The 72,089-nt window shown below is 38.5% G+C and overlaps 2 protein-coding genes and 1 long non-coding RNA gene across 3 annotated transcripts; 2 read left to right on the forward strand and 1 right to left on the reverse strand.

Moving 5' to 3' along the window:
- Nucleotides 1–27,842: 27,842 nt before the first annotated feature.
- LOC145571020 (uncharacterized) lies at nucleotides 27,843–29,234 on the forward strand. Its single transcript, XM_081630123.1, has 2 exons — nucleotides 27,843–27,958; nucleotides 28,121–29,234. Exons 1-2 carry the CDS (start codon nucleotides 27,843–27,845, stop codon nucleotides 29,232–29,234), a joined length of 1,230 nt encoding a protein of 409 aa, XP_081486249.1.
- A 621-nt stretch (nucleotides 29,235–29,855) lies between these two features.
- Nucleotides 29,856–32,537, forward strand: LOC145571021 (uncharacterized). The gene is made up of 2 exons (XM_081630125.1): nucleotides 29,856–31,888; nucleotides 32,090–32,537. Exons 1-2 carry the CDS (start codon nucleotides 29,856–29,858, stop codon nucleotides 32,535–32,537), a joined length of 2,481 nt encoding a protein of 826 aa, XP_081486251.1.
- A 23,604-nt stretch (nucleotides 32,538–56,141) lies between these two features.
- LOC145572182 (uncharacterized) lies at nucleotides 56,142–57,225 on the reverse strand. Its single transcript, XR_014096709.1, has 2 exons — nucleotides 57,090–57,225; nucleotides 56,142–56,584 (listed from the first exon to the last, which is right to left on the reverse strand). It is a non-coding gene; the product is annotated as an uncharacterized LOC145572182 (long non-coding RNA).
- Nucleotides 57,226–72,089: the final 14,864 nt, after the last annotated feature.

The following is a 72,089-nucleotide window of genomic DNA, read 5'->3' on the forward strand; positions in this document are numbered from 1 at the left end:
CTCTTCGTGATTTAGAGTCATATTCAAAGGATAGCAAAAAAAAAAGTCAAATAAAAAAAAACGATGACAAAAAAAAAAGCTCGAATCCTACGAGCAGGTGGCGCGCGCAACTCAGTGATTTGCGCGACTACCCCCCAGTGCAAGAGATTCCGTTGCGCGCGACAGCCGCGTGCAACTGAGTCACTTGCGCGCGCCCACTGAACGAGTCTACTTTGATTTCTCAAAAAACAAATTGACTCGTCCGAACAATATCTTCATTGAAGAATTGTTAAGGGTGATGTTATCTGTTTGAATATATTTTGTGTCTTTTTTTTTCTCCCTTTTTAAACAAGCGTATCGATTTACTTATTCTTTCGTACTCCTTTAGGGTCGGTTTCCAAGCTTGGGAAATAGGACTCCCGGGCCAAACTAGCATTCTACGTTTACCACCCAAAGATCAACCCCTTTCAAACCACTTTTCTTCGACAACTAATCCTAGTCCAACAACAATGCCAACCATCAAAGAACTTCAACAAGAGATTCTTCGTTTGAGAGAGGAAAAGGCTCAAGAGGCCGAGGAGAGAAGAATTAAGAAAATGGAAAAGGCTGAAAAGAAAAATGCTGAAACCTTAGCCTTGCAAGAAAAGATGGAACAATTGTCCATCAAATAAAAGTCGTTGGAGAAGCTAGTTCTTCGTTCTACAATGGGGAACAAGTACTTTAACGCAGAAAAGTTTGCTCCTCCCCCAGGACTTGCTTTACCGGAAAAGTTCGTAGCTACGGACTTGCCAATATTTAAGGTGACCAATAATCCACAAAATCATTTAATGTGTTTTATTGGCATTATGGCATTAAAGGGAGTTGATCCTAAGCTTTATGCTTTGACTTTCCTTTTATCCCTAGACCCAACAGCGAGAGAGTGGTACTATGGGCTAGATCCAAAATTCAAGGCAACATGGGAAGATGTAGTTTCGGCTTTCATTACCCAATATGAGAGTAACGTAGAGTTTAAGTCAACTTTACGTGAACTCGAGATGCTTAAGTAAGGCAACGGTGAAGGTTTCCTTGCTTTCTATGGTAGATGGCGAGAAAAGGCGGCCCACCTTGCCCAAAGGCCGCCTGAACTCGAGTTAGCACAAAAATTCATTGACAACTGTCATGAAAAGTACAACAAACATCATACGTTACCTTGGTTTAGACACTTTTCAAAAGGTCTATTCTGTGGCTACTGGGATTGAAGATAATCTTGCTAAAGAAAAAGCAAACAAACCTCATCATCATCATCAACCTAAGAATAACTACAATAAGGGGAATGATAATGCATCATCCTTTATTGACGTATTTGCGACTTCCACGCAATACAATAACACAAATCGATACAATGATCCTAGAAAAAGATGGACAAAAGAAAGAAAATTTACTCCATTTCCTGTAAGCTATAAAGAATTATTAGAAAAATTAAATGAAAAAGGCTTACTTGCGCCAACAGGGCCAACACCACCCACTCCACCAGAAAGAAGATTTCCTCAATGGGATGGTAATGCTTATTGTGCTTATCATAGAGGCGTTGGACATGATACTGAACGTTGCTATGTCTTAAAGCAAAAAAATACAAGATTTAGTAGAAGATGGGAGAATTCCCACGCCTAAACCTAACAATAATGCATCCCTCTTAGGGGTGTTTCACATCAATAAGGATCATATGGGAAGTGATATGTTTAATCCTTTGGACTATATCACACCTATAGGAGAACCTCTGTCCACAATACTCATAGGGGCAACTAATGAAGTATATGGACTATGGGACGACGACTTTCAAGACTTATATGTCTCTAAGTATGCCGCTGTCCCATCTCCATCTTGTTTACAAAATGAAACAAATGGAGAGCTTGATTGGGATCATTTCTTGGGGAAGTCGCAAGATTTATCGAATCTCTCCTTGGATGAACAATGGCATCAAGCACAACTCATGGAACATCTTGAAATGGAGGCACATCCAAAGCCTCTAGAAGAAAGTTGGTTTGTGAGTCCTACAACTAACCCAAATGAAATAGATCATTTAACTCGTTCTGGGCGAGTCTACCAAGCACCACCACCAAATGGATCTTCGACCACACAAAATCAAACTCACGATCAAGTACAAAATCCAATACCACCTCCACTTCAGGTGGAAGATCCATTGGTCAAACAACTTCGCCAATCCAAGGCGAATGTTAGCATTTGGGAACTCCTAAGTTCTTCTAAAAAACATAGGAATTCTCTCATGAACGCTCTAACGACGTTGTCTGTAAGCACAGACACAACCCCTTAGGATCTCGTTAGCTTTCTTACTAGCGAGAAATCCGACAAATCAATCATTTTCACTAATGATGATTTGCCTTCAAAAGACACTATCCACAACAATGCATTACACTTAACTGTAGGATGAAAGGGATACAATATCCCTCTAACTTTGGCAGACAATGGGTCAGCTGTAAACGTATGCCCATTACAAACGGCAAAATACTTAGGCCTAAATCCAGAAAAAGATTTTCAATCAACAACACAAAGCATTAGGGCTTATGACAATTCGAGAAGGTCGGTGTGTGGAACTGTTAAGCTACCAATTACCACAGGCCCAATTCAAAAGATGGTTGAATTCCATGTTATGGACATAAAACCTACATTCAACCTTTTACTTGGACATCCTTGGATACATGAGCTTGGTGCAATACCATCCTCACTACATCAAATGATTAGGTTGAACTATCAAGGGCTTCCTATGACTATACATGCTTCTCCACTCAAAATAGCAATAAATGATCAATCACTCTTAGAAATAAACCATGATAATGATGAAGAGGACATGTGGGGATTCGCCGCGGAGCCAATCTACACAATTGAAATGGAAGAAGACTTTGAAGAACCATTCAAGCTTGATCCATATTCCACTCGGATAGTAAACAAAATCTTACTCAAGAGTAGTTACTTTCCTGGGATGCCTTTAGGAATAGGAACGAAGAAATCCCTCTTACGTCCTATCCCAAAGAAAAGCTTCTCCCTTGGATTGGGATATAAACCAACCAAAGAAGAATTAGAGTCTCACGATGCAAAAAACAAAGCACGTAGAGATAATAATAAGAAAGGGATAATCACTTTACTCCCATCCTATCAACAAACCCTTAATGGAAAATTCATTAGGGAGGGAGAAGATTACCCATGCTACGACTTTCTAGAACCCTTAGTTCTGGATGGAATCAAGAAGCCTGGATTTGAAATATTTCATGATTGCTACTTCTTGGATGACGATCTTAGTATCGTTAAATCAAAACACCCAACTCCAGGGTGCTATGATGGGCAAGCATTTGACTTTCTATTTGGACTAGAGCAAAATCATGTCCCTACAATGACCAATCAAAACGCCATTCAAGATGAAGCTTTTGACCCAACCTCGTTGATCACCCTTTCAAATGAAACTTTTGAGCATGGATGGAGGAAATCTTTCAAATGGACCAATCACAAAGGCGATAAGCTGAAAATCGTCACAGGCGAAGGGAAGATTTTTGAAGAATCGGACGATGAATCTATTATAGACTCTAGGGAAGTTGAAAATCTAGGCCTTGTGGCCATTACTGAGTCTTTATTTTCTAGTTCTAAGGACAAAGATCCCAAAAAGGATTCTTTTCTTGATGTACTCTCTTTTGATTTTAATAATATGAGCTCTATTTCCGAGTATATTCCTTCTCTTGAATCTTTCGAATGCTATAACAATCAATCTAATGAAGATGATAACATTAATAAATTGGTTGAACTAATGAATGAACGAGAACAAAAGAACCCTATCGCTGAAGAAACTAAAATAGTTAATATAGGAACTAACGAAAATAAAAGAGAAGTCAAAATTGGCTTAACTTTAAGTCCGAAAGAGCGATCAACCCTCATATCGACGCTCAAAGAATTCGAAGACGTGTTTGCTTGGTCATACAAGGACATGCCTGGAATAGATAGGGAAATTGCGGAACATACCATTCCCTTGAACCCTACCTCTAAACCAGTAAAACAAAAACTTCGACGAATGAAACCTGATGTCGCATTAAAAATAAAGGAAGAAGTACAAAAACAGTTGGACGCAGGTTTTATTCGCGTATGTAATTACCCAGAATGGGTAGCGAACATTGTCCCAGTCCCTAAAAAGGATGGACGAGTTCGCATGTGTGTCGACTTTAGGGACCTTAATAAAGCTAGCCCTAAAGACAATTTTCCTCTACCACATATTGATATATTGGTAGATAACACGGCTGAACATGCGATGTTATCCTTTATGGATGGATACGCAGGTTACAACCAAATTTTAATGGCAAAAGAAGACGAAGAAAAGACATGCTTTATTACCCCTTGGGGTACGTATTGCTACACAGTCATGCCATTTGGTTTAAAAAATGCAGGAGCTACGTACCAAAGAACGGCTATGACTCTCTTGCATGATATGATGCACAATCAAATTTTTCACTCGCATAAAAGAATACAAAATGCGATTGAATCCACAAAAATGCGCCTTCGGAGTAACTTCTGGCAACTTACTCGGATACGTAGTAAGCACAGGTGGCATCGAGATCGATCCAACTAAAATAAAGGCAATTGTTGACATGCCTCCCCCTCAAACAGAAAAAGAAATCAGGGGATTCCTTGGCAAACTACAATACATTAGTCGATTTATCAACAAATTGACTATGACTTGTGAGCCAATATTTAAAAAATTGAAAAAAGAGGAGAAACATGAATGGGACGATCAATGCCAAAAGGCCTTTGAGAAAATCAAAGATTATCTCAAAAGTCCACCAATTTTAGCACCACCAGTACCCAAACTACTTCTTAGGCTATATATTAAAGTTATAGACACAGCCACAGGCGCCATGTTAGCACAAGAGGTAGAAACAGTCGAGCGTGCAATATATTACATAAGTAAAAAATTCATCCAATATGAAGCAAAATATAGCACCTTGGAAAAGACAAGCCTGGCATTAGTGTGGGCAACTAAAAAATTATGACATTATATGCTACCACACACTACTCATGTGATTTCTCAACAAAACCCGATAAAGTATTTGTTTGAACAACCACCTATACAAGGAAGGATATCTAAGTGGTTGGTGATGTTGGCCGAATTCGAGTTAAAATATATTCCTGAAAAATCAATGAAAGGAAAAGTAATTTCCGACTTTCTGGCACAACATCCAATTCAAACAAGTCGTGCAGAAACTATTCATCTTCCGGATGAAGAGATTCTCATGACACAAGATGATAAATGGGTAATGTACTTCGACGGTGCGTCCAATAAAAAAGGATGTGGTGTAGGAGTGTTACTCATAAGTCCAGAGGAGCACATACTCCAATCTCTGTTAAACTAGACTTTGAGGTTACCAATAATGCCGCAGAATGTGAAGTGTGCATTATTGGATTAGAAGCAGTAGCTAGAATAGGTGTGCAAAAATTAGAGGCATATGGAGATTCTAGTTTGATTATAAATCATATACTAAAAAAATGGAAAATAAAGAACTCTACAATGATATTATACCAAGCACACCTAGAGCAACTCATCGAGCATTTTGAACATATTGATTTTAAATATCTCCCAGGGGATGACAATCAATTTGCCGATGCGCTAGCAAAATTAGCCTCAATGATCAACATTCCAGATCACTTAAATATGATGCCATTATGCGTTGATAGAAGAGAAGAACCAGCGTACTGCAACGCAATAGAGGAAATAAATGACATCGAAGGAGATAGTCCCTGGTATGATCATATCCTCCAATATATTACCCATGACACATATCCCGAAAATACTTCATCGAAAGACCAACGGGCCTTACGAACACTTGCGGCCCAATATGGTCTATTAAATGGTCAATTATGCAAAAAACGACCTAATGGTCAAAGTTTATTATGTATAGACCAACCGGAAGCCACACGCCTTATGGAAAATACTCACAAAGGTGTTTGTGGACCTCACATGAATGGTAAAATGCTTTCAATAATAATTTCACGACAAGGGTACTATTGGTCCACTATGGAACATGATTGCATACAATATGTTAAAAAAATGTCCAGAGTGCTAGATGTTCGCTAATTTACAACACCTTCCACCATCCGAACTATACAATCTCACTTCCCCTTGGCCTTTTTCAACTTGGGGAATTGACATAATTGGAAAAATTTCTCCAACAAGAGCGGGAGGGCACGAGTACGTATTAGTAGCCATCGATTACTTCACTACGTGGATTGAGGCTGCTTCTTACGTGAATATCACTTCTAAACATGTCGCAAAGTTTCTCGAACGAAACATATTTTGTAGATATGGAGTTCCACATGAACTAATTAGTGATCAGGGATCTCAATTTAAAGCTGAAGTCAAGACCCTCTTAACTCGTTATAAAGTAAAACATCATCACTCATCCCCATACAACCCTCAAATGAATGGAGCTGTAGAGTCGGCAAATAAAAATATAACAGTCATCATTAAGAAAATGGCAGAAAATTATAAAGACTGGCCGAATAAACTACACTTCGCATTATGGGGTTATAGAACGTCTGTACGAACATCAATAGGAGTAACTCTATACTCCTTAGTTTTTAGAATGGACGCAATTCAACCAGTCGAACTCGAAATACCGTCCCTACGCATCGTACTAGAAAGTAAGCTACCGAAAGCTTATTGGGTAAGAGCGAGGAATGAAGAGCTTTTATTCCTCGATGAACGACGATTAAGAGCTTCTCATCATGTACAAGTCTACCAAAGGTGCATTGCGCGTCATTTCAATAAAAGAGTCAAACCCAGAAATATAAAAGAAGGTGACTTTGTACTAAAGGAGGTTAGGGGTCCACCAACCGATCCAAGAGGAAAATTCAAACCCAATTGGATAGGTCCCTACCGCATAATTGAAATCCTATCAGGAGGAGCCGTCAGATTAATGGATATCGGAGGAGATGAAAGTCGCCAATTAATAAACATTGATCGACTTAAGAAATATTACATATGAAATCCAGATAAACTCGTTCACTCATACAACCAATTTTAATTAGCATTCGATGGAAAGATTCTAAGTGTTATGCATTTTACCAAATGACACGGTAAAATAAATAACACTTGGGGGGTAATTTAGAAATAATAAACCATTCTAAGTGTTCAAATTTTTTTTTCGAACATCACGAAAAAATCTTCACACTTGGGGGGGTAATAATACAGAATTTTTCGAGACATTCGTAGCACAGGTGTCGCGCGCAACTGAATTAGTTGCGTGCGGATGTCACGCGCAACAGATTTCGTTGCGCGCGGCAGACTCGCGTAACTACAGATGTTGCGCACGCCACCTGATGACGAACTGCGAACCTGATTTTTTTTACGTTTGAATGAAGTTGCGACTTCTACTTGCGTCAAAAAGAGGGTGTTTCTTAAATATAACATATACTCGGAAAATAAAATTAAACTTTGATTTAATTCTTTTTAAACAAGGTTTGATCAATTTTTCATTTAATTTCTACCTAAGAGATTAAAGAAAAATAAAAAAATACATAATAATAAAAAAAAATTAGAACTACGCAAAGACCTGATTTCGTAATGCAAATACGTAGGCAATCTTTATGATTCGGTCATATCAAAATATAAAAATATAAAGCTCATTTTATTAAAATTTCAAAGAAAAGAGAGACATTGTTGAACTAGATTGTAAACGAAAAAAAAAACATAGTAGTGATTACACGTTATTCAATTTAATACTAATGGCGAAATTTGTAACACTCTAAGGTTTTACTATGTCCTCAATTGTCATGGACGATGGAGGAGTAGTTTCCATCGCAGTAATTTCAGAAACTTTAGAGCTTTCTCCTACTCTCTTCTTCTTGACCCATACATTGTTCTTCAATTTGGGAATTGGGGTCTTTTCAACCTTCTTCCCCTTTTCCGAAGATTTCGTTAGAGTCCTTTATCGAGTTTGTTGCGAAGGTTCCTTGATTATCACACCTCGTTGTGCAGGTTTGGAGGGAGCTTTCCTTTTTGTTTCCTTCAAAGGCGCCTTAGGAGATGAGAAGTCTAATTTTCTTCTCACCCCTTTGTTTTGGCCACTAGGAGGAGTAGTGGTGGCCGAATGCATCAAGGGCTTAGGTTGATTGCGAGTCGTGATGGCTTGATATTGAGATCGAGCCTTGTTTAATTCGCCCTTATCCGCCGCATTCATCCAAGCTTTGTAAAAGGAAGATAATGCAATACTCGCAGTAGGATTTTGTACTACCCATCTAGGAAGACTTGACCAATACTCCATCCAACGAAAAATTCGCTCTGGTCTAAAAATCACATCTTTAGGGGCATCACAATCTTGCGGGGGAATAATTTATTTCATCCCGTATTGTCTCATTACCCTGCAAGGAAAAATATAAGTAGTACTAGATAGGCCTAAAAGCCTAATGTAAGGGCAATTGAGACTATTCCCAACCATACTATTTATGTTCCACTAAGGAATCACAAAACGTATGTTAGGAACCCCATGATAGAAAAACGACGTCCATTCCTCTTCGTTCTTATGCTTATAAAGGATTCGACGTCTAGGGAATGTCCTTACTCCATTAGCCTCAAGGTTTTGTGGCTGATCAACAATTCGCAAACGCTCCATGAGCCAAATCTACAAAAAAAAAATAAAAATAAATAAAAATAAAAATCAGTTTGCGATTTTTACACAAGCAGGTGGCACGCGCATCAAAACCAGTGTGCGCACCATCCACGCGCAGCACAGAAGATTGCGCTGGTCATGCCAGCGCAACTTTGTAACTTGCGCTGATAAACGACGAAAAAAAACGTACGTGTAATAGGAGTGGACTTCCCATGAAACCGTTTTCGTTAGGGTATCCTCTAAGGCGATTCAAACATAGAACGGTTTCCGCCAAAACCAAAGGAGCGGGTGAATGACATCCCTCTATTTGCTCTACTATGGACACCATGGAATAATCTCCGTATTATTTGCCTGTCCTAAGTAAACAATTAACACCAAAACAATAACATAAAGCACGAATTTTAAAGCGTTGTTTAGTCATGTTGTCACGGGGGGCGACAAAATGTTCAATAAATTGAATCAAGTTCACGCCTTCTTCAGTTCTAATATTGGTCATATCATTGTCGGACAAGCCAAAAAATCTTTGGAATATAGGTTTGGGATCCGACAAGGTAGGCGAATAAGTCACAGGGAGAGTATTTATAGGGAAACCTAGCAAGGCCTCAAACTCACCGGGTAGAGGGACAATTTCGTCCCCTTTAAACAAGAAAAGATGGTGGTTAGAGTCCCAATGGTTGACTGCGTCAAGAAGAAAATCAAAGTTAACCACTAGTTGCATATAATTCAATAGAGGGTCTAGGTGGTAAATTTTGAAAGCTAATTTGTCCTCGGTTGAAAGGGAAGTGACCCATTGCTTCAAACGTTGTTCAAAGGTCTTCACCATTGTTCAAAAAAAAAAGAGAGAATGAGAATTTAGAGAGATTAATTCTTTTGAGTTTCTTATATTACTAAGCGAATGAATGCGAGATGATCAAAAGCCTACACAACACCACGTTTAAATAGACCCAAGAGGGGCAAATTTTTGGCAAATTCGGCTTAAAGGAAAGTTCACTAACAGGTGGCGTGCGCAACTCATGAGTTGCGCGTGACATCCGCGCGCAACTAATTCACATGCGCGCGACAGCCGCGCGCAACTCACGCAGTTGCGCGCGTCTCCCCTGTCACATCATATGAGTTGGGTTTATTTCCGTATTTTGGCTCACATAATGACGGAATCTTCACGAAATCTTAAGACGAATCATATGCTTGCCTTTTAACCCTTTGTATCCCTTTTCTTGCCTACTTTCTTATTTTCTTTTTATTTTCTGTTTTTTATTATTTTCATACTTTCTTATTTTCTTTTTATTTTATTATTTTCCTACTTTCTTATTTTCATTTTATTTTCTTTTTTTTTATTATTATTTTCCTACTTTCTTATTTTCTTTTTTATTATTTTCCTACTTCCTTATTTTCTTTTTTATTATTTTCTTATTTTCTTTTTTCTCTTTTTTCTTCTTTTTTGTTTTCTTTTCGCCTTCCTTTTTTCAAGTTTTGGTTATTTTTTTCGATGGGGGTAAGTCGGGAACCGTTTCCCTCCCTCGAAATTTTTTTTCTTTTAATAACAAAAATAATAATAATGTACACATGGAAACAAAAAATATAATAATGATGACATATATACAAATGTGTCATATGTAAAACAATGAAAAAATATATATATACATCTGTTTCCTAAATTAAATAACAAATATGTGTACAAAAGGAATCAGGGTGCTCGGCGACTACTAGACGGTTGCTGCACATCCTGCAAAAATCCAAAACGAAGATTAATACATGAAATGTAATAACTTCGTTGAAAAGAAAAGCAATAAAACTTACTGCAATCATCCGGTGATCACGGCATGATAAAGTCACGAGGGCTCTTCGATAAGCAGCTCGGAAAGCACGTAAAGTCCTCACCATGCCGTTCACGGTTTCCCGCGGAACCTGTTCCAAGAATACAAGGACAGTTAGTAAACAAATGTATATGAAACAAAAAATAAATAGAAAATGTTTAAGTACATATACACAAAAGACATACCGACTCAACCGTCTCAGGTATAAACGGTATCCCCTCATCATCCTCCGCTGCTGGAAGGGTCTCACGAATTACCGATCCGACAACATCGGTATACGTGATCTCCGCTGTAGGAGGCACCCAACCACCTAGCTCGAACCTCCTCTCGAGGACGGGTCGCCCTCTACCGAGGGCAAACCGCCTCGTCCGGACCACCTAGGATCTCCTCAGCATCGACAAATAGAGGCGAGTCCATGCTTTAATGGATAAAGTTTTTTTAATTAGTTTACTTTATTTCCTAAACTAAACTAATATACGTATTCTAGACCCATTTTGGTGACATAACGGCTGCCGATAGGGCAAAACACGAAAATCGAATGCCACCCATACTTGGGGGCTACGATACCTGCAGTTAAACTCAGTAAATGGGGGCTTCTAACACCCACAAAGGCCATCCTATACCAGTTTCAACTAAGTATTCAAGGGATTGTATTCCAAAATCTTAAAGAATCAACTATTTCTAGACGAATAACAGTAATATAAACATAATTATCGTCTACCAAACAATCTTGAAGTTCGAATATGGCAAAAATAGGCTAAGTATACACTTCGCGCCAATTTTTCGGATTCAAAATTTTCAAAATATTAATTATGGAAGCAAAACTAGTTCCAATACTACAATTTCTGCATAATTGACAAGTATAACCAAAATGAGCAAACAAAATAACAGAAAATCAAACCAAATTCGAGTAGAATTGCAAAAAACGCACTCACACGAAGAAATGCTCATACAAGGTTCAATACTTAACCATTTTTCATGAAATTTGTTGCAAAACACTCCTCAAACATAGTTTAACAACATGGAACAAACAATTTCAAGAATAATGAATCGAATCGAAAACCCCCAAATTCGAAATTTAGGGTTCAACGGTTCGAAAATCTTCCCAATTAAGCCTAAATCAAACGAAAAATAACAGAAACCTTACATTGGATTCTGGAAAATATGAATTAAGGACGAAATTTTCTTCCTTTAGCTTCGAAATTCGCAAGAAACCGAGCTCTTTAGAGAGAGAAAGAGGCGAAATGAAAAATTGCGTTTTGCGATTATCTTTTTGCTGAACTGTGTCGTGCGCAACCGAATCAGTTGCGCGTGACAGACCAACACAACTAAGAAAGATGCGCGCACCTGGCCAGCGCGACCCACTGAGTTGCGCGCGGATAGTGGTCACTAAAATGACCGGAATCTTGAATTTGATCCGTTTGATCAATTTTTAACAGTTTTTGCTCGTTATTAGACGTAATGGCGCACAAATTATGAAAATCTTTTTAAATTTCTTTGTATATTGTAGTTTGTTTTCTTCTTTGTTAGTTTTTTTGCATCATTCTTGCATGCACACCGTGCTTTGTGCCTTCCCCAAGTATACGTTTTGAACGTTTTTCATAAGAGTGCCTTAAGACATTCCGTGGTGGTGCTTTACGTAAAAGCACCTATAGACAGGTTTGTCATTTTACTGTACTGACGTTACAAATGTCCGGGTTTTCTTCTTTTTTCACGTCCGAAGCAAAAAGGAAGGCATTTTCATGCAGCGTAAAAATGTAAATGGCGTATCGTACGGCGTAGGTGTTGCGTAAAATTTCACTTCAGCCCAAGCTTTGCAAGATCTACCTCTCGGAACTAAAAGGTAGAGAATTACTGTAGGCGTTAGCTCATGAGTCGACAGGCGCGCCGAACCATCAGGAATAGGCACTTCTTGAATGGGAGCAAATACGGTAGTTAGTGTGCTTACTAACTTACCGGACAGTTAGGGTGTCGAATCACCCCCTGTATAAAGAAGCGACGAGACAATGTCGCGCCTATGTAGTCACGTGCCCCCAGTCATGAGACACGTGTACTTATCTTGTGGACAAAACTACTGAGAGAGTTGCTGACTTTCTTCCCTCTCACTGGATTTGGATATATGCCTCCAGTCCTGAGACATGTATTTCTATCTTATGGACATCCGGATCGAATACCGAAAACCCCTTTTCATCTTTTTTACTTTGTTAAAGTCGGGCTAAAGTTTCAATGACATATCGAGGGACTTTAGACCAACGATGACACGATTGAGAGGAAATCTTCCCCTTTTATCCTTTTAAAACCGATCTCTTTTCATGACTTGACATCACCCAGAAGACCTTTACTTGTAAAAGCGTTCTACAATTGCAAAGGATGAATCTAAATTCTTTAGCGCATTAAGACTAGGGAAAACCTTTTTCTAGCCTTAATAGCTACTTGTTTCAACATCCTTAAACATTACTGAAAGATTTTCTATCCTTAGAGAACTTCGCAGAATGAGTCTCGGATTTATTTCCTTGACTACTTTGATCATCGTCTATTCTAGACTCGATCAAAGTGGGGGCTAACTGTAGACATCTACTTTTGGCCTCCTGTCCCGACAGAAAGTGCAATGACAATAAATAAAACCATCTTCGTGTTGGATCAAAGTGAAGAATACTTATGGAGAACTGGTTAAGCCACAAAACACAAAAGACTAGCCCAAATTAAGGTTAAAAGCCAAAACAAAGGTCCAATTAACTAAACCCGATCATAATTAGGCTTAAGCCCGTTCTTAAAACCCAATAATGACGGATTTAGGAGCGCCTAGGTTAAATTTTAGCCGCGCGCATCTCAAACAGTCACGCTGGGCTGCCGCGCGCAGCTAAATCAGTTGCGCGTGACACCCAGCGTAACCTCTAGAGTTGCGCTGCGGAAGATTCAGAATTATACGGAAAATATAAAATTGAATCTTACCATAAGCCGCGTGCAAGACAATTAGTTGCGTTGCCCATAGCAGCACAACCTAATCACTTGCGTTGGGATGTCGCGCGCAAATCATCCTGTTGCGCGCGACACTTGCTACGGCAGAATACTCGTAACCCTAAACCTAATCATTCCCTATAAATAAGAGCTTAAACCGAGGCTTAAAGAGACATAAAATAACCTAAAAAAATTCTGGCGAAATACTTGTGAACTTGTGCAACCTAGCCCCTCTTGTCCTAAACAGTCACCCCTTTTGATATTTTGTTACTACGGTGGAGGTTCCCCAACAAGAAGGAGTCCATAAGTATTATAAACGGAGATTTAGAAAAGAGAAGTGGTAAATTCCCGAGCACTTAGTTAAATCACATTTATTTTCTTATTTAAAAGAACCTTAATTAATTAATTAGTGTTGTTTGATCACCTTTAAAATAATTAATTAATCAATTCCACAGAGTATCTTGCGTTAAATAAAGATTAGAATTGAATTAAATAATTGTTGGTTGATCACTTAAGCCAAGGCAAATATTGTTTATTTTCTTGTCCTTTTCACGAATTTGATTAAATTAAGAATAACGACATTACGATGTAATTCCTACGTGAATTGGTACGTGTAAATAAAATCAACTAACATAGTTTTAGGTATCACGTTGCATATATTGTTTGGTGATGAAATTGTAAAAAAGGAAGAGCTATTAGAGGCCGCACTAGGGCTAGGATAACAATTCCCCTCTAAAGGGAACATTATTTTAGTACCCTCGCTCTCGAACTCATTTCTGGTTTATAGACCAATTTGGGCATGGGTAAACTTATGATTCGTGCTAATTATTCCATGAACTCCACATGGAAGAAAGGCATGAACGAGGTTTATTAGTTTTTCCTAAAACTCATTGGCGACTCCCTACTTGGTTCTTACAAAAAAGCATAATGATGGAATTAATTCTAATTCAAGGTCCCCCAAACAATCAGGAATTCAAATCCTACTACACCCTAACAAGTGTAAAGTCCTAGGCTTTTAAAGGGCCATGAGCATTTAAGGAGAGGACCCCTTACGATGGGAACCCCCTCCTTGCAGATTCATGCCCCAAAAGGCTATTAAAGGGTCCGTGGTTTCAGATTTCTTGGCAGATTTTCCAATAGAAGATTCCACGCCTATACATGAGAATGACTTTCCAGACAAAGACTTGGTGGTCACAGAAGATGATACTTGGACTCTCTACTTCGATGGAGCCTCAAACCAAAAGGGGTGTGGTGTAGGAGTACTATTGGTATCACCTAAAGAAGAACATGTTCCAATCTCCATAAAGCTAGATTTCGATGTTACCAACAACGCTGCAGAATACGAAGCATGCGTGGTAGGCCTCGAAACGGCATTGGCATTGGGAGTAAAGAAACTTCGAATTTTCGGGGACTCTTCGTTGATCATCAATCAAATTTCCAAGAGATGGAAAGTAAGGAGTGAAAGCTTGGCCCCTTACCAAACCTACCTGGAAAGTCTCACAAACCAATTGGAATTGGTAGAATGCACACATCTACCTAGAGAGGAAAACCAATTTGCTGATGCCTTGGCAAGACTAACCTCAATGGTTAGAATTCCAACGGAAATCGAGCAAATGCCCTTAACAATAGAAAAAAGGCATAAACCGACTTATATCCAAGCAATAGAGGATGACGAAGTAACCCAAGAAGAAGAAGAAGAGGAAGAACCTTGGTATATAGACATCCTCAATTACGTCACAAAAGGAGAATATCCACTCCATGCTGACAAAAGAGCAAAACGAGCCTTAAGACTTTTGGCTTCCCAATATGTGCTCATTAACGACGAGTTACACAAAAGGGTACCTAAAGGTCAAGCTCTTCTATGTGTAGGCAAAAAGGAAGCCCAAAGGGCTATAAGGATAGTCCACGAAGGGGTATGTGGAACACACGTAAATGGCAAAATGCTAGTCCAAAAGATAATGCGCGAAGGGTATTATTGGACTACCATGAATAGGGACTGTCATCAATATGTCAAAAGATGCCCCAAATGCCAAATATATGCTAACTTGCAACATGTTCCTCCGTCTCTCCTCTACACCTATACATCACCAAAGCCATTCTCAACATGGGGAATAGATATTATTGGAAGAATTACTCCTCCAAGAACAGGAGGTCATGAATACATACTAGTAGCAATTGATTACTTCCCTAAATGGGTTGAAGCAAAATCATATGCTAAACTTACTACAAAACTTGTAGCACTCTTTATCGAAAGAAACATTATTTGTCGATATGGAGTCCCACATGAAATGATAAGTGACAATGGAACTCACTTTCAAGCAGAATGTGAAGAATTTTTACAAAAGTATGGCATTAAACATCATCATTCTTCTCCAGACAGACCTCAGGCAAATGGTGCAGTTGAGGAAGCTAATAAAAATTTAAAGACGATCATCGAGAAGATGATAGAAAAATTACAAAGATTGGCCTGACAAACTCCACTTTGCTCTGTGGGGTTATCGCACGTCAATTCGGTCATCAACAGGGAATACGCCATTTTCCTTAGTCTATGGAATGGATGCCGTACAACCTGTAGAGCTAGAAATACCTTCTCTACGCATCGCGTTAGAAAGTAAAATCGGTGAAGTAGAATGGACTAGAGCAAGATATGAGGAGCTAATTCTACTCGATGAAAAACGAATAAAAGCTCTACATCATACGCAATGCTATCAAACTCGTATGGCTAGACACTTCAACAAGAAAGTCAAGACAATAAATATTAAAGTAGGAAACTTGGTGTTAAAAGCATTAAGGAAAAATGTTTTAGACCCAAGAGGCAAGTTTAGACCCAGGTCTGGGCCACATATTTTCAAAACTATCCTATCAGGAGGAGCTACAAAACTGACTGATATGGACGGCAATGAGTTCTCAAACATGACAAATCTTGACCAACTTAAGAAGTAATACCCATAATTACTTGAGTAGGACACTCAGGAGAGCTACGTTTGGCCTGATTCCTTAGGAAAGGATACGTAGGAAACCCTTATAGGGTGCGGCCACTTTATTTTTTACAAACCTCACATTCCAGCGAATCAACTCAGAGCAATTAGCACGAAAATTTGCAAACGCATCCCAGAAAAGTTGTCGCCTGACGACAGATGTCAGCGTCGGTCGACAGCAGCAGCGTCTGGCAATGAGGACAACGCCAAGCAACGAACACCAGCGTCTAGCGACAGACCTAAATTGCGACGCCAATTTTTCTGCATTAAACTTGGCGAATTTCGGTGTATTTCGAAAATGTTCGACTTCCGTACTCGAATATTTTCAGAAAATATAATTAAGTGTTTTCATTGCTTTAATGGAGATTATAATGTAAATGTTGATTTAATTTAAAAAGCTAAAAATTGCATTAATAAAATAAAGTAAATTACATTATTGATGGAATTTAAATGAAAGCTTAAAAAATAAATTAACTTAAAAATTAAATTTGTCTAATAAGTTGAAAGTAAAGCAATGCTCTAATATTTCTTCTCTTTCTTTGCTCTCTTCCAATTCTTGTCAGCTTCTTCTTCCTCATCCATTACTTTTGCTAGCAAGCATCCTTTAGAGGATCTGCATTCAATTTTGGTGTTAATAGTTTCTCCCTTAGCCATTACACCATGTTTCTTCTCTACCCACATCTTCATTTCTATAGAGTCAGCCTTCCTTTTCTCTTTGCCTTTAGTAGTGTCTTTCTTTTTAGGCATCATAGGAGTTTTAAATTCAACTTTTTCGCCTAAGCGTTCCTTAACAGGAGCTATCTTGTCTCCCAGAAGATTCTTCACATTGGTTTTATTTTGATCTTTCTTTTTGGCCTTTTTAGGCCTATCAAGTAGCCAAAGCTTCACATCCTTGGACAAAGAAGGAGGAACCTTTTGGGTGATAACTTCCCATAAAGGCCTAGCACTCTAATAAGCATCAAACCTCTCTACTTCTTGTGACACAGGAAATTCATAAGGACGATGAAGATCTCCAAAAGGAATAGTTTGAGCAAGGCCATACTGCCTTTTTACCCTGCAGGGGTAATAAAAATTAAAGTCAACTTGGATAAGCTTGGAAGACGACAGAAGGGTTGCTTGTTGACACCAACCATCTTCTTAATTCTCCACCAAGGGATGATCCATTTGATAGCAAAATCACAAGAAGCGAATATTTTACTCCACTCTCGGCGACCCATATTTATGGAAAAGCGTTTCTTTCGCCTAATAAAGCAATTTGGTGTATATTTTTCAATATTGTTAGGAGGAGTAATTAATTCTAGCCTCTCCATTAGCCACATCTGCAAAAATTCAATGCAAATAATTAGTATTACTATACAAAATATATATTTTTGATTTCCATAATTAAGAATATTATTTTTCTACCTGTAATAAAATTGGAGAGCCTCGAAAAGGTGCTGTTGGATTTTTCTTTAATTCATTGAAACTAAGCATAGTCTCTCCAACAATTAATGGCATTGGATTCCTCCCTAATTCAATTTGTTCCATGATAGACACTAAAATTGCTTGACCTTCACGATTATTTCCACTAGTGAGGAGATATTGGCTAAACATGCAAAAGAGAAAAGCTCTCCTCCTATAAACATGAAAAGACTCAGAATATGGTCTATCAAAGTAGTGGCATGCAAATTCTTTCAGATCTACTACAGTTCCATCTACAATATTTGTTAGATCCCTGTCTTTAAGATTAAAGAAACGCTCAAAATCTTTATAATAATATTCACTCATATTAGGAATTACCGCAAGATCCATGGAAGGAAAGCCTAGAATAGCACCAAAATCTTCCGGTAAAGGACTAATTTCATCATAGCCTAATTTAAAGCAATGAGTGTCTGGATTCCTATATTCTAAGGCGATATGAATAAAGTCTATATCCATGTCTACCCCCTCAATACCATAAATACCTCCCAGATGAAAGAAATCAAGCTCTTTTCTCTCCCTAGCAGTCAAAGATCGGCGCCACTCGCGAATAAAATCACTAAAACTTTTAGACATGATTGCTTAAAGAGAATTAAAGCTATAACTATTATTTTAATCTGTTCGAAATATACAAAATTCGGCATATTTGGGGGCTATTTATGCACAAAACTGGTCCAGTTTGTTTTCTGAAAGGATTCGAAGAAAAAGTGTGTCGTCTGACGACAAGGACAGCGTCTGGCGACGACGCTTGTGGCCTGGCGACAAGATCAGCGTTTGGAGACAGAGAGTCGGTTAGACGATAGCTTTCTCGCGTTATGCAAATCATATGTTTGTTGTTTTTTTTATTACGACTCGATTTTGTGCATTGACTTTACGCTTTTATCCCTTTCAAACACTTTTCGACTAATTTAAGCTTAATTAATTTTAGGCTTATGGTAGTCAAAATTTTATTTTTTCATTTTTCTTTTTGGGGCAGAAAGTCGGATACCCTCCATTAATAATGAAAATGACGGAAATTTTTTAGGCAAAAATTAGTCACCGTTTTTTCAAACACTCACATGCACATAAAATAAAAAATAAAATATAAAATAAAAAAAATAAATTTGTATATACAATATGTCTAATATAGAAGTCATATAATACAAATTGGCAAAGTCCTACAAGTCAAATAAAATAAACACAGGTACAGTCACGGTGCCGGAGGACGCAAATGGGGAGGAATTCCCAAAGTATCAAAAAACAATGTAGAACGTGGGGTGTGCTCCTCACTAGCTCCAGGTTCACCCTGACGTTGAATCGCTAATGGTTGAGGCTGCTGCGACGACGAGCCAACCTCGCACGTCCCACCACCCCCTATAGGAGCCGATGTCATGCCTCCTCTGCCTGTCGGCCTAATAGGTGCATCCTCAAACGAAGAGCTTGAACCCTCCGATCTCTCGGTGGGAGCCGTCTCCGACCGGCCACCCTCGCCCCTAGAAGAGGTACGACGACGTCTCGAGCCAGACCCAGATCTCTCTTTACTAGCCTCGGGTCTCGTCCGAGTATGTGGCGGAGGAATAGGTTGCCCCTGCAAGAATAAATCAAGTCAGATGCAAAAATAAATAAATAAAACATGTGAAAAGGATAAGAGAAAAACCTCTGTAGAAGTGTCGTCATGACGACAGGAGGCTCGATCCCGCAATCTCACCAGCTGGTATCAATAGGCGTCCATACCCCTCGCCATTCTCGTTACCACCTCGCGAGTAAACTATCAAGAGAGAAAGTCAGTAACAGTCAAAGATATATAAGTAAACAATGAACAAATGACTCACCCAAGTCTGATGCTGGGGAATAGACTGCTCTATGAAACGATATTCCGGAGGAGCCACTAGAATCATCTCCTCGACCAGGCCATACATCCCCTGATAAGTGATGGATACCAGTGGAGGAACAAACTCTGCACGAGTCTCCTGGCAAAACAACTTCAAATTGTTAGTATCTACTTGGGGGCTATACAAGGGACAAATGCACAAGATAAAGAATACCTCCTCTGCTCCCTCTAGCAAAGCAGGTCGTGGAGCCAAGAGCGGCAGCAGTGCCTCTGTGTAGCATAGCTCTAGACGAGCGTGAGTCCGCCAAGGTGTGCCCTCTGGCTCCCTACTCGCCAAGGTCCTCAACCTCACCTTATCGAATATATGCTGAAGAGGGCGAGCAAGAACAACAAAAGCCTCCGAGGAGTGCTGAATAGCCACTCTCTCGCCTAGATACACCGTAGCATCATACGTCCCCTAGAAGTACCGACGTTGAGCGGTGTATTGCACATAAAGCGCAAGAAGGTCAAAATCGGCCCACGGCCGAAACACTACGGCCAGCTCCTACAAAATGCATGCTCATAAGATAAAATCCTACTAAAGGTATAAGAAGACAATTATTTAAGGAACATACCGAGAGGATCAACTCTCGAACGCGCCTAATAGTAGCCTGGTCATTGAGACGGCCTCCCTAATAGGCAGCAACGGGAAGCTCACGAGGTGAAGGTCTCGCCGACGCGAGAGACGGAAAGTGTCAATAAATGCTAATGTAGAACTAGAGCTAACTTTAGTAAGGGAAATAAAGTATACCTCTACGAGTCTCCAAAAGCTGGAAAGCGCGATATCTCCCTAGAAGGAACTGTGACGACTGGAAAGTCGCAGTCCGACTAGGAAGTCCGCGTAGGCCAGGCTGACCTAATCATACGACCCGACCGTAGGAAGGTCTGAAGAGCATGTAGATAGTAGAGTAGCACTCGACTACCTCTGTCAGGTGAAAAGGTCCCCGATAACAGGATGATTGCAAAGATGCGCACCCACTGCTCTGGGTGGTCGCATTGTCCTGAAAGGCCGCCGCAAGCGTGGTCCGGCGAATGCATCTAGTGCTAAGCTGCATCGGATCAGCCTCAACACGAGCCCGAATGGTGATAGGGCCCAACAGCTCCAGTACCTCTGGAGAAAAGATAGAGATCTCGCTATCAAAAGGAAGCGGGACCGAAGTGAACTCTAATCCCGTGATAAGACTGAAGTCAGTATGGGTAATAGTCATCTCACCCCAAGGAAAATGGAAGGTGTTGGTGGTGTCCCAAAAGAACTCCACCAAAGCTCGGACTACATAGTGGCTTTGTTCGAAAGAGTACATAGCCTGAGTGGCTCGAAACAGAGGTGTCAAGCAACATGACTCCCACAAAAGGCGCATACCATCATGGTCGCGGAAGTATGTATCGTATAAAGAGCCGATGGTCGTGTTGCCAGAACCATGGCTGCGGACTCGCCCGCTGTGAATCCCTTGACGAACGCGCTCTGAAATGTGAAACTCAGGTGCAAAATATAGAGTGCGCTCGTCCCACTCTAGAAACCTCCCTAGAGAAGAAGAGGTCCCTACGCCGGCGTCAACGGGATCGTCCTCCCGATAAGCCTCCCTAGAACGAGAATTTGAACCTCGTCATCTAGCCATGCTATGTTATGCAAAATAATAGAAAATTAAGGTTCTATAGTATCTAAGGTTCGACTAGCCGCATGATACTATGTTCGCGAAAAAAAACAAAGAGTACGTAGTAATAAAGCAGAGCATGATTTCAATTCGAGCATAAATGGCAATTTTCAACAATCAAACAATTTCTCGCAATATTATGATAAATATTGTGAAAAATTTGACAAGAATGGCTATTAGAAATGAGTCACATTGTTTGGAAAGTCGCAACGATAAGTCACATTGTTCTCACAAACTCAAGGGGTTCAACAATGGCAATTTGCTTATTTCTTCACCAAATTGAGTAAAACAAGTCTCAAAATGCTCTAAACATGATATATAAACATAATCAAGCAATTTCAAGGCATGAAATTCAATGAACGAAGCGAGTTAAGAATAATTGGGTTCGATTTTTTCGAATACCCGCACATAAACATCTCCGAAATCAGCAAAAATCGAGATAAGTTTGAGAAAAACTTACATGGATCGGGAAAATAAATGAGATAAGCTTTGCTTTGTAACAAGTTTGAGCGAATTTGGTGGACAAACGAGCAAGCACGCCCAATTTGAAGTCTCGAACGGAAATGAACAATAGCAGCAGCAGTCACAGCAAATGAAGAAGAAAGGGGTTTTACTTCGAAAACCCGATATCAGCGTCAGACGACGAGTTTGTCTCCAGGCGCTGACCTTTGTCGCCTGGCGACAGAGCTAAATCCTAGCGACAGTGTGTTCCAGTGTGCGCTGGTGCGGCGACGGGATATGAGGCCCTCATAAATGAATATGTGGACCTTATGTAGAAATTTCGGGTTCCTTGGTATGCCAGTTAGCCCCTACAAGCAACCTGACATGATTAAGTAATTGGCTCGATTACAATCACAGTAGGTGATCGACCTGATAAAAGATCGACTCACTTAGCTTAAAGCGCTTAAACATTGGCTCATCGCAAGCACCGACGTAATGGTTCACAAGCAGAAAAATGCGCTGACGTACTGGCACCGTGGTAATTTCAGCAAATATTACAGCAGCAAAGTTCAAGCGAGCTTTGAGGATCGACAAGCGTTGGTCTTCGGTAATTTTCTTCGAAATATTATCACAATAATTAAGGATGACTTCAAGAGAAGTTATCTTCGACGGCGTTCCCTAGGATGTGGAAGGTTATCAGAAAATTGAGGATGGCTTCAAGCGAAGTTATCTTCGACGGCGTTCCCTAGGATGTGGAAGGTTGTCAGAAAATTGAGGATGGCTTCAAGCGAAAATAACATCTTCGACGGCGTTCCCTAGGATGTGGAAGGTTGTCAGAAATAGGAGGTGATTTCAAGAGAAGTTATCTTCGATCATATTCCCTAGGATGTGGAAGATGGTCATAAAAAAGCGGAAATTGAAGGCAGCTGCAAGCGTAGCAGTCTTCAGGCGATATCCCCTAGCTTGAGGAAGATCGTCAAACAAAATTGGTTACTCCAAAGACGTGTGCTCGACGGTGCAAGATACGTGTTTCTTAACTCTTTTATCTGTTTTAACTAACGCTAGTTTGCAGGTACCGGCGTTACAAGAATGATTTAGGATCGCAGAACGTTCTGAATCATTCTCCGTCCCTATCGCTACTTTGACTTTTGTTTTCGAAATTTGCGTTTCTCCAAACTCAGTCAAAGTGGGGGCTTCTGTAGACACCCAAATGTGTCTCCCCAAAACCAAACCCAGTGATGAATATCTTTCACGTCATTTGATTATCAAACAAGGTGAAAGTGTGGAAAGTCTAGTGATGAGGATGTTTTTATTAAAATATTTCTCTTTCTTTTTTCAAAAATATTTCTTTTCTTACTCCATTTATATAAAAATAGCCAATCCAATTTGGTTTGGTCCATGATAAGGGTCCAATAATAGTGTAGTTGGATTGGGCTTGAAAAGAACTTTCCAATGATATATTATAAGCCCAATTCCGATGAATTATGAGGAAGTTATGGATTAAATTAAATTACGCCCAAAGATCTAGAGGATGGCCTATTAATTATTATTCCTAAATTAATTAGGATTGATTTTGATCTTCTAGGAATATCTAGAAGGTTCTCTTTAATTCTAATAAGATTAGGATTGATAATTATATTTTTTTAAAAAAAGATGTTTTATTTTGAATAAAATATATTAAATCTGATTTTAAAATCTGCTTGAACGCAGAATTACCTGTAACCGGTTTAAAAGGTGATTCCACGTGTAAAAGCGTGTTGTACTTTTGAACTAGCACGAGACGACAGAGTCGTCGCGCTGACTTTTGTCGCTTGGCGCTGACCTTCGTCGCCTGGCGACGAGCTTGGCGTCTGGCGCTGGCTTCTGTCGTTGGCTACAGGAGGTATTTTATTTCGAATATGATTTTCTTTGATCCCGTGCTATTTTTCCTATAAATAGGGGTCGAATTTCCCTGTTTTTATTCACCAACAATCATCTACAATTCACAATCATCTATTCTCTCTCTCTAAAAGCTAGAAGCTTTCCTTCTTGCTTAATTCTTTTTCTAAACCTTCCCTCTCTCAAAATTCCTCATTCACAAGTTCTAGACACGCCTAGCCAAGTTTGAAGTTGCCTTCGCCCTAGACGTGAAAGGTTAAATATTTCTTAGGGTTTGGTCCTAAATCTCTATTTCAATTATTTAATTTAATTTTTTTGATTTATTATTTTCCTTGAAATTACTAACGTGTGTATTTTGTTATTAGAAAGAGATACGAGGCATCGAAGTAAGTACTTTAGTTGTTTTATTGATCTTTTGATATAGAAATCATGCTTAGATTATTATGTTGATTCCTAGTATCATGTTATGATGTTTTATTGCTTCCTAGTATCATGTTAGGATGTTTTAATGCTTCTTAGTATCATGTTTAGGATGATAACTAAAATTTCTAATATCATGTATATTTTATCATGATGCTTCCTATTTCTTTCCTAATAGCATGTTAGTGTCATGTTAAAGCTTTGATCTTTAATGTTTAGTAACATGCTAGGATTTATTATTAATCTTGTTAGTATCATGCGTAGGATCTTGCTATTATTATTATGCTTTATTGAGATTAATATGATGATGATGATTGTTGTCAATTTATTATTGTTGCTTGATATTGTTATTGTTATTACTTGATCACGCGTTTTATGCATGATTAAAGGGAATTTGTACTTGTAATCACGCTTAATAAGATAATTAATAATCTTGTTTAGGCTAATATGATTATAATTCAAGTGATCGCCAATAATAGTTTTGTTTGTGCATTAATATTCAACCAGCATAGATAAACAGGTTTAAGGTTAATTTATTGATTGTATGTTAGTCAGAAAACGCACATGAATACGAGAAGAATGAAGTAGAGGCATATTATTAGGGCAAGTTCAATCTCTTTTATTGGATTTGTACTTTCATCCCCGAACTTCCAGTCATGGTTCCAGACCTATTGGAGTTAACGATCTCCTGGATTGTTAAGGGGTGTAACCTTCACCCTGTGAACGGTTTACAAGTTCCTAAAACTTGTTAACGACTCTTTTTACTCTAGCTTCCTTCCCTTTGGACGCCACCATGCTTAAATGTATGATCACAGTGGGGCTCAAGTGTGGGATGCTTGAAATATTCCCTACAATACGACTGTATCATGTCAAAATTTGGCGTTGTTGCCGGGGAAACGGTTTATTTTTATTTTTTATTATTTTTGTAGTCTAAATTATTTTCTCTTGTCTCATAGAACGTAAGTTCTTTGAGACAACTTTCTCATATTTGTTTGTTTAGTTCTGTGTTTATGCCCAGGAGTTCTAGATCAGTCTACATTCCATTCAATCTTGAAATCGAACGACCTTTTCATAGACAGAAGAATTTTTACAGGCAGATAGGAGACACTTCTAGAGGTAATCCACCTTCGGAACCCCCATCTGATTCTAGTGATTATTCGCAAGCTCACCACCACCTCCTCCACCTCGTAAGCTTAGCGATTATTCGCAGCCGTCACTGACAGATTTTCCACACCTTACTCATACTCCGGCCCTTTATGGAGTGAAATTTGAGATCAAACCCTAATTTATCACGATGATAAAGAGGAAGCAATTCAGTGGAGCTAAGGGTGAAGATCCTAATCTTCACATTGCAGATTTCTGCCAATATTGCAATACCATTAGGCAAGCTGGGGTCATGCAGGACCAAATCAAGGAGATTCTTTTTCCCTTTTCTTTATGTGGAAAATCTAAATTATGGTTTAATGGTTTGAATAGAACTGCACTTGGTATTACTAACTGGGAAAATCTTGCTTTGAATTTTTATAACAAATATTACCCTGTAGAGAGAACAACTTTACTAAGGAGTGCTATTCAGAACTTCGCCCAAGAGCCAGATGAAACTCTATATGAGGATTGGGAAAGGTTTAAGGATCTATAGAGAGAATGCCCCCACCATAATCTGGCACAATGGCAGTTGATCCAAGCCTTTTACAATGGACTTGGAAACTCATCAATTCTAGATTATGCAGCTAGTGGGAGATTCATGAATCTTAATGTTGAAAATGTAGGTCAGGTTATTAAAGACATGGCAATTCACAATTCCAAATATGGGAATTCAAGAGGGTTTGCTAACAAAGGAAAACATAATGTCAATTATGTATCCTTTTTGCAGGCTCAGTTAACATCTATTTGTCAAAAACTAGATAATCTTACTGTTGTTCCTACTCTGTAGCTAATGTTTCTGCTGTTGCTAACAATGAAGCTTTTTGTGAAAATTGTGGAATTGTAGGACATTGGGAGCAAGATTATAGGAGTTCCATAGAGCAAGTTAATGCCTTCCAATCCTATAGGCAAAATAACCCATACTCCAACTCTTATAATCTTGGCCTCCGAAACAACCCATATCTTTCCTACCTGAGTACCAATGTACAAAACCCTCCACCTCCACAACAAACACAACAACAACCACCACCACAGCAAAAATATTACCATCCTAATTCTGGCCAAAAAAAACCAGTCGCAACCCTCCTCATCTTCTGACCCTGCTATGTCAGAAATTAGAGCAATGCCTTCAAGCATGCAAAAGCACATAGAGAGTAGGGATGCACAAATTGATTCGATTATAGCTCACAATAAAATCATGGACAATCAAATTGCGTAGATTTCATCTACCCTACAAACCCGTCAGCAGGGAGCTCTACCACTACGACCAATCTGTTAGGCCCGTATTATAATACGACCCATTACATTTAGGGCGTCAATCCAAGATCAATAATCCAGCAAATATAAGCAAACGGCTTGATTGGAGCAAACAAGGAAAGCATCATCAAGGATATCAATCAAGGAGATACTTGCCAAAGATACACCTACAGAACAGGGAAGAAGATAAATCAAGAGGATCTTCCTCATTTTAAATATATTCCGAATATATTTGCAAACCCTAGAGATCCCTAGGTATAAATAAGTGTAATTAGACATTTTGAACATTCATGTACGCACATATACTCTAAATACAATAAAATTACTCTGCATTTACCGACGGAGCTCCATCCCTACTGAAGAAGGAGGCTTGTCCTTATTCAGTATTGTATCTCTAAACTTATTCTCTTTTCACAATAGAGTTCATTCTGTTTGTTTATTGTTTGTTCATTGCCTATCAATTGCTTTATTATTGCTTTATTGCTAATTTATATGCTTTTGGTAGTATGATTGTTATTACCCCTCAAACCTAGCAGATTCTCATATGTCCTTGTTGAGATTTGCCTAAACAATTTGGCGCCCACCGTGGAGCTGATAATCAATTAACCTACCAATTCGCCAAAAAAACCAATACAAACACCATGTCTGGGCACCAAGTACCCTTTACCATGGCCGAAATCAATGAGGGAATGAACGCATTCCGTCAAACCTTAGACCAACAAAAAAGCCAGATTGAAACACTGTTGGCCAAAAAGGTTCAAACCGAAGCCAAGCTTACCAGTCTCACCAAACAAAATGAAGCCCTCCGTAGCCAAATACAATCAGTCGCTTCTAAAACCATTAATACTAGAAAGAACACTGAAAGTATAGCCATGCAGCTTGATATGTCAGGTACTTTTCATACCCCTAATGGGGAAAAAGGATCTAACACTAGGGAAACAGCCCTAGATCTAGACTCTTTGAATGCAGGAACCCCTAACCAGAGTAGCCAAGAAGGATCTGAGGAGGGAAAGATAGAGAAGGTAGTCAAAGAGTACCTCAAAGCAATCGAAGCCAAGATCGCCAAGATCCTTGGAATGCCAAAACCCATGGATGAAGAGGCGTCAGATGGCTATATAGAGTCTCCTTTCTTAGAAGAGATCGCTATGGTAGAAGTGCCAAAGAGGTTCAGCACACCCAACATGGCCATGTATGATGGAACAGCAGACCCTGATGAGCACGTGTCCCTCTACAAGCAGAAGATGATGACCAGCTTATTCCCTAGAGACATCAGAGAGGCCATCATGTGCAAAGGCTTTGGAGCCACATTATAAGGTCCAGCTTTAACTTGGTTCAATAATTTAGATAATGGGACAATTCGATCTTTTGCAGGAATGGTAAACCTATTCAAGGTCCAGTTCGCCAGCAGCAGGAAAATAGAGAAGCAGTCATCGGATTTATACCGTGTTGTGCAAAGACATGGTGAATCCTCGAGGGATTATCTTAACAGGTTCAACAGGGAAAAGATTGGAATACACAAGTGCGATGCTCCTACAACCATTGAAGCGTTCAGAAGAAGATTGCTAGATCACAGTGAGCTCTACAAGGAATTAACCAAATATCCATGCACAACCTTTGAAGATGTACAAGCTAAAGCAATGGCCTAAGTCAGATTCGAGGAAGATGCATATGCAAGAAAGACTCTAGAGCTCAAAAAGGATGAAGATCGTCCGTCAAGAAGGTACAACAACTTCCCCAGGAGAGATCATCGATTCAAGCCGTATCAGCGTTCCCGCTTTGATGAAGGATCAGTCAATGCTGTCGAAGGAGAGTTTTCTGATTGGAGGGAAGATCCTGAGCTCCCACCCAAGTTGCATGAGTATTGCTTCAATGTCAACCCTGCAGGAGTAATAAGGACCTTAAACAAGATGGGAGATACCGTTCAATGGCCCAGAAGGAGTGATAGGCCTGGGGAGAAGAAGGATCCATCCAGATGGTGTGATTTCCATTCAGATATCGGTCACACTACGGACGAATGTGTCGCGCTCAGAAAGGAAGTTGCATACTTGCTGAAGAAGGGTTACCTCAAAGAACTCCTGTCAGATAGATCTAAAGCTTCAGGGAAGGATAGAGAGTCCAAGCAAGGAGGTCCTCCACCCCCACCTCCAATTGTCAAAACCATCTGCTTCATATCTGGAGGGTCAGAAGTATGCGGTTTAACATATTCAGCAGCGAAGCGACATGCAAAAGAAAGCAACAAAGAGCAGCTAGATAAAAGGGAAAAATCCAAGATAGACATCCCTATCATGTTTGAAGAGAGCGATGCAGTTGAAGGTAATCATGATGGTCTACTGATCTCACTCCCGGTTGGAAATTGCATGATCAAGCGAATCCTAGTTGACAATGGAAGCTCTGCAAATATTATCATGCTAGACACCCTGAAGCATATGAACATAGATGAGAAAAATATCGTCAACAAATCAACCATGCTAGTAGGATTCAGCGGGGAAACCAAAAAGACAAGTGGAGAAATTACATTGGCAACATACGCAAAAGGGATCAACCTACAAGTCAAGTTCCTAGTAATTGACACTTTGTCTTCATACAACATGATTTTGGGAAGACCCTGGATACATGAGATGAAAGCCATCCCCTCTACGTACCATCAAGTCATTAAGTTTCCTACTAGGTGGGGAATTCAAGAAATCAGAGGAGATCCTAAGGAAGCCAAAGAATGTTACAAGATAGCATTGAAGGCAATATCTGCAGAGAAAAGTTCAGCATAGCAACCAGAGGGTCAGCTGGGCCAAGAGAAATTAAGCATATCAGAGGAGCAAGAAGCTACAGAAGTCCAGCTGAACCCCATACATCCAGATCAAAAAGTTAGAATAGGATCAGAGCTGAAAGCGGAACTCAGACAACAAATTTACAATTTCCTAGAAGAAGAGAAAGATGTGTTTGCTTGGACCCATGAAGACATGAAAGGCATTTCCCCAGAGGTTATCACCCACAAGTTAAACGTAGATCCAATGCATACACCAGTGAAGCAAAAAAGAAGGAAATTCGCGCCAGAAAGGAACAAGATCATCAACGAAGAAATTCAAAACCTATTGAAAACGGGGAAGATCAGAGAGGTAAAGTACCCAGAATGGCTTCCCAACGTGGTGGTAGTAAGGAAGAAGAATGGGAAATGGCGAATCTACATAGACTTTACAGACATCAACAAAGCTTGCCCAAAAGACCCATTCCCTTTACCGCATATCGATGCCATGGTAGATGCCACAGCAGGACACGAGTTGCTATCCTTTATGGATGCCTACAGTGGTTACAACCAGATCCTCATGCACAAGGATGATCAAGAGAAGACAGCCTTCATTACCAGTTAAGGAATATACTGCTACAAGGTGATGCCTTTTGGATTGAAGAATGCAGGAGCAACGTACCAAAGGTTGGTAAACAAGATGTTTGAAGAACAAATTGGAAACACAATGGAAGTTTACATAGACGATATGGTAGTTAAATCCAAGAAAGCAGAAGATCACGTCAGAGACCTTAGAGAAGCATTCGCCATCCTGAAACAATACGGTATGAAGCTAAATCCCACAAAATGCACATTTGGAGTACAATCAGGAAAGTTCTTGGGAAACATGGTTACACAAAGGGGAATAGAAGCCAGTCCGGAACAAGTCAAAGCCATCCTAGATCTGGAGCGACCAAAATCCAAGAAGGATGTACAGAGCTTAACAGGAAAAATCGCAGCACTGAACAGGTTCATCTCAAAGTCTTCAGAAAAGAACAGAGCTTTCTACGAGGTACTGAAAAAGAACAAGGAGTTCAAGTGGGAACAGGAACACGATGAAGCATTCCAGAAGCTGAAAGAATACCTAGCCAACCCGTTGATTCTCTCCAAGCCCAAAGAAGGAGAACCACTCCAGCTATACCTTGCAGTATCTGAAGGGACGGTCAGTGCAGTTCTCACAAGAGAGGAAGAAAAGGAAGAATTTCCAATCTACTACGTAAGCAAGACCCTGCTCAGTGCGGAAACAAGGTATGCATCACTAGAAAAAATCATTTTAGCCTTGTTCACTGCTTCAGTAAAGTTACGTCCATACTTCGAGAGCCATTCCATACAAGTACGAACCAACTATCCCATCAGAGTTATCATGAGAAAGCCAGAAATGTCAGGAAGGATGGAGAAATGGGCCCTACATCTGAGCAGGTACGACATACAGTACGAACCCAGGACGGTGGTCAAATCTCAAGCCTTGGCAGACTTCGTAGCAGACTTCAGCCCTACCCTTGAAGCAGAAGCACAGAAAGAAGTATTGGCACTACAGGAACCAAAAGCTGCGCAGAAATGGACACTCCATACAGATGGTGCAGCAAACATACGCGGAGTAAGCTTAGGAGTGGTACTGACATCACCCCAAGGAGACAAGATAGCACAGGCAATAAGGTGTAACTTCAAGGCTACCAACAATGAAGCTGAATATGAAGCACTAATCACAGGGCTAACCGTTGCAAAGGACATGAAGATACAACACCTGGAAGTAATTTCTGATTCTTTACTCATGGTAAACCAAGTCAACGGGCAGTATGCAGCAAAAGAAACTAGAATGATTGCCTACCTAGAAGTCAAAAAGAAGCTCATCAAAGAGTTCAAGGAGTTCAAGATAGAACAAGTACCCCGAAACCTGAACACCGAAGCAGACGCACTGGCAAATTTGGGGTCAAACATCAATCCAGAAGAATTTGGAGCAATCCCACTAGTACACGTACTCTCACCAGCCATAGAGAAAGAGTCAACCATGAGTGTCTACGAAATTCAAGCAAGCCCTACAGAAGAAGAAGACAACAGTTGGACAACGCCTCTGAAAGAATACCTCTTGGGCAACACGAAACCAACAGGGAAAGTAGCAGCTCAAGCATTCGCTCAGAAAGCCTCCAAGTACTGCCTGATCAGCAACGTACTCTTCAAGTCTACAACAGGACCTTTCTTAAGATGCCTGGAAGGAAAAGAAGCCCAGCAAGTCTTACAATCCCTGCACAGTGGAGAATGCGGAAATCACTCCGGAGGAAGGAATCTAGCCAACAGAGCACTTAGAATGGGATACTACTGGCCCAGCATGAGGAAGGACGCAGCAGAGTTCGCCAAGAAATGCCTAGCATGCCAAAAACATGCGCCCTTGACACACAAGCCATCAGAAGAATTACACCCAACGTTGACACCTTGGTCATTCATGAAGTGGGGAATGGATATACTAAAGCTACCCCCGTCATCAGGACAGAGAGTGTACTTCTTAGCAATGACAGACTACTTCTCCAAGTGGATTGAAGCAGAAGCAAACAAGGAAATCAAGGATAAGCACGTCATCGCATTCATAAAGAGGAACATTTTAAGCATGTTCGGAGTACCAGCAGAGATCATTACAGACAATGGGTCCCAATTCATCAGCAACAAAACCACCAAGTTCTGTAAAGAATGGAACATCTCCCTTATCACATCTACACCAAGGTACCCACAGGCAAACGGACAGGCAGAATCAAGCAACAAAGTTCTTACAGGAAACATGAAGAAAAGGCTGGAAGGAGCCAAATGAAAATGGGCAGATGAGCTACCCAACATATTGTGGGCAGACAGAACAACTCCTAAAGGCGCTACTGGTCATACCCCTTTCTCACTGGTGTACGGATGTGAAGCAGTAATCCCAACAGAGGTAGAAGTACCTACAGCAAGGTACGGGCTAATGACAGAAGAAAGAAACCAAGCAGAACTAATTCACAACTTAGACACAGTGGAGGAACTCAGGGAAGACGCACAAATGAGAATGGCAGCATATCAGCAGGAAGTGGCAAGATCCTTCAACAAGAATGTCAGAATCAGAGTCTTCAAGCTAGGAGATTGGGTTCTCAAGAAGGTATACGAAAATACCAGAGAAGTCAATGCAGGAAAGCTAGCACCCAACTGGGAAGGACCCTATGAAATCACTAAGGTAGTAGGTAATGGAGCATACAGACTCAGGAATGCAGAAGGAAAAGACATGCAGCGAAGCTGGAACGCAGCACATTTAAAACTATATCATTTCTGAAGAAAAGTACGTAGTTATTATTTCAATTTTGTCTTTTAATTTAAAAAAAGAAAAACAAAAAAAAAAAAAAGAAGAAGAAAACAGAAAAACACAAAAATCTCCAACAGCCAAAATCAGCACGAAAGGTACTCATCTCTCCCTATTCTTTGTCAATTTGATTTATGATCATTACGAGTACTGACTTTGGCATCGGAGGGCCGTTGGGGAAACCCACGGCCACCCCTCACCTTCTTCTGTTTTGCAAGGAGCACGACTGACATTACTGAGCAAGAATGAAACAAGTCCCTTCACCACAGAACGATGACCAGTCATTCTGAACAGGACAAACCTGCTATCCTTACAAGGCATACAAACACATGTAAGTAGCATCACAACTGTAATACAACTGTAATACAATCGTGATACAACTGTAATACAATCGTGATACAACTACAATACAATCACAACACACTATACAGAAACATAATCCACACAGCAAGAAGGACAGAAATACTTAGTTGCATTGCAACAAAATTAAACAAGTCATCCAGCTACAGAAGCGTAGCACAAAAAACAAATTATCCAAACTGCACTAAGGTAGTAAATAGAAACATCATTCAAAAGTTTTACATTTTTTAAGGTAACGCAGCACCAGCCAAACTAATTCTCCCCCATGTTGTCAGCAGGGGCCACTTCTTCAGCAACAGGCTTCATCACTTCCGGAGCATCCTTGACTTCTTCATTGTAAGGAGAGTTCACTTCCTCATCAGCAAAGCTTAGCAGCAGTGAGCCAGGAGCAGCAGTCCCATCAGGAAACGCCTTCTCGAAAGAAGCCTTGTCACCATCATAGTCCCAAGCCTCATGCTTCCCTTGCTGAAACTCCTCCATCATCTCAAGACGTGCCTTCCTATAGTAGTACGTAGCAGCATCAACGGCCTCGTTAGCAGCTTCCTTCAAGGTACCCTTCAGCCCATCCCGCTCAGAAATGCAGTCCCGATGCTTAGTCCGTTCAGCCTTCAGAGCCTCAGTAGCAGCCTTGTACTTGTCAGACAGAGCATCACGCTCCTTCTTCATAGCCTCATACACCCGAGTAAACTCTGACACCTTTCCTAAGACACCAAGGAAAGATTGAAGGCTCTGCAAAGCAAAGATGAAGTGTAAGAAGCATAGTTCAATAATGTTGATTTTACTAAAAAAATTTCGGAGTATACTATACCTGGAAAGACTGTACGGCCGCCTCTTGTGAAAGGTCAGCAAAAGTCATCGAGGATTGGCGATCCTTGAAAGAAGGAAACAATAGGGTATCTACATGCGGAGCCAGAGAGTCAAAAGAAAACTCAGCAGCGTCAACATCAATAGGCATCTCCAACTTCCTCTTGAGACTAGCACAAGGCGGAGGTGGAGGAGGGACACCCTTGGGAGCAACCATCTTGATGGGAACAGCTTCAGGCTGTGTCAACTTGATGAAAGATCTCTCGTCTGCACTCAACTCATACAACTTGTCTATCAAGGATGGAGACTGAGAGCGCTGCTTCAGTTTACTCACTACAACCAACAAGCAAATAAGCCCAAATCAACAAAGAAGGAGAGAAGAACATAAAAGAATAAGAAAACAAAATACCTTCAGCCTCAACAGTGTCAATCAAAAAATCACAATCATCACCCAACGAGTCAATCCTCACAAAGAAGAACTTGTGATACCACTTCTTGTCAAACGCCTTCTCCAAGTCAGTCACCAAAGGACCAACACCATCCTTCAGGCGAAGACCAACTCGACCCTTACCACTGGTCCTGATAGTATAAGGGTAACACAAATCCCTCACATCAAGATCTATACCCAATTTTGCACTCAGTAAATCCAGAATTCTCAACACCCTCCAAGTTTGGGGCAGTAATTGACAAGGTGAAACCCTAACTCTAGAAAGAAATTGACGAACAAGAGCAGAAAAAGGAAAAGTATGCCCAATTACAAAGGGATACTCAAAGAAACACACCCAACCAGGGGCAGTCCAGTCAGCCCTCTCCCTAGAAGATGGAATTTTCACCACAACCCCATCAGGAAACCGCGCAATTGCAGCGATGTTCTGAACCTCCTCCTTCGTAATGGTGGAAGGATAGACATCTTTGGCAGGAAAGATGTTCTGCGCCACCAAGTTTGGCCTTTTCACACCCTCATCCACCCCAGCAAACATCACTCTCACATGATCATCCATCGCAAAAACAAGAAAAAAAATAATAAAATAATACAAAGTAAAAAACAGAGCAAATAGAGAAGAGAGAGAAAGTACCTGATGAAATTGAAATTGGGGCAAAACAATTGAAGTGATTAGACAAGAGCCCGCACACCCAATAAATACCAAAGACGGAAATAAACCGCCCTTCACAGTTATCAAGGAAGTTGTCGTAAAACCGCCACCACTTTCTATTTTGCTAACCGTTGGAATAATTTCTGAAATTCAAAATATTTTCTAAAGCTTTTCTTTAGGTAATTTTCACTTCCAATACTTGGAAATAAAAATTAGGGGCAATTTTTGGGCCCGTATTATAATACGACCCATTACATTTAGGGCGTCAATCCAAGATCAATAATCCAGCAAAAATAAGCAAACGGCTTGATTGGAGCAAACAAGGAAAGCAGCATCAAGGATATCAATCAAGGAGATACATGCCAAAGATACACCTACAGAACAGGGAAGAAGATAAATCAAGAGGATCTTCCTCATTTTAAATATATTCCGAATATATTTGTAAACCCTAGAGATCCCTAGGTATAAATAAGTGTAATTAGACATTTTGAACATTCATGTACGCACATATACTCTAAATACAATAAAATTACTCTGCATTTACCTACGGAGCTCCATCCCTACTGAAGAAGGAGGCTTGTCCTTATTCAGTATTGTATCTCTAAACTTATTCTCTTTTCACAATAGAGTTCATTCTGTTTGTTTATTGTTTGTTCATTGCCTATCAATTGCTTTATTATTGCTTTATTGCTAATTTATATGCTTTTGGTAGTATGATTGTTATTAACCCTCAAACCTAGCAGATTCTCATATGTCCTTGTTGAGATTTGCCTAAACACAATCCATCCTACAGATCATGCTAATGCAACCACTCTAAGGAGTGGTTCACACTATGATAGGCCTCCTATGCCCAAGGATGATGGACCTGTTGCTAATCAAGATTCCCTTGTACCAAATGCTAATCATACTAACCTTGCAGGGCTACAAAAGGAAACTAACCCTTCTAATGTTTCTTTGCAGGGTAAATCTCAAGACAAGGGTGGAGACGTGCAGAGCCTAGTTATCAAGCTTCCATTCCCCAATAGACATTTGAAGAGTAAGTTTGATAAGCAATTCGGTAAGTTTATGGAGGTTGTGAAAAATTTGCAGGTAACAGTTCCTTTCACTTATTTAATCACTCAGGTTCCTGCATATGCTAAATTTATGAAAGATAAAAGAGCCTTTAATGAGGTAGAAACTGTATCTTTTACAGAGGAATGTAGTGCTTTATTGCAAAATAAATCCCCTCCTAAATTAAAGGATTCTGGTAGTTTTTCTATCCCTTGTAATATTGGTAATGTTTTCAAGATAAAGCATTATGTGATTTGGGTGCTAGTATCAGTGTTATGCCATCGTCTGTGTGTGCTAAGCTTAATATGGGTGATTTGAAAGTTACTAACATTACTTTACAGATGGCAGATCGTCCTGCTAAATACCCCTTAGGTATTTTAGAGGATGTTCCTGTTAGAGATGGTAAATTTTTTATCCCTGTTGATTTTGTTGTGTTAGACATGGCTGAGGATACACAAATTCCCATTATATTAGGTAGGCCTTTTCTCTATACAGCAGGAGCCATTATTGATGTTAAAATGGAAAATTAACCCTTTTCTATAGGAGATGATAATATCACTTTTAATTTAGATAAGGTTTTAAAAGGACCTACGCTAGAAGAAAATTGTTCTTTAGTTGATGTGATTGATATAATGGATGATATTTGTGAAAAAAGCTTACCATAGGTTCTTGCAAGGGATCCCTTGGAGGAAGTTCTTTGTGGAGATTTATCTGCAAGTGATGCAAGCATTTGGAGTACTGAGGTGGATGCTATTGAAAAAGCTCTTTCAGTAGAAGAGCTTAATCCTAAAGAGACCATGAAGGTAGTGAAATTAGTTCAGGAATCAAAACTTGCAGAGGTTAAGAAACCTGAACTAAAACCTCTCCCCTCTCATTTGAAATATGTTTTTCTTGATGAGCAGGAACTATACCCTGTGATCACTAGTACTACACTTGATGACCTACAAACTTCCCAACTTCTAGAGGTTCTTCGAACACACAAAAGGGCAATTGGGTACAGTATTGAAGATCTCAAGGGTATTAGCCCTGATTTTTGTATGCACAGGACAACTACAAGCCATGTATTCAACCCCAGAGGAGGTTAAATCCTAATATGAAAGAAGTAGTCAAGAAAGAGGTGATGAAATTACTTGATGTAGTTATTATCTATCCTATTTCTGACTCAAAGTGGGTAATTCCTGTTCAGGTGGTTCCTAAAAAGGGTAGGATGACTGTGATTAGAAATGATAAAAATGAATTGATTCCCACTAGAACTGTTACAGGGTGGCGTATGTGCATTGATTATCGAAGATCAAATATCGCCACTAAAAAGGACCACTTCCCTCTCCCTTTTATTGATCAAATGCTTGAGGGGTTGGCTAATCATAAGTTCTTTTGTTATTTGGATGGGTATTCGGGATTTTTCCAAATTCCAATTCACCCTGAAGATCAAGAAAAGACTACATTTACACGTCCTTATGGTACTTTTGCTTATCGTAGAATGCCCTTTGGTTTATGTAATGCCCCTGCTACCTTTCAACGTTGCATGATGAATATGTTTTCTGATTTCATAGAGTCTATCATGGAAGTATTTATAGATGATTTTAGTGTGTATAGGTATTCATTTGATGCATGCCTTGTAAATCTCGCTAAAATATTGAAAAGATGTGAAGAATGCAACTTAGTACTAAATTGGGAAAAGTGTCACTTTATGGTGACAGAGGGAGTAGTCCTTGGTCATATTGTATCTGATAAGGGTATACAGGTAGATAAGGCTAAGATTTCTGTGATTAAGCAATTGCCTTCTCCAGTCAATGTTAAGGGGGTTATAAGTTTCTTAGGTCATGCGGGGTTTTATCGTCGCTTTATCAAAGATTTTTCTAAAATTTCTAAACCCCTAACTCAGCTTTTACTCAAGGATGCCCCATTTGATTTTACTGACGAGTGTCTTGAGGCTTTTCACAAGTTAAAGCAGGCATTGATATCGGCGCCCATCATATGTTTGGACTCTTCCTTTCGAGATCATGTGTGATGCAAGTGATTTTGCATTAGGTGCCGTGCTAGGACAGAGAAACAACAAAGTTTTACATGCTATTTATTATGCAAGTAAAACTTTGGATGAATCCCAAGTCAACTATGCCACTACAGAGAAGGAGTTTCTTGCTGTTATTTATGCTTTAGAAAAATTTAGATCATATCTAGTTGGTTCTAAAGTCATTGTTTTTACTGACCATGCAACTTTGAAGTATTTAATTGCCAAGGCAGAATCAAAGCCTTGGCTCCTCCGTTGGGTTCTCTTGCTCCAAGATTTTGATGTGGAGATTAAAGATAAGAAGGGTGCAGAGAACGTTGTGGCAGACCACTTGTCAAGTATCAGGTATGATGAGGGTAAGATTTCTCTCCCTATAGATGATTCTTTCCCTGATGACCATTTGTACGTAGTTGTAGAGCAACACCCTTAGTATGTAGATTATGCAAATTATTTGGTGGGTGGTACTCTACCCCTGACTTGTCCTACCAACAGAAAAAGAAGTTCCTTTATGATGTTAAACATTATTTTTGGGATGATCCCTTTTTGTTTCGTGAATGTGCAGATGGATTATTTCGCAGGTGTGTTCCCGAATGGGAAGTTCACGGTGTTCTTACCAGTTGTCACAACTCACCGTATGGAGGACATCATGGTCCCACTAAAACGGTGGCCAAGATTAATGAGTCGGGTTTCTATTGGCCCACTATATTTAAGGATGCTAACACTTTTGTGCAGGCTTGTGCCTCTTGCCAGAGGACTGGCAATATTTTGCGGCGGCATGAGATGCCTCAAACTGGAATATTAGAAGTTGAAATTTTTGATGCTTGGGGTGTTGATTACATGGGGCCTTTTCCTTCTTAAAAAGGGAATCGCTATATACTTGTCGCCGTTGACTATGTATCCAAGTGGGTTGAGGTCATTGCCATTCCTACCAATGATGCCAAGATGGTCCATAGGCTTTTCAAGAAAACCATCTTTCCAAGATTCGGAGTGCCTAGAGCTATAATCAGTGATGGAGGATCTCACTTTTATGAGCGAAAGTTGGACACCCTCCTTAAAAAGTATGGTGTATACCATAGGCAGGTCTAGCCTATCATCCCCAACGAGTGGTCAGGTTGAAGTTTCTAATCGTGAGATTAAGGCCATTCTAGAGAAGGTGGTAGCAAAATCAAGGAAAGATTGGAGTGACAAGTTGGATGACACCCTTTGGGCGTACAGAACTGCTTTTAAGACCCCGATTGGTACTACTCCCTATAGGCTTGCATATGGTAAAGCATGTCACCTCCCGGTGGAATTGGAATACAAGGCATATTGGGCTATTAAGGACCTCAATTTGGATGCTAAACTAGTGGGAGAAAAGAGGCTTCTTCAACTTAATCAACTTGATGAGTTTAGGTTGATGGCCTATGATAGTGCACGTGTCTACAAGGAGAAGACCAAGAGATGGCACGACAAGATAATCCTTCCGAGAGAATTCAAAGAGGGTGATAAGGTGTTGTTGTTCAACTCTAGACTTAAACTTTTCCCATGAAAGTTAAAGTCAAGGTGGTCAGGTCCTTTTACTGTTAAAAGGGAAATAAATTTAGTTCTGTGGAATTGGTCGATGAGCATGGTAACAAGTTCAAGGTTAATGGCCAACGACTTAAGCATTACCATGATTGAGCTACGATTGGTTCAGTTGAATTACTTCACCTAATCGATTCCAGTTCATCTTGATTAACATGTGGTAAGAGGGTCGTGCGGGACCTAGATAAACCAGCGCTTTACGGGAGGCAACCCGTATTTTCTTGCCTTTTAGTTTAGTCTCCTTTCTTTTTATTAGTGTGAGGAAAGAGGAGAGAAATTAATGAGTTTTATGAGATTTTGTATAGGTTTGATGGGAAAAAGTTAGTCAAATTTGGAGACAAGAAAAGAAGAGAAATAAAAAAATCGGACTCAATGCTGTAGTGCGCCCGACCGGGCGCGAGAGTAGGGGTCAATAACGAGGAAATTTGCCCGACCGGGCGCAAGAGAGAGAGCGAGTATGGAAAATTAACAATACTCGCCCGACCGAGCGCGAGAGTTGACGAGTATGGAGTTTTATCACGCCCAATCGGGCGAAAGGGCGCCCGACCGGGCGCGACAGTCGAAGTAAAATTAAAAGGGGAGCTTGCCCGATCGGGCAAGCTGGCGCCCGACCGGGTGCGAGAAGAAGCTGGAACGTGTATTCAGATCACTCGATCGGGCGGTGTGGCGCCCGACCGGGCGCGAACTTACCCGGGCTCCTTTCCTCTTTCTTTTTCTTCTTCTTTCTTCTTCCTCCTTCTTTTTTTCGTCCTTATTTCTTATTTCCATCATACTTTCTCTCTCTAAAACCTTTAATTCTCTACCTTCTTTCTAAGATCTCTTCTCCAATTCTCACCCAAATTCAAAAATTCTTACATATTTCTTCTCCTTTCTTTATCCTCTACATTCCTATACCAAAATCTCCAAATTCCAAACAAATTTTTCAAAAACCCATATTTGCAAATGGCTTCAAAGAAGGCAAGAACGTTGATTGGGCGGAGTTCTTCATCAAGCCAAGACTATGATCCGGATTTGCAGCTTCCACAGTGGCCAACCATCCGAATCACCACCCAACACACAACAGGAGCGGCTTGAAAAGCTCTATGAGCTTGAGGTAATCCCCTCTCGGTGGTTACACCACCCTACTCTTGACTCCCTAGGTTTATATGATTATGTTAGACAATTCATGAACAATATAGGAATGAGGAAATTTGTTGACATGCATTATCCTACGTATCCTGAATTGACCTTTGAATTTTTATCCTCTTTGAATGTTGTAAATAGCAAAAATGGACCAAATTTGCATTTTAGGTTGAACAATAGGAATATTAGTTTAACTTATGTGGAATTTTATAAATTGTTTGATTTGGAATCTGAACTCCCCCACCATTGGCATGAAAACTATAAAATGGAGGATATTTATCATGTTCTAACCGGTTTACCCGCCCCCCCCCCCCCCTCTCAACATGCTAGTGCCCGACCTATTCATTACCCCATTCCTAAACTTTTCCAACGATTTTCGGGTGTTTGTTTCCTAGGTAGGAATGAGCCACACAATACCCAAACCAACGAACTAGTTGTTATTGGACATTATGTGTTTGGGTACGGTAATTTGAACATGCGTAGCTTTATCATCCACCATTTGAGTAGGCATGCCACGGCTTCTAACACAGCTAGTACCCCTATCCGATTAGGAGGCCTAATTACTAGGATAGCAGTTAAGAAGGCCGGGTTTAGTGAGACTAGGGCCCACAGTCTCACTAATTGTGGGAGGGATACCTACTTGATCGTTAGGCATCTAGAGGACCTAGGTTGGGTTAGGATGGATGGCTAAACCCCCTATTGGTATGTTAGGGTAGGAACGGAGCAACCATTGCCTATTTTTCCCCTTCCTAACCCCGATTTGACCGCCTTTCCCCCTGGGCAATACTCTTATACTTATGCTACTAGTCAAGCACCTCCACCACCTCCACCTCATATGCCTCCACCTCAGCCCGAGCCTATGATGCCACCTCCTCAACCTCATATGCCTCCACCTCCCCCTAGGCACGACACATAGACCATTTGGGATCTCTAGAGCATAGGGCAGGACTTAGGTCGTATTGAGGGGAACTATGGGGAGATTAGGCAGATGGTCGGTTTTATCGACCAACGTTTGGGTTATATTGAGAGGAACCAGGGTAGGGTTTTATACCCTATGTTTGATGACTATGCTCGTCGGGGTGCTATTCCCGACGATGTTCTCTACCCTGACTAGTTTTCAGGCACCACCCCAGGGATACGTTGATCCCACATCCCATGGTATTTACACAGACTATTTGGCCTTTCATGGATATGGCCAGGACATTCCTTTTGGGGGGCCTCCGGGGGGGACTTATAACCCTAATTATTTTGGTGCTGTAGGTGGTAGAGGCGGCGGTTTTGGCTTCTAGGATGATGAGGTGAATGATTAGCCATGCTAGGTTAGTTCCCGAGCCAATAAGGACATTGTCTGATCTTGGCTTGGGGGAGATTTTTGGATTTTGGTATATTTCTTCTTCCCTTTCTCTTATTTTTTAGTGTATTTTAGTATAGATTTATTGCTTTTTAGTGTAGTTTTATTGTTTTGATAAAAATGAAAAAAATACAAAAAAAAAAATTGAAAAATTAAAAAAATACAAAAATACGTTCCAATGAATTGTAAATCATGCTTCCCTGTGCCCCATACTTGAAAATTGTTTTCATTCTTGGTATATGATGATGAGCATTGTGGATAGGTTAGCCATGATTTGATATTTGATTGCTTGGACGCCTTAACATGCGTCAGTTTTGTCCAACTACTTGTGAATATAGTGCTTGACTAGTTGATTTGGTTAGGAACTGTGTGTTAGTTCCTGGTATGTCAATGAATTTGAGTATTGGTTTGCAACTTTGAGTAATATTTGTATGACTCAATATTATGCACATTGAGGAGGACGAAGGCATTTGTTCTTTAGGTAACCTTCAGATGATTTTAGATATATTTGTTCCCTTCTTGCTACCCATGTTGTTGCCTTGACTTTTTGTTGTCAATTAGCCACATTACAAGCCGATTTTCCCCATTGGTTACTAGTCCCAAGCTTGGCTTGGGGGAGCTATTAGTGAGTGAGGTGAGGGACTTTTGTGGTGTGAATATCATTTGCACAATTTGGGTGGATATGAGGAGTTGATTTTGTTCTTGATTGTATTTTATTTTTGATGATCTTGAAAGATAAATTTCTTTGAAAAAATAAAGTGTGATGATATGAAAATAAAACAAAAAAAAAACAAACAAACAAACAAAAAAAAAAGAAGAAAAAAAGTGAACTTCAAAAGAAAAAAAAGAAGAGCAAAAAGAAAAAAAATTGTTATATGTTCAAATGCTCTAATTGGAGGTTGGTCAAAAGATCAAAAGAAAAATTTTTGAAGTTAAGTTTCAATGGAAAATAAATTTGTTATTCACTCAAGTTTACATTATTATGTTTTTGTTAGTGAATTTGTAAGTGTTGGGATTTGTTTGTTATGATTGGAGTTGTTTGAAGAATTTTTGGTGGAGTTGAGTTATGTTGGAGATGATATGGTCATTACTTGTTTTTGACCTTGGGTTTTATTAGGATATGGCTCCCTTGAACATGGCTTTACTCTCAGATTTTCCCAAATTTATCCTACCTTTTACCCTAGCCTTACAGTACAAGCTTTAAAGACCTTCCGACCTTTGTGCATAGAGTTGTGTAAATGTGAAATTAGTTTTTTATCAATGCAAAGAATGACTTGACATATTCCGAGTCAACTATTAGGTTGAGTGCTTATCTTCTTAAACACACAAGTGTTGTGAGTTTAGGAGGGCATTGTTCACATAAAGGGGTTGGGATGGAGAGCGATCGAGTACATCTTTTACTCGCCACATAAATGGGAGTTGAGTGTGTGAGCACTAGTCATGAATTCTATATGCTCTTGTGGTTTGCTCTATTTGACAATTGTTGGGGAGAATGAGTGATTGGATGGATGAGATTGGTTGATGTTGATGCATGCTTGTTGGATTTGCCTTGAATTGGTTACTCTTGATTTTGATTATTTGGGGTGAGGCATGTTTTATGTATTCATTGATGAGCTCTTTGCTTAGGGACAAGCAAAGGTTTGGCTTGGGGGAGTTTGATATGTCTATTTTATATGGTGTTTTACTCCCGTTCGTTGGTCGTAATTGGTAGTGTTTTTGGCTCTTTTGGGCCACTTTTATTACTAATTGTTGTTTTCTAGTGTTTTTGTAGTTTTGGTTGAGTTTTGCAGGGAATTGCACATTTGGAGCATTTTCCCGGGATTTTATGAAGCGACTACGAGCATTGGAGGAGTACGACCGATGTACCGAGGCAATTGGACTGAGTAGTCAAGCCCCAAGGAGGAAATCCGGATTGGGCCGAATGATCGGGGCCCAATCGAAGTCCAAGGCTTGCCCAAGTGGGCTAGAGTGCCCAAGATGGCCTTGCCCGGCCAAGAGGGTCTCGCCCAAAGGCGCGCCCAGTCGGGCAGGGCGGAAGAAGCAAGACGCCCGATCTCGCGCCCGACTGGGCACGTGTTTTTGGAAGATAATTAAGCTCGATTTTAGTTCGTTTAAGTTTAGGATTTTCGAGTTTAATATATATACGATTTTGTTAAGTAATTTGAGTACCCTTTTTCTCTTAGCTTTCTCTCTCTACTGAGTTTTGAGATTAGATTTCTCTCATTGTTTCTCTCTCTACAACTCTACAACCTTGTTCTTAATACAATTCATTATTTTCGTTAATTTTGGTAATGATTTCTTCTATATTATTTCAGTAATTTAATTTCTTTATTTCATCATGTCTTGTTTAATTGCTTTGATTAGTTTAGATTTAATTATGCGTGAGTAGTTTTCTCTCTAGGGTTTATGGGGATCAATAAATAATATGAAGGGGTAATTTATTATTGTTGATTGTCAATGCTTGATTAATTTCCTATTGATTGATTTAATGCTATGCAATTAGATTAGGCTTGGTTTAATTGTATGAGTTATGCAATATTGATTCGAGATTCGAGAGATGAGAATTGATGTTTAGGCTTAGTTTCAATAGGCGGACTAATTTATAAATGATTAAGTCGAGATTCGAGAGATGAGATTTAATACCGGTAAATTAACTATGTGATTGTAATACGTAGCGAAAGCCCTTTATGATCTGATTAATTGATGCATTGGTGATTGATTATTATATTTTACCCTGGAATATTATTTATTGGTGAACCTATGCCCTAGGCTTTTATTAATTGATTTCTCCCTATTTATATCTCCCTTAGTTTAATTACTTATATCTATACTTTAGTTTCTTTATAATTTAGATTATTTTAATTAATTAGGAATAGGAAGATTTGTTTCCCTGTGGATCGACCCTTTCTTCCCAATCTGCATAGTTAGAGGAACTTAGGAATTATTTTTTACTAGATGATACGACTATATCCTGAAAATTTGGCGCCGTTGCTGGGGAAACGGTTTTATTTTTGTTTCTAATTATTTTTGTAGTCTAAATTATTTTCTCCTGTCTCATAGAACGCAAGTTCTTTGAGACAACTTTCTCATATTTGTTTGTTTATTTCTGTGTTTATGCCCAGGAGTTCTAGATCAGGCTACATTCCATTCGATCTCGAAATCGAACGATCTTTTCATAGAAAGAAGAATTTTTACAGGCAGATACGAGACACTTCTAGAGGTAATCTACCTTCGGAACCCCCATCTGATTCTAGTGATTCGGAAGACTTTTCGAAACCTGAATCAGAGTTGACGGCACCACCACCTCCTCCACCTCGCAAGCTCAGCGATTATTCGCAGCCGTCGCTGACAGATTTTCCACACCTTACTCCTACTCCGGCCCTTGATGGAGTGAATTTTGAGATCAAACCCCAATTTATCATGATGATAGAGAGGAAGCAATTCAGTGGAGCTAAGGGTGAAGATCCTAATCTTCACATTGCAGATTTCTGCCAATATTGCAATACCATTAGGCAAGATGCGGTCACGCAGGACCAAATCAGGGAGATTCTTTTTCCCTTTTCTTTATGTGGAAAATGAATAGACTGCACTTGGTATTACTGACTGGGAAACTCTTGCTTTGAATTTTTATAATAAATATTACCCTGTAGAGATAACAACTTTACTAACTTGATCGTCGGAGGCGGAGCTCCAACCAACCAGAGTCTCCGTATTTTGCAGGTACAGAGCGCGTCGGACCAATTTTCGAGCTGTAACTCTCCCGAGGGACAAAAACACCCAAAACATGACCAATATAGCATTGTTGGACGGCTCATTCGAATCTCATGGCCTAAGTAGAGGAGTAATGTTTGGGGCTTTATTCTCTACCTAATTTTCAGTCAATCTCTACGTGGATATCACGCTTCAAATGTAATGTCCCGTATTTTGATACGTATTTTCTAAAAAGGGTATTATAGTAATTTATTTTACTATTTGAATTTTGGCGCCAAAAGCTAGTATTTTAAAACCTAATTATTATTTTTATATTTTAGATACGATTTATTATCCATTTATATTATTTTAAAAACTGGATTACTTACATATTTCGTGTAACTTAATTAAACAAAATTATATTTATTATTCATTTAAAAGGGCCGAAAATTCCTAATTTATTTACTATGATTTCGGATTTTCTATGTGTAGAAAATCTGATTTTCTTAGTTAATTTATTTTGAATAATTGGTATTTTCTTAATTAATTATTTTATACAATCAATATTATTTACACAATTATTTTTAATCCCTTAAATCTAGCAAAATAACTTATTTCCTACCTTATTTCATGCTAATTGATTATTCCCCAAGTTTACCTCTTTTATCATATTATTTTTCATAACAACATACTTTCCTTAATTTTATAATTCGTAGTCATCACCTTAATATTACACTTTTCATAATTATGAAGCTCTCTTCTCCAAGTAATTTGCTTAATTCTTTTTACCATAATTCTTCCTACATTTTCCTACCATAATTCATGTATGAGCTAGCCTATAAATACCCATTGATTCATTGCTAAACACTCACACCAAATTCTCTAATTTTCTCTCAATTCTCTCTAATTCTCTTCTCCTTTTTTTTTCCTTTTCTTGTTCCAACCAACACCACAAAACACCACCTTCCACCTCCAGTGCCACCTCCCTCTTACGTCGGCCATCGACCACCGACATTAGCCACCTGCGGGCATGCTGCTGCCTCCTTGCCGTCACTCTCCTCCTCTTTTTTCCTTGGTTTTCTACCTTTTCTTTTTCACTTCTCTTAATTAATTAATTATTATTATGGGGATTCATAAAAATTTTATGAGTAGTTTTAATTAAATAAAATCAGATTTTTTACATATATTTATGAAAAATAATTTTTAAGGTACATGTACATATAGGTGGGGGCTTTTTTAATTTAATTGTTATGATTAATTGTTAACTTTATATTAATTAAGATGATATTTATTGTAGGGTATGTTTAACAAGAGTTCTCGAAGTTTCTTTGTGTGTGCTAAGCAAGGATCAAAAGTACATTTAGGTGACTTGATACCTTTAAAATTGATTAGATTGAATAAGCATGTTTTGAGTGGTTTTATGATGATTGAATTAATTGAATTGAATTATGGTCTGTTATATAAAAGCATGTTTAATTAAATAATTGGTTTAAATAAATAAATTGGAGTATTGATTTTTATATCATGTTTTGGATGATTAAAATTATTTATCATATTTTAAAGGCTTGATTTAAAAGCATATTGAATTTAATTAAAAAGGAGTTTTAGTTATTTATTGGAATTATTGAGTTGAAAAGGTTATTGAATTATTTAAAAAGCTTTACAAGCATGATTTTTATATTAATCCCACTATGCGGATTCATTGAAGACTATGGACATTGTATGACCTAGTCTTTCTCCAAGAATAATCTTGAAATAGTACGAGACTAGTTTGGGGGGTGTGCACACTTAGAGAGGATATTGATTTTTTGAAAATATTTGACTTTATTAATCATTATTATTGAGTTATTGAGTTGTAGGAATTGTTTGAGAATATTAAGAATTGGGTTTGAATCATTAGTTTTGAAATTCATTGTAATAATTATTGGAATTGGTTTTAAAAGCATGTTTACTAATTGTACAGAATATTTCAAACACTCAACTTTGAGCCCCACTATGATCATGCATTTAAGCATGGTGGAGTCCAACTGGGAGGAAGTTAGAGATAAAGAGTGGCCAACAATTTTTAGGAACATGTAAACCGTCCACGGGTGTGAAGGTTATACCCCTTTCACGATCACGGAAATCGCTAAACTCCATAGTGGTCCTAAACCATGACTGGATATTCGGGAATGATGGTACGAATCCAACCCGAAAGAGATTGAACCCGCCCTAAATAGGCCTCTACTTTATTCTTCTCATATTCATATGCGCTTTCAGATCAACATACAATCAATAAATTAATCTTAAGCATATTTAATCTATGTTGGTTGATTATTAATGCACAAATAAATCTATTACTGGCGATCACTTGAATTAAAATCATATTAGCCTAACTAAAATTATTAATTATCTTATTTTGCATGATTTCAAGTACAAATTCCCTTTAAACCTGCAAGAAAAGGCGAGATCAAGCAATAACAATAATAAATCAAGCAACAATAGTTATTATAGCAATTGACACGACAAATCGATCATCATCATCATAATATCTTCAAAGCATAATGTTAGCAAGATCAGATCCTAGGCATGATACTAACAAGATTAATAACAAATTCTAGCATGTTATTAAGTAATAAAAATCAAAGCTTTAACCCTAACATGATACTAGAAAGCAATAAAAGCATCCTAACATAATACTAGGAATTAAAAAAAAAAAATAATAATCTAAGCATGATTTCTAGAGAAATAGAGCAATTGAATTACTCACTTTGAAGCCTCGTACCTCTTTCTATTAAAAGAATACAGACATTAATTAGTAATTTCATTTAAAATATTAAATCAAACAATAATTTAATGAAGAATTGAAATATAGATTTTGGACCAAACCTCAAGAACTATCAACCTTTCACGTCGAGGTCTAAGGCAACTTCGAGCTTCGCTAGGTGTATTCAATTCTCGTGAATGAGGAATGATGATCAAATCAAGAAAAATCAAAGAGATGAGTATTATGTGTGGCTAGGCTAAGAAAAATCAAGAAAGAGAAAGAAAGAAAGAATAAGCTTTAGCTTAGAGAGAGAGAAAGAGATGATGATTATTGGTGAATGAAAACGGAGGAAAAAAGATCCTATTTACAGAGAAAAACGATCAGAAAACAATCCGAATCCTACTCGGAATAAAACAGGTTTCATCGCGGGGGCGACACGTCCATCGCTGTGCGATGGATCCATCGCCGCGCGATGATTTTCGAAAGATAGGACTCGTACAGAATCCGTCTTCCAATCAAATTGGGTTAGTCGAATATCCATACTTATCCTTATTAAATCAGAATTAAATCTATTAAAAACACTTGTTTTATCTAACATAAAATTCTTTATCATTATCCTTTCAAAAGTAGGATAAATTAGAACCTTCTAGAAGATAATAATTAATCCTAATGCCTTTAGAAGTTAAAATAACCTTCTAGATAATTCCAGAAAATTAAGATAAATCCTAATGGGTTTAGAAATATAATTAAGATTAATGAACCCTCCACATGATCATTAGGTCCGCATATAAAGTTCGTTTTAGGTCCAGTTTAGTATTTTGGCCATAACTTCTTCGTTATAACTCATAATTAGGCTTATAATATATCGTTAGAAAGCACTTTTCAACCCCATCAAAATACACAATTATTGGACCTAGATTATGGACCAAAATAAACTGGATTGGACATTTTTATAAGTAGGATACCAAATGAATAATTTTGGAAATACGGAATGACCAAAATAAATTCGCGTTTTCTGTATCAAACCCCTTTTTCCTCATTTCGCCGGGGCTGTTCGTATTTCACTCTGAATTTTATCAAAACTTCAACTTGCTCGTTCTTGCTCGTTTCTCAACTAAATTCGCTCAAATTTGTTGCAAATAAAAGCTCTCTTACTCTAGTTTTCCAATCTATGTAAGTTTTTCTCGAACTCCTCTTGTTTTAGACGAATTTCGTGCACATTCTTTACGAATTTCCGAAAAATCCGAAAATGAACTTGCTTAACTCGTTATGTTTTGTCAAATTTCTCATCAAGAATTTGCTTGTATATGTTTGTACATTGCTTTGTTAGTATTTTGAGACTTGTTTTGCTCAATTTGGTGAAGAAACGAGCATTCTACCATTGTTGCATCCTCTAGGTTCGTGAGTACAATGTGACTTATTCTTCTTGATTTTTCTTACTGTTTGTGTTAAATCTGTTGCAATATACATCATAGACTTGCAAGAAATTGTTTTGTTGCTCAAAAAATCTGGTTATTTTGCGAATCAAAATCATGCTATGTTCTTGTACTTCGTACTCTTTTTTTTACGAACATAGTGATAGGAATGGTGTCCTTCGAACAAGTGTATTACTCCGATAGAGGGTTCAGAATAATTAGAAAGCTAATTATTCAGTAAGGTCAAGTGATCGGAATGCCTAGTTGGAGACCACTTCTGATCAGTGATATTAATGTATAATTAATATTACAGCTTAATCTTAACAGAACCCTTCGGGTCACACCCAAGAAAACTAATGATCCGTCACGACAAATTAATCCGAGAGGAATTAATGAGTCACTCAAGGATTATGAACACAAACGTCGGATATCGAGCTACGAGTATTGAGACCGAGCGTCGCAAGTCGAGTCGAATCAAAAAAACGACGAGACGTTAAAAATCAATTAATCAACAAGTCGATGCTCGGGAAAATCCTAGCATCGTATTGGCCTAGCCAATCGATGTGTAGGGTGACTGACAGGGATAGCCAAAGCCATTGCCGTAAGGCAAGGCTCGGCTACAAGCTCAGCATGCCTAGCATGGACGAGCTAGCTGGCCGAGCTAGCCTTGCGTGCAAGGTTGGGCTACCGCAGCCAAGCGCTCAAGCTAGGCGTAGCTAGCAGCCAGCCCGCATCATCGCAGCAAGGCCAGTCGCATTGCGTGCTAGGCCTTGCACGCGTAGATGTGGAGTGCTAGGCCAGACCAAGCACGAGCACATCAGTAGCACCGTAAGCACAGGCACATGCTGGTAGGCCCAGCCAAGCACCAGGTCGCTAGCAAGGCGCGCCTTGGTGAGCAAGGTTGAGTGCCGCGTGGCAGCGTGTGAGTGAGCCGGTTAGGGAGGCTTGGGGAGCAAGGCTTCGGTCCTCCCCCCTCTTGTGGTCCTCACCTACTCTCTCCCTCCTTGATTGACACTTGTTGATTTATTACATTGCTTTTTCTTTTGATTTTTGGTTTTTGATTTAAAAATAAAATGGAAAAAGAAGTTTTACCAACTCTCTCACATTGATGGGAGAGAGGAATGTTCATGGGAATTCTCTATAAATACAAAGGTGTTGGGATTTGAGAAACCCACTTGAGTTGAACTCAATAAGGCATCTCCAAAAGAGAGAAACCTTTGAAATTCATAAAAACAAGAGCAGTCTTATTTTTGGTCCAGCTCGACTAAACTCCAAGTAAGGGCCAGACGAGTCGTTGCTGTGGGTGGATTTCCGTTGGAGGTCGTCTCACTTGCGAGACTCAAAGCTTTCGAAGTAAGAACTCATTAAAGGGAGTGAAGCACGCACCAAGGGTAATATTGTCTTTCTATTTGTTTTGTTAATTACGCTTATTAGTTATATTAATTGTGAGCGGGTCTTGGGGTCGGGTTTTGTTTCCAAGGAAAGTCGGACTTTCCGAAACCCAACAGCGGTATCAAAGCCTTGCTCATTTATTTTTGTAACTAATATTTTCAAGGTGTTAAAATGGCTTTAATTTCTAGTTGTGGTTGCTAATTAGATTAGTAGCTCAATTTTATTAATTTTAATCTCGTTTTATTTAGAATTTTGGTTCCCGGACCCAGATTTTCACCCAGGACTAGTGAATTTTGGGTGGAAACGATGTTCTGGAAAGGGTTCAACCCTTAAGGTCTATGAAAAAGCCAAATTCTGCCCAGAAACGCCTGTTTTGTGGGATTCTTCAGTTTGACGAAAAATCTTAAATCTTTTAAACCTTGAATCTTAATAGCATATTAATTGTGATTATGTGTTTGATTCTTTCCTTTAAGCTTCTGCAATTTTAGGCCACTTTTGAGCATGATTACTATGTAGTAATTGGTGCTTAATGGTTGGCTCAATTTTTCACATAATTGCAAATAAATTGCTTTATGTGTGAAAAGTTTGTGTTTTGAGGCTCTTAAGTATTAAAGATCTAAACTTTAATTATTTTAGTTGGTTGGAACTTTATGGTACTAAATTCCTTGAATGTTTATTGAACTTTCTTAATTTAATCATTTTTTAAATTGATTAAAGTCATAAAGTTTCAAACTTGTGATTGAAATTTAATTAATCTTCATATTGAAAGATGTAATTTTTCAAAGATTCACAAGATAAAGTTGGAATTTTTCATTGAATTTTTATTTTCATTATTCCAACCTTTAAATTTTGTCAAATCTCATGATTAATTTATGATTAGTTAAATTAATAGTGATTTGTGAATAGCCCTTTACTTTGTAGCATCAAGTTGAACCAAATTTTATTTAAAGAATAGTTCTTGGATTAATTTGGTTTGTGCACTTAAATGAATTTTATTTAATTGGACTTGTTTTAATCTTCATTTTGCTTGCTCAAAATATTGATTCTAAAATTAATTTAGAATTGATTACAAATGTTTCACAAAAACGGGTAACCCTATATTATTGGCCGAGTAACCCTATAAAACTAACAAAATAATTCCTTTAGCACTGACCAAGTAAATTCTATAAAACCAACAAAGTAACCCATCACATATAAAATTTGGAGTATATAATTTTTTTTTTTTTTTTTGGTAAGATGAAGGACTCTATTGAGCCGGCACCTCTTCCGGGCTTAGCCAACCCAGCTCCGCAGGTCATCGCTTGAAAGTAGAGGGAGGAGGTAAATGAATCCCCCTACTCCCAACCATTTTGTAGTTGGTGGAGCTAGAACTCGTGACCTCAAAGTCACAAGGTGTAGTTCCCTACCAGCTTCACCAAGCTTTGCTTGGTGTATATTAAAGATATGGGAAACGAAATAATTGCTATATATATATATATATATATATATATATATATATATATATATATATATAACCCTCCTCTATATAAGAACTCAATCACATATAAGAACCAATCTCAACCATAGAATTAGATTAGGATGAGCGGTCAGGATTAAAACAGAAGAAAAAGAAAAAAAAAATCAATTTTATCCTTTTCTACAGTAAAAAAAAAAAAAAAAACAAAACAAAAAAAGCAACTCTAACTTTCTCTCTCTTCATTATATGTTCATGACGTTATCTCTCCTCAAACTCCCAAAAATCTCCATAGAAGTTGCAATTTGAAGGATTTTCAAATCAGGTATCTTTTTTTTTTTTTTTTTTTTTGTTCAAAATTTTCATGAAATTTGCATAATGTTCAAGTAGATTTTTCGATTTAACTTTTGCGATTTTGTGATTTGATTTTTGCGAAGTTTCTAATTTGTTTTTCATGAATTTAGCGTGAGTTCAAGTCGTTCTTTTATTTTTCTTATTTGATTTTCATTTTTCGGCAATTTTAGGGTTCAAACGATTTTAGGGTTTGAATTTTCAGTGGATTTAAGGTTCGTAAGGTTCGAATTTCAGTGATTTTAGTGATCGAATTGCAGCGTTATTAGGTGATTTAAGCGCTACTCTTGATTATTTATTGTTTATTTTTTTTTTTTTGGTTTTATTGGCGTCATTTTAGTAGTTTTTTTCAATAATTTTGCTACCTCCTACAAATTTGTATAGAAGGATTTACAACTATTCATATAGAGGAGACATATAGAGGAGTTAATTTTACAAAATTGAATGCAAGCAAAAAGTCAGAAGTCACATCATATAAATTTAAAAGCTATTTTGCAATTAGATACAATAATCTTTATTGTAATTTTTTGCGATTTTTTTTCAGTTTTTGATGATTTATTTCAGATTTTCTAAATGAATTAATTTTCTTATGTGAATTGTAAATTAGCTTAGCATATTCTAAACTCTTTTTTTATCATGTTCTAAACTCTTTCTCAGCATGTTCTAAACCTTTTTTTTTTTTTTACACCATGTTCTAAACTCTTTCTCAGCATGCTCTAAGTTAGTGATACCTCTTGTTGTATTCTTAATTCTTAGTGATATCATTGGCGCTACTCTTGATTATACTCTTAATTTTTCAACGAAATTGTATCTCATGATGGTTGTAGTTGGTAAAGAAAAATATATATATCCTATTGTTGCTTTCCACCTTCTGTTTCGATCTTCTAAAGTATAGGTCCTAAAAGTGACAAGTTTGATTATTTGAACTTTTCAGGATGTGGGTATGATGCTTAATCTTATGTACATGATCTTGTGGGTGTATCCTAGGCTAGAGCTATGCAGCTATGTTGTTTGTATGTCAATTGCAATGTTGAGGCTTTGATGACACCTCGTTTATTTAGAAAAAAATTTAGAACATACGAAGACAAGTTTTAAAAATAGGCAGAACAATAAATTTAAAACATAGAAAATAGGCAAAATAAATTTAGAACATAGAAAAAAAATTTAGAACATAGGCTTAAAACTTTAGAACATCGGAATAAAAATTTAAAACATAGGAAAAAAATTAGAACATAGGCTTAAAAACTTTAGAACATTGGAATAAAACATTAGAACATCAGAAAAAATTTAAACCATAGGCAAAACAAATTTAGAACATAGACTTAAAAACATTAGGTCATAGGAAAAAATTTAGAACATAGAAAAAATTTTAGAACTTAGGAATAAAAATTTAGAATATAGGAAAAAATTTAGAACATAGGCTTAAAAAATTTAGAACATAGGAATAAAAATTTAGAACATAGGAAAAAATTTAGAACATAGGCTTAAAAATTTTAAACATAGGGAAAATATTTAAACCATAGAAAAGAAATTTAGAACACACGCAAAAAAAATATTAGAACATAGAGAAGAAATTTAGAAGATATGCATGAACACTTTAGAACATAAGAATAAAATTTAGAACATACAAAAAAAAAATGGAACACAGGAAAAAAAAAATTAGAACATAAGCAGAATAAAGTTAGAACATAAGTAAGCAAATTGAACATAGGCAGAAAATGTTTATAACATAAGAAAAATATTTAGAACATAAGAAAAAAATATTTAGAACATTAGAAAAAATATTTAGAACATAGACTTATATATTCAAAACACAGAAGAAAAGATTTAGAACATTGAAAAAAATTTAGAACATAGGAAAAAAATTTACGACATATAACATAACTAATTAGAATGGGTAAAACACTTAAATTATAGGAACAGAATTTTAGAACATATAAATTTAGAACATAAGAAATGTATACTTTGTGTTTCTAAACTCCATACTTTTTGTAATTTTCTGCATATATTCTAATTTTGCATAAGCATATAATTTTTAAAAAACTTTAGAACATAAGCAAAAACCTACTAACTCAATTGGTAGAGCCCTATGCAAATGCATAAGGGATGTAGGTTCAATTCCTACATGGGTCATCTCTAAAAATTATTTTTTTTTAAAAAACAAACTTCGACAATAAACCATATTATCTCCAAATTAGCACTAAGTTATACAAGCAATAAATGCTTAATGACTAAAGCTTAGAAACCATGTTACAACTTAACTCTCGTACAAGTTTCAAAAAAAAAAAAAACTTAACTCTTATACAAGCTCGTCTCAGCATTATACAAACAAACCTACGTGGGAGTTGAACCCACATCTTTTGCGCATTTGCACAATACTCTACCCTTTGAGCTAATAGGCTAATGTATATAAACATTATTTGAATGTAAACGTTTACTTACCCTACACTAAACTTCCTCATTAGCAAAATTCAAGAACAATACTTATTGAAAATTATGTTCCACACTCACACAAAAACCATTAAATTTCAATTTGCCATACAAACTTTATTACAACATAGCAGTGATACACATTAGCAGTGATACACATTAGTTACAGGGAATAAATTTTCACTATATCCTTAGTTTTTCTTGTACCTGTCTTGTAAGCCATAGCACCAAACCATCTGTAAGAGCTCTAATTTTTCCAAACAGATGCAAACATGCAATTTCCGTCAAGCTAAAAGAACAATTCCAGCAAGTTCCACTAAAGTGCTATCGAAATCATCTAACTGAGAAAGTTGCACAACACATAAAGGAGTATTTAAGCCAAAAAAATGTGTTGGAAGTTAAACAATAAACCAAGGTTCCTAAAGCACAAGTTTGGCCAAGAGCAATTCATAGAGATGGTTATGGGCTGATGTCTTAACCACCTGCAGGTCAAACACTCAAACCACTATTTGATACGAGTAGGTATTAGACAACGAAAAGGAAAGTTCCAATCATCCAATGTCTATTTCCCTCATCAGCCTTTCAGGTCATGGCACTCAAATTTGGTATCCCCAACATCCTCGTGGTGGAGTCAAATTAGCATTTAACAGAGGGCATTAATAGTTGTCACTAAGAATAGCACACAACCTCCTACATAAGTTGAGCTTCTAAGACAAGAAATTGGAAATACCTAAACATTTATGGGATTGTGAAACTGAAAAATAAATTGTGTGAAAAAGAGTCGAAAAAGACTCCATAAAAATAAAATTGAACCGCAGAGGGAAAAAAAAAAAAGAAGCAAATTAAGAAACATACACACAAGGCAGTAAAGAAGGATCTCAGCTTCTTCCATCAAACTCTTTTAATGTGATGAAACAAATACCTACTTTCTCTCCAGCAAGAAACACAAATACATAATTCATAGTAGATAGCTATTACTGATCTTTAATGTATGCAATTTCTGTACCACTTATCTGTTCAAATACTAGCATCAAATCCTCTACAATCAGCAAAAAAACCACACAGGTAAATTTGATTACAATAGCACGAACAAGAACTTGATTAGGCTTAAGATCAGGAACATCAACATTGTCACGAAGCTCAAGAAATTGAGGACCGCCAAAATGAGGCAAAAGCACTGCTTTACATCTAGTCACAATAAGCGCAATTACAATATCAAAATAATCGCAATAATCAATAACAGTAAGTATTATTAGTGTATAACCATAACAGTAAGACTTATTAGTGTATAACCATAACAGTAATTGACAAAAATAAGTCCGTAAAGGTCCTTAATATCAAAATTTGACTCGAAAATTGAAGAATCGAATTGAAAGTGCAGGTAATAAAATCGCAAGATCAAAATTCGCACAGAAATCGCATAACTCGCAAAGAAATCGACCAAAAATAGCTCAGAAATCACATATATTTGATCAAAAAATCGCACAAATTCGCTCAGAAATTCGGTCAAACTAATCACTAAGATTTTGCTTAAATTAATCGGTCAAAAAAATTTAGTAAAATCGCTCAAAAAAAATGAGAAAAATCGCTAAATTTTTTTGAGAAAAATCGCATAAAAATGCTCGAAAAAATCGCAACCAAAATTATGAGAATCGAAAAAAATGAATTTGAATCATAAAATTGAACAACAAACCTTAATTTCTTGAAATAAACCCTAATTTCATGAAGAAATTTGCACCCAAAAGTATGAGAGAAGAGAGATTTGTATGATGATAGAGAAAGGAAGGCACTAAACGTAAATGAGGAGAAAGCGGATGTCCAAAATCCAGTTTTTTTTTTTGTTTTCCTCAAAAAATTAATTACAATTAGTATCGTGGTTAAATTACTTCGTTTATTAATTACAATTAGTAATGTATAGTTATAAAACTAATTAAGTATTTAAGTTTTTACATTACATACAACAAAACAAAATATAAAAGTGTCTAGTTCTTTACATTACATGTCGAACAACACTAACAATAATCACAATAACAACAACAATAATCATAATAACAATAATCAGTTTTTTAAACAAAATTATTCACGAAAAAAATAATAATAAATCGGAAATCAGGAACATCCGCCTGGATTTTTCGGAAACACCACGGAGGATCTGCCTGAAATTTCCGGATCCTCCATGGTGTTTTCGGAAAATATAGGCGGAAGTCCTTTACGGAAATTTCAGGCGGATGCAGAAATTTCAGGCGGATCCACCTTGGGACTTCCGGATTTTTTGGGCGGATGTCCCATTTCCAGAAAATAAAAAAAAAAAAAACAAAAATTTGAGGGCTCGGGATTGAAGTGGTATAAATTTGAGGGGACCGTTTGATATAATAATATTCATGACGAACAAAATCCTTTTGTCTACTACAACTTGCAAAAAGGGTAAACTAGTCCATTCATATAAAAAAAGGGAGCGTTAGTATGTAAAATGGGAGCGACGTTTAGCAGTTCACGAGAAGAAATAAAGGAGAAAGTGCAGTGAAAATTACAAAAATGCCATTATTAACAAAATCATTTTGAGCGGTCAGATCAAATCTAATCCCACGGTCCAGATTGGTTCTTACATATAATGAGTTCTTATATAAAGGAGGATTTTTATATGAGCCTTCCTATAAAAGATTTGGAACTAAAAGTTAACGAAGGTAATATTATAAAAAATACTTATAAAAAATACTTATATATATATATATATATATATATATATATATATATATATATATATATATATATATATATATATATATATATATATATTCCAAAGTTGCAACTAAAAGTTAACGAAGGTAATATTATAAAAAATACTTATAAAAGATTTGGAATAATATCATGATATTTATATTATACTAAAATTCTTAAAAAAGATTTTAGCAAGAAAAGGAGAAGGGTGTTTTTTTGAGGTAAACCCAGAATTGACATTTTTCATTCCTAATGTTTGTTTTAGTATTATGATATTGATTATGCTAAATTATTGTATCCAATCAAGCCAAAATCTGAATTTGATTTTTATTGGTCAGTTTAGGATTGGGTAAGTTTTTAACACCTTTAATTAATAGAAAAAAAAAATTCAAGAATAATGCGACATTTAAGCATTCTTCCGAAATAAAACGATCTTCTGATTTTTCCAAAATAAAACGACCTATGACATATATATGCTCAAAATAGAACATGATCGATAGGTAATTTGTTTATAGGTAAACTCTAACACATATCGCAATGTGATTGGCAGTTTTTTTGTTTATTTTCCATTTTTTTGTTTTTAAGAAAATGATTTTAATTTCACTAGCCTGATAAGCTGATACCTTCAACCCCACTTGCCTAACCCCCCCCCAACAACCTGAATACGACCCTCTTTCCTTCACCAGCTCGAATCCCCCACCTTAACCTTCTCCAACCTAAAACCACCCACCCTAACCCTCTATGAGCATTGATACTCCCACCATAGCCCTCTAATAACCCAGAAACCTTACCACTACCCCATTTGCAGATCTAGGGGGTACACAGAGGTAAAGCTGTACCCCCATTCCGCTAAAAAAAATGAAAAAAACAGATATCAAAGAGATCGCCTATGTATAATAATATCGGGTCTGTCAGCTTAGAGAATCTGGCAATCAGTCCGCTTATTTTGTGTTAAATTGAAAGAGACCTCTTTTTAAAAAAATTTGTCTTAGGAGTTAGTTCACTTATTTTGTATTAAATTCAAAGAGACCTCTTATTAAAGAACTGGTCTCTTAGGTGTTTTTTATACTACCTCCGATTTTTTTAGTTGCAACTTTGGAATATTTTATATCTCTCAAATAATACCCCAAAGTTACAACTATAAAAAATCGGAGGTAGTATTTTCCATTCTAGGTTAATAATTTTCAATGTAAGAGATCATTTTCACAAATAACAGGTCTTTTAGATAATACCTTTAATGACTCAAAATTTTCACTCCACATTTTATTTTGTAGATTTTTTTTTTAAATCAAACTTAATTTAGAACCCCCATTTTTCAAATCCTGCATCCGCCATCGCCCCACCCTCCACCATTGCCGAAACCTCTTGAAATAGGTCGAGGTAAGGATGGTTTACTGAGTGGGTCGAGGTCGAGTAGGTTGATTTGGGTTGGGTTGTGATGGTCTTTCGATTTGGCCAAGCAGGTAGTAGGGAAGGTTGGTGTTTTGGGTAAAAATACCCATGCCAAGTGACCCTATTAGAAGTTCACACGTGTCACCCTTAGACAGGTCCAAAGTGGTCTAATCTCTATTTGACACGTGTCACTCCCAGTTGTTGGGAAAAAAGGCTGCCTTTATGGCCCACATCCCGAGCATGCCGCAATGCAGCGCAGCCAATTAGAATTAGGTTAGAGGGACCTAAGAAAGAGCACCTTTACCGATGACCCTATAAATAGGGAGATTAACCCCTTTGTTAGGGGGCACGTTCATTTATTACATTCTACCTACATTCTCTTACATCAGAAAAAAAACACTTGATCTCGAAATTCGAGAAGATCTCACTTTTACCTTTTCCGCACTTTTTACCTTTCTCCGAACACGTTCTAACTTGATCGTCGGAGGCGGAGCTCCTACAACTCGGAGTCTCCGTTATTTTGTAGGTATAGATAGAAGATTCCAGTTAGTGACGTAACTCTCTCGAGGGACCAAAACCCCAAAACATTCGGCGTCGTCTGTGGGGAGAGTACATCTAAGATGGTTTAAGAGTCTGTACATGTAGACACCTAAAAATGTCTCCCCAAAACCAAACCCGATGATGAACAACCTTTCATCGCCATTATTGATCGGGTTAAGTATTTAACCTTTGGAGAGCTTAAATCCATATTTATTCCCAATACATTTCATAAACCAGTCCAATTCCTAGCTCATTTCCCTAAACAATAACTTACTTTCCACTTTTCTTCTCCACATCACAAATCCGAGAGAAACTGATTTTGTGGCCCTATAATTTTGATCCAATTATTATTTAGTAGGAAAGGCCTTGAAATAAGCTTTCCAAAGATATATCATAAGTCTAATTCCGATTTAAAACGAAGAAGATATGAGCAAAATACTAAACATGGCCCAAAACTGACACCCTTTCACTAAAACGGGCGTATCTTAAAATCTACAAATGATTTTAACCTTATTCTAGTTGGGTTTGAAATTAGACTTGATAAGATTTTCAATGATATATAATATGCCTTATTTCAATTACGGATCAAAAGTTATCATAATTTTAAAAACGCAAAAAAAACTGGAATTACCACGCATCAACTAAATTGCCGCGTCGCAGCGATTGCTGACGAGTCACGGTGCCTGGTACCGTGGCACGATATTATGCACCGTGTTGCGGTACACATACCGTGACACGGTGCTTTCCCGTGTCTATTCCGCATTTTTTCTCACGTGCTTATGAGCCTGGACGCATTTTTAGGCAAACTGTACACCACGACACGGTGTGCTATACCATGCCACGGTGGACTACTGCAGTGTCACGGTAAACAAACTGTGACACGGTACTTTCATGTGTCTTCTCCGTGTTTTCTTTACGCGCTTTATGAACTTGGACGTTTTTTAGGCCGAATTGTGCACCGTGATACGGTGCTCTACGCCGCGCCATAGTGGACAATGCCGTGACATGGTGTTCCGTACCGTGAACCCCCTATTCATTTCCTCTATAAATACAAACCTCATTTCTGTAGTTCGGGGCACCAAAAATCATTCTCTCTTCCTCTACACCAAAAATCATTCTCTCTCTCCCTACACCAAAAATCATTCTCTTCTCCCTCTTTAGTCTAAACACTAGCCTCCTTGTTCTTCCATCGTTCCTTCCTTAAGCACTTCCAAGGAGTCCATACAACACCCGAAGTTCTATACTTAAACCAAGGCGTGAAAGGTAGAATTAACTGAGGGTTTGGATCAAATCAACTCTACTTTTTATTTAATTTAATTTCAATTTGATTCATATTTTTATTGAAGTTACTAACAATTTATTCATGATGTAGCAATTTAAAGGAGTACGCGGAATGTGAGTAATTAATTAATTTAATTACTTATTTTATTTTATATTACTAGTATCATGATTAGGTTTATTTTATTTGACTAACGATATTGTTGAATTGCTTCCAAGATTAATGTTTATTATATTGTTATTATGATCACCATATTGCATGTTTAAGTGGAATATGTAATTGAAAATCACACCTAATAAGATAATTTGGACAGCCGACTTCGGTTCCTTTTTAATCTTGTTATTAATTAAAGCGATCACTAATATTTTAGAATTATGTGTTGCATTAATATTCAACCAATTTAGCCTAATAATAGTTTGGAGCGAATTGAATATTTTGTTTGTATGCCTTTGAGATTGCAGGAATCACTTTTCACTATAAGAATCGAGTAGAGGACAATACGGGCGAATGTGACTCCATGACTCACTTCGTGCCATCATCCCCGATCCTCCTTTCGTGGTTTCGAACCATATGGAACTAGTAATCTCATGGATTATGAATGGGGTGTAACTTTCACGGGTCAATCGTTGTTGCCTATCGTTGTCCCTTTATTCATGGTTGCCTTTTATGATCCGTGAACGATTTACAAGTTCCTTAAAAACTTGTTGGTGGCTCCCTACTTTCCTTGTCCCTAATCATATTATGCCAATTCCCACTTTCTATGAGTGCCAAGCATATTCACCACATGCTTACGTAGGCGCACTTCAAATGACGCCTATAATTTGGCGACTCCACTGGGGAAAATTCTTGGTTATTTATCGATTTGAGTAATCGGTATTTAATTAAGATGAGTGGATGAGACTTGAAAAATTCTTGAAAAGTATTCCTGTAATTAAATTGGAATTTTTACATATACATAGACGTTTTAACGTTGCATTTTAGGTTTGCTCGTAGGAAAAGTTGAATAACCTGATTGCGGACGAAGAAAACAGAGGCACCAGTTAGATTTCAAGACTGCCGCGCCACGGCATGACTGCCATCATGCGGTGTTCTGTACCGTGACACGGTGTTCCCTGCCATGTCGCTACAATCCTGAAATCTTTCCAGTGGATTATTTTTTTATTCATAGTCGGCTTCCTTCAATTTTTCTAAAAAACCGTATGTGTTCTACATGCATTTTATCCTAGGGAATTTAAGCTCTATCAACCCAAAAACGCTCATGGAAATAAGGGTTCATCCGAGTCATTAAATTCACCCAAACGATGGAGTCAAGTTTGATTTCATCACGAACTCGCGGAGCCGCCCGTTGGCATACACCCTCAAGGGAGGTTGCCTTGCTAATGCGTCCAAACTCTTAACCATGGTACCTTTTAACACCAAATAAACTTGACCATAGTGGAACATAGAACTTGACCTTAGGTTGCGAACTCTTCTTTGCATCATTGCGCCTACGTGCTCTATGTGTGATCATTTTTATCTTAACCTTAACGAGTTTTCTTTGTCTATGGTGGTTTATTTTATGACTAATTAATGCCAATGGACCGTACTCACTTAGTAATTAGCGCAATTCAAACACTATAAAAAAAAATAAAAATAAAAATAAAAACTGGAAAAAACACACAAAAACACCCGGCAGAAATGTCGCGTCACAGCAGCTTGTACTGCGATACGGTAAAGTTCAACGTGTCACAGTGCCCAAGGAATAAGTCCAGTCAGCTTTTTTTTAGTCTTCCATGCTAATTTGGTCCTCGTGTAAGTCATTTTGGTTAGTGTTCACATGTCTAGCCATACGATCATACCACGAGTCTTATAACATCACTTAATTACTCACGAGTCAAGTATAGTCCAAACACTTTCTTTATTTTCCGACTCGAGTCATGCACCATGTCGTTTATGATCGTATACTAGGTTCATGCACCCCTTTTTTCGTCATAATAAAAAATGAGTGGAGTTCTTCTCACCTGTTTTCAAATGTCTATTTTTCCCCCTTCCTTTCCTATCTTAAGAAATGAGTCAAACAATTAAGTGAATTGCTTTATTTCACAGTACTTGGTCAAGGAGCAGGGGTAGATTAATACGGTTCGAGTCATTACCGCAACAATCTCTTAGATCTAAGAGGCGTTCAAGGAAAACTTCGCCATCTCCACATTACTTATCACCTTCAAACTACTTTCAGTTCATTCCAATGGCCACTAAGGAAGATATTGAGAACATCAACAAATCCATCGATGCACTGTCTACCATGATGCAAACCCTTACCACTAGGGTCACTACCATGGAACAAAACAAGGTCATTGTTTCTACCCTTGACAAATTTAAAGAATAGACGAGTAAGATTTATAAGGATTTCACTTATGTGAAACAGCCTCCCACTCCTTTGGATGTGAAGGACATGCTCCCCGAAAAGTTCTCCACTGCTAATATTCCAAAGTTCAAGCCTACTGACAATCTAATATTCCATTTGAAGGCGTTCTCTGTAACCATGGATCTCAAAGGATTGGACGTAACACTCTTCCCTACGGTGTTCCTTCTCTCCTTAGAGCATGCTTGTCAACAATAATGGATTTATTCTCTAGATGCCAAGTATACTGCAACTTGGCAAGTTGTCACCGACAATTTCATGAATCGTTACAGTTGTAACATTCAAAACCAGAACTTCTGAACATGAACTCTCCATTCTCAAACAGAAAGAGAATGAAGGCTTCACCACTTATCTAAACAGGTGGAGGGAAACGGCTGCACTCTTGGTAGATCCCCCTAAAGAAAGAGAGATGGTTCGCCTCTTCATCCCCAACCTAACTTACAAATATAAGCAACATCTTAGGTTTCTGCCTTTGAACACTTTCGAAGCTGTATACAACATTGGCATTAATATTGAGGACGAGCTAATAAAAACTGCTGGTAGTAACAATAATAACACTTGGAAAAACAAGAAGGACGACGTTCCTTCTTCTTCGTCTTCTAAGCACGAAAATACTACCAACAATATAAGCTAAGTCGATCTCAATGAAGTTTTAGCTCTTGATGCTCCATTGCCCAAGAAAAGGAGAACTTACACTCCTATAAGAATGACTTATGATGAAGCCTTTGATCGCCTTTAAGGTCAAGGCTTGATCACACCTATTGGGCCATTTCCAGAGCCAAAACCTGAAGAAAGGAGCGCCAAGTGGAATTCCAATGCCCACTGCAAGTTCCATCAAGGAAGAGGTCACTCTACCGAGCAATGTTGGAATTTGAAGGACGTTATTCAAGATCTTGTTGATGTAAACAAACTTCCTGTCCCTCTAAGCGGCAAGAAGTAATGAAGACGGGCGCACGGCGAGCCCTTCGTGCAAGATTTCATGATCTTTTTTTTTTATATTCATTTCCCTTTCCCTATTCAAGTCTAGCATAGATTTCCATTTCTGTTATTTGATCATTGTGTTTGTTTATTCACCATTTCCATAAAAAATATGAGCATTATTCCTTTATATCTCGATCATGTCTTTCTTATTAAAAAAAAAAAATCAATTTCCGAACCAAACACAAGGTACACCAATGACTTGAGGCACCTTTGCAACCTATAATTCCCATTAACCATTCAAACATACATTTCATTTCTTCATCAACCACTTTGAGCCCCGTCTAACGAATGGCCTTATTTATTCAACCCACATTCACCTAACCTTGGGATGGGAAGGTGTGTATTTTGTGCAACATTCAAAAAGCAAGTTCAAATGAAAAAAAAAAGAAAAAGTAAATAAAAAAACAATGTCTAAAGGCAAGTGCTCCAATGTCTTGGATACGAACACGTCTCGAATTGCGTCTCTCATCGAGTGCTTGGTACCGTGCCTGAGAAACATGAATGCTAAGTGAGTGCTTGGACCGCATGATCTGAGATTGCCTACATTGATTCAAAAGAATAAAAAAGAAAAGAAATTCAAAGAAAAAAAATGTGAAAAATAAAACTTGCGAATTCAAACTTTTCAAATTCACAATTACACACCTTAGGGGGCTTACCTCGGGTCTTGAGCCTTTTTACCCTTTCTTCTTCACCTATAAGCTTAACCACGTCACAACCCTTGAAAGACCTCTTTGAGGTATACATACAATTGTGCAAAGTTTGGTTAGAGCTGCGCTCGGCCTAATTCCTAACGGATACGTAGGCAACCTCACAATGAGGTGCGGCCATATTCATATTCATATCCACACATGATCGAGTCATTTCCAATGCTTATCCCTTTAATCCTATCCATCTAGAGCTAGACTTAGGGGCTTGAACCCACGTCACTTAGCCTACCCAGCCCAAAGAGTCACCATCTCGACTCTTCTTACATCTATTTCCCTCACCAAAACCTTTGTAGCCTCACCTAGGATCACATTTACACACTTCTTTCACACATACATAGCCATCTCATCCTTCCCTTAGGAACCCTTTATCATGAAATCTTATTCCCCTACCACGCATGCTTCATCATCTTTCAAGACAACATTCATTAAAAAAAACATTGTATACTTGCCTAGCTTCCTGACCTGAGCAATATTCATTGTTTCACGAATCGTATAATGTGTTTAGAAACATTTATATATCAATGATTTGTAATCATACAAAGCATATCGTGCTTAGCTCAAGGAGCTAAGCAACGTTCATTATGCAATACTCAACAATTACTTCATCTATATACGTGCTTAACTTCCAAACCTCAGTGACGTTCAAGATCTATCGTTTCTTTACACCATATACGATGCTTGGCTCCATGATCTAAGTTCATTCATCTATCCTGTCACATGATGTAATTGTCCTTAGCCTCCTGGCCTACGAAAATTCATTATGCATACATTACTTTCAAGACGAGCAATTCAATTTAACGAACAAAATATCTATGCAATTTATCTCGCTTTTCTCTATTTGCACAACTAGGAAATTTTAAACTTCTTTTATTTTTTTTCATATTTTTTCTTTTGGGGAAGTTCAAAAACTTTTTCAAAATTTTCTCATCGAGAGAAGTTGAAATCAAAACTTCATTTTTCACGTCTTTCTTTTTCGGGAGAAAGTCAGTACCCTCCACTCATCTCATGACAAAAATGACGGAAATTTTTTGCTTTTGCATTTTCGGTTTCTTGTGTCTGCGCACACACTTACTCAATATACATATACACACAATCACAAGTCATACACATGTCATGTCAAGTCAAGCTTGGTCAAGTCAGTTGGTCAAGTCAATAACAGTATATACGAGTCCCTTGGCAAATTTCATTTTGCAGGCCTCATTTATAGCCCACGTTCGGGGACAAGCGAACCATTTACAGCCCACATTCGGGGACAAGAGAACCAACTACAGCCCACGTTCGGGGACAAGCAAACCATCTATAGCCCACGTTCGGGGACAAGCGAACCATCTACAGCCCACGTTCGGGGACAAGCGAACCATCTACAGCCAACGTTTGGGGACAAGCGAACCATATACAACCCACGTTCGGGGACAATCGAACCAACTACAGCCCACATTTTGGGACAATCGAACCAACTACAGCCCACGTTTTGGGACAATCGAACCAACTACATCCCACGTTCGGGGACAATTGAACAAGTTTTTCCTCAAGCATGGAAAATTATCGGTCATTGCCACCTCTCAAGGCGAAGAAGTCAGCTATTATATCACAACAATCTTCATCCAGTGGATTTCATCAAGCATAGAAAGCTACCAAACTCATTTGCCACCGATACACTGGTGTCAGATACTATTAAACATATTTGCCACTGATACAATGGTGTTAGATAAGCATTCTATCCCTTTACTCTTTTATCTGTGGAACTAACATTTTTTCTACAGGTATCGACATATAAAGAGTGATTTAGGATCGCAGAACGTATTAAATCATTCTCCGCCCCTACTGACTACTTTGACTATCGTTTTTGAAACTGAGGTTTCTACAAACTCAGTCAAAGTGGGGGCTTCTGTAGACACCTAAAAATGTCTTCCCAAAACCAAACTCGATGATGAACAACCTTTCACCGCCATTATTGGTAGGGTTGAGTATTTAACCTTTGGAGTGCTTAAATCCATATTCATTCCCAATACATTTCATAAACAAGTCCAATTCCTAGCTCATTTCCCTAAACAATAACTTACTTTCCACTTTTCATGTCCACATCACAAAACCGAGAGAAACTGATTTTGTGGCCCTATAATTTTGATCCAATTGTTATTTTTTTGTATAGGCCTTGAAATAAGCTTTCCAACGATATATCATAATCCCAATTCAGATTTAAAACGAAGAAGATATAAGCAAAATACTAAACTCGGCCCAAAACCGACACCCTTATACTAAAACGGCCATATCTTAAAATCTACAAATGATTTTAACCAGATTCTAACTGGGTTGGAAAGTATATTGGATAATTTTTCTAATGATATATTATATGCCTTATTTCGAGTTACGGATCAAAAGTTATCATAGTTTTATAAACGCATAAAAAACTGGAATTACCGCGAGCAACTAAATTGTCGTGTCGCGGCAATTGCTGACGTGTCACGGTACCTGGTACCGTGGAACGGTATTCTGCATCGTGACACGGTGCTTTCCCGTGTCTATTCCGCATTTTTTCTTACGCGCTTATAAACCTGGACGTATTTTTAGGCAAACTGTACACCGCGACACGGTGTGCCATACCGTGCCACGGTGGACTAGTGCCGTGTCACGGTATAACGGTGCTTTCAGGTGTCTTCTCCGTGTTTTCTTTAAGCACTTTATGAATCTAGACATTTTTTTGGCCGAATAGTGCACCGCGACACGACGCTCTGTGCCGCGCTTAAGTGGACAATGTCGTGACATGGTGTTCCGTACTGTATCACGATGCCCAACACCGTGTCACGGAGCTTAATTATGGTTTTTTTTCGCGGCTTTATCTCTTCTAGGGTTCCGTGCATCCCCTATTCATTTCCTCTATAAATACAAACCTTATTTCTGTAGTTCGAGGCACCAAAAATCATTTTCTCTCCCTCTACAGCAAAAATCATTCTCTTTCTCCCTACACCAAAAAATCATTCTCTTCTCTCTCTTTAGCCTAAACACTAGCCTCCTTATTCTTCCATCATTCCTTTCTTAAGCACTTCCAAGGAGTACACCCGAAGTTCTATACTTAAACCAAGGTGTGAAAGGTAGAATTAACTAAGGGTTTGGATCAAATCAACTCTACTTTTTATTTAATTTAATTTCAATTTGATTTATATTTTTAATGAAGTTACTAACATTTTATTCATGATGTAGCAATTTAAAGGAGCACGCGGAATGTGAGTATTAATTGTTTATTTTATTTTATATTGCTGGTATCATGATTAAGTTTATTTGATTTGACTAACGATATTATTGTTGAATTGCTTCCAATATTAATGTTTATTCTATTGTTATTATAATCACCATATTGCATGTTTAAAGGGAATGTGTAATTGAAATCACGCTTAGTAAGATAAATTGGACAACCGGTTTAGGTTCCTTTTAATCTTGTTATTAATTAAAGTGATCACTAATATTTTAGAATTATGTGTTGCATTAATATTCAACCAATTTATCCTAATAATAGTTTGGAGCGAATTGAATATTTTGTTTGTATGCCTTTGAGATTGCAGGAATAACTTTTCACTATAAGAATCGAGTAGAGGCCAATACGGGCGAATGTAACTCCATGACTCACTTCGTGCCATCATCCTCGATCCTCCTTTCCTAGTTCCAAACCATATGGAGTTATTAATCTCATGGATTATGAATGGGGTGTAACCTTCACGGGTCAATCGTTGTTGCCTACGTTGTCCCTTTATTCGTGGTTGCCTTTTATGATCCGTGAACGGTTTACAAGTTCCTTAAAAACTTGTTAGCGGCTCCCTACTTTCCTTGTCCCTAATCTTATTATTTAAATTCCCACTTCCTATGAGTGCCAAGCATATTCACAACATGCTTATGTTGGCGCGCTTCAAACGACGCCTACAATAGCGCCCCTAGAACACAACCGGCCTCCGATCGACGTGGAGGTCTATTCAGACCAAGATACTTATAACGACGTTGAAGTCAAAATGTATGTGGCCTCTGATGGGTCACTCAGAACCAGACACATCCATCCCGAGATAACCTGGAACGGAACACCAATGAAGCTGATCTAAGTAAATCTACTGGACCACCGGCTGGGGAAACCCAGTCGACAAGAGGGACTGCTCTCATCACTAGGGATAAACTCATGATGTTCATGACTAGTTTCAAGGGGGAGATTAAGGACCTCATCAACAAAAGGACGACTAGCTCTATCAAAGGTCAGTCGGCCAAGTAGACTCCTCAAGCCGAGAGGAGAAAGCCAGTCAGGGACATGCAGCCTACTCCATATCCAAAGGAGAAGGCCACACCTGCGATTGACTGGTCTAAAGTTCTACTGCCCTAGACGGGCACAAGAAAGGTCATCCGGTAATTTCAACCGGAAGGCAGCAAAATATCATTCTCTAACGCTTGGCACATCATCGAGCAGAAGAGAAACCAGCAGCTGTCTGAGTCGGCCTCTACATCGAGCTTCCCAGACAGCTTCAAAAACACCTTAGCAAGGAATACTCAATCCTTGCATGAGAGCCATACAGGCGGCAAGTCCGTCCACTCAGGCCCTCAGATGATTAGGTCAGCCTCGTATGTGCCTCAGATGCCATACGGGCAATATACCCCACCTTACATGCAGCCGACCCTCTTAGGAGTTCAGGCAGCATAGCCCCTAGACTGGCAGCTCCGGTTTCTCAAACTTGGTGAACAACCTTCTGCGTTCACCGGGGAGATAATCGAGGCGGCACAGCCGACCAAGGTTAAGAATGTCTTGGTTGGTACATATGATGGTACCACCAACCCTGAAGATCACCTCATGGCCTATAGATGATGCCACGTGGTGCAGATGTTTCCCGGTTACATTGAAAAGCATAGCACAACAATGGTTTGGCAACTTGGCAGCCAGATGTATTGACAGCTTTAAGAGGCTTCCTTTCTTATTTACTTCAAACTTCTCGATGAACACCCCTGCAAAGAAAACAAGTCTTGACTTAAGCACCATCCGGCAGGGAGAGAGAGAAGGGCTCTGCTCTTACGTCAGGCGGATCAATCTGGTGAGAATCCAAATTCAAGGACTATCTAACGAAGTTGCATACACAGACTTCTTTAAGGGTCTGAAGGACGGGTTAACCTTTAAGTTTGACCTCGTCAGAAAGAGGGTTTTCACCCTCCAAGAGGCGTTGATGGAGGCGGAAAGATTTATATAAGCAACTGACCTCTACTCGTCTAATAATCAGTTAGACTCTAAAAGGTCTGACAAACAAAAGGAGAGTCGGTCTGCTTAGCCTGCTCCCAAAGTTGAATAGAGCAAAAAGAGAAAAGTGATCTGGGTGGTTGACGACTCTTATCAGCCGTCCCAGAAGAAAAAGAAGGAATTTAAACCGTACGTCCCTAAGTACGAGTTTAATAAAGATTGCTACTCTATCCTCATGGAGATAAAGGACCAGGTGGCCATTGAGAAACCCGCAGCTATAAAGGGTTCCGCCAAAAATCGGAACAAAAATAAATATTGCCATTTCCATGAGGACATCAGCCATGACACAAACGACTACTATAGCCTGAAGCGACTGTTGGACCGTCTGGCTGATCAGGGAGTGTTGAAGTCCTACATCCTCAAGTCCAAGGTTACCCTGAAGACAAGCCCTAGGCAGTCATCCAAAACGACTGCCCAGCCTACTAGTAGCTCGGACACTAAAAAAGATCTGATCTACACCATAGCAGGCGGTTTTGCTGGAGGGGGCCCTACCATCCGGGGCACCAAGAACCATTTGAAGAAAATGAATGTCAATTGTGCTGAGGAAGGTTAGGCGTCTACCAGCACATTCCCGGAGGTTGTCATCACTGAAAGGGACAGGGGCAAAGTCCGCCAACCACATGATAACCCTGTGGTTATTGAATGCAAAGTGGCCAACCAGCTGTTTGGCCGCATCCTAATTGACACGGGAAGCTCGTCTAACATCATCAGCTACAAGTGTCTGTCTAAGCTGAGGTACAAGGTAGACAGCATGTGCAGCGTCTCCCACCCCCTTGTTGGGTTCAGAGGGGGAGTTGTGCACCCAGTCGGGCAGGTAGATCTATCCATCCTGCTGGGAGATAATGGAATAGGGAACCACATGGTCGTCCAATTTTTGGTGGTTGAAGAGCTGACCGCCTACAATCTTATTCTGGGTCGTCCTACTCTGAACGAGTGCAAGGCCGTCATCATCCCAACTCTCATGCTGCTGAAATATGAAAGGGATGATGGCTCTGTTGGCTCCTTAAAAGGGGATCTGAAGACGGCAAGGGAGAGTTATCTCTCATACATCAAACCCACGGCTGCAGCAGCCGGACAGGGGAAGGAGCCAATAGACCTTGACGATGTCAAGGATCCTGACTCAACCCAACCAACCGCCAAGAAAAGAAAACTTGATCAGCTTGTGGCGGTGAAGAAGAAGAAGCAATAGCAATCACTGACTGGGGAACGGTCAGATGAACTCCGTCCCAAGCCGGCTGGTGATCACATTAATATTCCTCTAGACGATTGTCGTGCAAAGCGAAATGTTAAGTTGGGAACGGTTGATTTTACTAAGTTGGGTGCAGACTTGCACCTTCTACTGAAAGAATTTAAACACATTTTTGCCTTTGAAGTAGAAAAGATGCTAGGCATTAGCCCGGATCTTGCTGTCCACA

This window comes from Chenopodium album, chromosome 12 (genome assembly GCF_948465745.1).
Source record: "Chenopodium album chromosome 12, dcCheAlbu1.1, whole genome shotgun sequence".
NCBI lineage: Eukaryota > Viridiplantae > Streptophyta > Magnoliopsida > Caryophyllales > Amaranthaceae > Chenopodium > Chenopodium album.

Excerpts from the sequence above, each read along its gene's own strand:
- LOC145571021 (XM_081630125.1), top strand. The coding sequence starts at position 29,856 with ATGCCTTTTGGATTGAAGAATGCAGGAGCAACGTACCAAAGGTTGGTA. Across the intron at positions 31,889-32,089 it reads GAGATCATTACAGACAATGG|AACAACTCCTAAAGGCGCTA; the intron begins GTCCCAATTCAT and ends GTGGGCAGACAG.
- LOC145571020 (XM_081630123.1), top strand. The coding sequence starts at position 27,843 with ATGGTAAACCTATTCAAGGTCCAGTTCGCCAGCAGCAGGAAAATAGAG. Across the intron at positions 27,959-28,120 it reads TCGAGGGATTATCTTAACAG|ATTCGAGGAAGATGCATATG; the intron begins GTTCAACAGGGA and ends GGCCTAAGTCAG.